Below are 72,089 nucleotides of genomic sequence, written 5' to 3' on the forward strand. Positions count from 1 at the left end.
TTAGATAATTAATTATTTCATGTTTGTTAAAGCCTTTGAAGATTAATGAGTTCATATGCATCTGGCATTCTGGCAGAAAAGCTGTTTAAATCTGATAAGTGATGGTTCTGAAAAATGTCATTTCTCTTCAGAGAGGGCAACTCTGAGAAGGTCACTTTAATTTTATGATCTTTTTCACCTTTTTTTTCATTGATTCACAGGTCTGGAGGGCTTTCCAGCCATCATCCACTCAGTACCAGATTACACCTTCCACTGTTTGCTTGCTATGCCTTGAGGAGATGGTTCAGGGCTCACAGCTACTTGGCTTTATCTCCTGGGAGTGGCAGCCCCAGTCTGGACTCAATCACTCAACTGACACCTCCTTGATGTTTTGATATGCTGTAATAGTCTAAAGATTTAAATACCTAAAAGAAGGAAGACTTTAAACATGGGGTTCTTTACATTAAAACTTACTGAGCTCCTGGCAAATTTGAAGGTAATGAGATTTTCATGTCACTTTTAATTATAGAACTATTTCCTGCTATTCTGCCCTAATTGGAATATAAGCTGGATATTTTAATGGTGTTTTACTCAACACAGAATTTGAGCTGTTATTTTAATAATCATTGCAATAACCAAAGCAATACAATCCGGGTAAGCTTGTACATTCCAAACTTCCTAAACAGTAGGGTTAATCCAACAACTCTTAAATCAGGACATGATTTCCCAGGAACATGAGATATTTATTTATACACACACACACTCATGGGCTACATAGTCAAGTATTCTGTGTATCATCTTTCAGGAAAAAAAAAAACTGGCAGAAAAAAAAGAAGCCAAGAGTGGATGAAAGCCAAACAAACGGAGATGTGATATTTATATTTGACTTATGGGCTCAGATTCCACTATGATTTCCACCCTTGCAGTGTACTGTAGGAAGAAAAGTCATGCACTGACATCCTTCAAATGTTTCATTAGCAATCCTGGTAAACGGTTCCTTTCCCTCAGCTCCAGTCATTCAGCTTCAGCAAGATGGCCTTTCACGTGGACCAACACAACCACTCTGCTGTTACCTTAAAGATCAACTCAGTGAACCAATCCAAGAGAAAGATATTTTCCTGTTCCCCTTCTCTTCCCCTCCTTTTTACAGGTTTATTTTATTTTATTTTATTTTATTTTATTTTATTTTATTTTATTTTATTTTATTTTATTTTATTTTATTTCCACTGTATCATTTTCCTCTGCACTGCAGATAGATATGTTGCTGTACTTGTGAGGATGGCGCATTACAGGGTGGAGATAGGAGGGATGTACCAGGAGAACCCACCCATACACACAACCACAGACCCACATACTGTTATGTTCCTACCCTAACATTACTATTTTCATGATTAGTATTATTTATTTATAGTGGTGAAACATTAGTAAGCTACCTTTTTCTACCACCAGAGCCAATAAAGAAAGTAAAACGGTTTGGAGGAAGCATAGCGGATGTCTCTAACAGGAATTATTTAAATAGATTCCTTCCATGTTGTTTTTGTTTTAGTATTAATTGCTATATCAAAACAAGTCACGATCTCAAAGAAGAAGCAAAATTTATGAAAAAAATGTTTTTCTCTCCCTACCAGCTACAAGTTTCAGCCATGACTTTAGACCTCCTAGGCACAGTGCTGTCCATCAAGATGGAAGACAGCTAGCTTCGAAGTGTGCATCATTTAGATAATTACATAGAGCATGTAATTTAAGTAACTAGCACAATGAAGTGGACATGGCAGCAGTCCGCAAACATTGCTAGTGCACACAGAACCTGCTGAGTCTTCTCTACGACACTCACATGCACAGCTCTGTTAACTCTGTTCATAAATCTAATTTCCATAATTGCTAGCAACTGAGTTTTTCCAGTTAGTACGTCTGCTCTCCAAACAAAGCAGGTTTAAATGTGCAACAAATGATTATCCATTAGCTACCTCATAGAAATAAATTTCCAGAAGCAAGACTTTGTAGAATCAGTGTAAACAGGATGAGTTTAATCTTGCATAAAAGCATACAGCAACACCTGCCTTAGTAAGGAGTTGATATCAAAGCCTATACAAGACCACAGAAATGCTTTTATTCTTGCATCTTTCCAAAACTTGCAGAAGAACAGGCAGTTCCCATTCTCATGTTATGCTTTGGTTCTGTATTTTTTACAACTGGTTCTATTATACTGTGCTACCATCTTCAGCAGCAGTGGAGGTGATGATACACTAAGAAAAGTGCAGCAGGGCTGGCAAGAAGATATCATTTTTTAATTAGATAGGTACAGTTGAAATAAGTGGATAGGCTTTTGTTGCACATGGATCCCTTTTCAGTTCAGTTTTGCCTAACAGCAGCTTTTTGTGAAGCACTCCACGCGCACAATCTTTGTGTTCTCTCCTTTAAAGTTGCGGATGGCTCATTACCACTCAGGTCATGGTTAGCTCCCAGACTGGGAAACTGACCTGACTGAATAACAACCACACCTGGGGCTTGTGTTTCCAAGATTATTGGCAGAAAGATGGCTTCCTTACATCACTTTACCATATGATCACACAAATCTTCCACTTGTACAGTCAGTGACAGGTCAGAATGGCCAGCACTGGGACTGGCTAGAAATCTTTTATTGGCATTATTGCCAAAATTCTGACTACAAGCGTTCAATATGCAGTGAGTTAATCTTCACATTTGTTGTCACTGAAAGAAAATCTCCCCTTTTTTCCCATATAATCACTGCTGGGTGTGCAGCTCTCCTGGGCTAGCTCTGGTGAGTGCTGATCCTTAGATGAGCTGATTCAGTTCACTAGCCAAGCAGGGAGATACCGACTACTTATTTATATATTTGCTTATTTTTCTGCAGGATCTTGATTGTTTGTTAATTTATTTTTATTTTTTAATTTTACTTTTTCCCTTTTTCCTTCCTCCATTGGCTTGGCCTTTTTTGACTTGGCTCTCAAACTCAGTTTTACAACATTGCTAAAATAGAGGCAATATATTTGATAACATTTCTCTTTCAAGAGAGCAGGTAACAGCTTACTGGAGTGTAATAAAAAGCACAAGCCTGTTACCAAACACAGAAAACATCTTGTGTGTCCGACACGTGCAATGGTACTATTTCAGGGCTGTATTTCACTGTCAAAACCAGAAGTATGTCTGTTCTTGTAAGCAGGGGTTTTTCCACTGAAATAATTAACTCTCATTTACCAGCAGAGGCAAAGCACATTGAGTTTCTATCTTGTCCAAAAAGGAAAAATAAACTACAGAAGAGCAGAATCAGGTTGAACTCAATGGGCCAGGTTGAACATAAACCACTTTTGCCTGGTTTCAGTGACATTATATAAAATATATTCTGCATGCAACAATCTATTGGGACTCCAAGGCACTTAAAGTGAAACTAGCATTAGCACAATGGAAACCTGCAGTTGTTAGAAATGGAAAGGCCCAAACTCAGGCCCAAAGCACGGTATGAAAGCAAAGGGGCAGGATCATTCATTCAGCATTACAGTGATAATGTGAGAATACTGTGCACATTTTCTGCTCCTGCATAGGAAATGTGAAGAACAGTAGCACAGGAGTTTTCCTAAGGTTACTGGGAACTACTGGTTTTCTTATAAAGCATACAGAGCTTTAAAAAAATCTTGCTACATCAGTTTAATAAAAGTTTTTCAAATTTATATCCACATTTAAGCTAGTACAGAATTTTCACAGCATTTATTTTTCCCCTGAAAAGGAACCTGAATATAAGAAAGGTATATTTACCCATCAGTGAGTATTTTAGCCTTTTTGACTACATACATAACTTCCAGGATGTAAAAGCAGGCACTTTTTGAATCTGGAGAGCCAGCAAAACAAGCCCCCTTTCCCAATGCACACTTAGTCATGCACTGTGCTGTACTCAGCTACACTCACAGCTCAGGGAAACATCTCAACAACACTCATCCTGTGCAAACAGTCCAGTTGCTGAACCTGTACCTCAATAAGGCTTCCACCTTCTGGGGGAATTTCCTACGCTTTTGCAGGCTATGGGCTGAGGTTTACTGTCACAGGCTTTTTGGGCTCTACACCCCGTGTAGCACTGGCACCATGTGGTTTCCTGGAAGTGGGGTGCAGCTGTTGTGGAAACTCTGAGTCACTTTGTGCAGCTAAAACATATGCTGGACAAACCTCGTCCTCCACAGCTAAATGGCATTTGGTTAAGTACCAGGAACCAGACATCCTTTGCAGGGGACTTCTCTGAATGCAGAGGTCTTGGTTTGGGTTTTGAGGCAGGGGGTTGGGAAACCCTTACAGAGGAGGATGCCCTTTGGAAGAAGGATGGATGGATGTTGGGGAACAGGAGGTACTTTGGGGAATTCACAGAATTCCAACCAATCCAACCAATTTCCAAGCATTACAATTAGAAAAGACCACCAAGATCATCTGGTCCAATCTCAACCCATCCCCACCATAGTGGTGGTGGGCTGATAGTTGAATACGATGATCTCAGAGGCCTTTTCCAAACCTTTATGATTCTATAATATCTGGTGGAGTGATATCCTTTGGTGAGAGAGGTGCACTTTGCAGGGCTTTAGGAAGGACGTTCTTTGTGAAGAGCTCCCTTTAGAGACAATGCCGGCTTTTAGGGCGGGAGATGCTTTCAGATAAGGAAACGCTTTGCAGGGCACACCGCACCCGCAGCCCATCATGGCCCAGACCCCAACACGGGGGCAGGCGCAGAAACCCGGCCCCTCCCGGCACAGCGCCGTCGCTCCGGGGCGGGCCCAGGCCTAGGCCCGGGGGCGTGGAAGCGGCGGGGCCGCAGGGTTTATTTCAAGGGCGGCAGTAGCGAAGGGGGGTGCTTGGTGTTATGGCTGGTTGTGTGCTGTGGGTCGTGGTGGCGGTGCTGGCCGTGCTGCCTGGGGGGCTGCAGGCCGACACGCCGGCAAACTGCTCGTACAACGATCTCCTGGGCGCATGGGAGCTCCGAGTCTGGCGGGCTGGAGGCCGACACGGCAACTGCTCGCAGGGGGGTGAGAGCCGAATCCCGTCCTGCTCCCCTTCCACGGGTGGTCCGGCCTCGGGGTGGTGCGGGGGGACCCTGTGAGCTGCAGGGAGAAGCCTGAGGGGTTGGAGGGTGCAGCTGCTGGGTGCTGGGGAACTGAAAGCGGTGGGCAGGAAGCATGTGGCTGTGTGCTGTGCTTGTTTAGCAGCCGGCCTGTTGGGTTTCTGTGTGTTACAGCTCTCTTGGTCACCGCAGTGGGCAGCCCTGTTGCTACTTCTTTCTCTTCGTTAGTGTAATTTTGATTTGGATTCAGCTTGGTCTTTTTATTAGAGCCAGTGTCTCATGCCAGCTCGCTTCTTCCTTTGTAGTTTCAGTGTCCCTTCTGAGCTCAGCCTGTCCTGAAAGCAGCTCTTTGCAGCAGCAAAACGTGGTGTTGCTCTTTGGGGTTGTATCTGGCTGAGAGCTGGGAGCTTGCCTGGTAACCTTGCTAGGCAAAAACAGCATTTCTCTGGAGGGGGAGATAATAGCTTGCTATTACAGGTTACTACTTGATTATTGCTTGACTGTTATTTGAGGAATAGTTAATTCATAGCATCTAAGCAGTCTGTGTTTGATTGATAAGATCAGGCAGGTAGGAGCATGGGAGGTGAAGTTGGAATGTGAATCAGCAGTGTGGCCAAGAAGGCCATTGGCATCCTGGCTTGTGTCAGAAATAGTGCAGCCAGCAGGAGCAGGGATGCGATCAACCTCCTGTGCTTGGTACTAGTATGGCTACACCTTGAGTGTTGTGTTCAGTTTTGGGCCCCTCAGTACAAGAAAGACATTGAGGTCTGGAGAAGGGCAATGAAACTGGTGAGGAGTCTGGAGTACAGGTCCTATAAGGAGTAGCAGAGGGAGCTGGGGTTGTTTAGTGTGGGGGAGATTCATCAGTCAGTCTCTACATCTTCCTGAAAGGAGACTATGGCAAGGTGAGGGTAGGCCTCTTCTCTTAGATAACAGTGATAGGATGAGAGATAAAGGCCTTAAGTTCTTCCAGGGAAGTTCAGGTTGGATATTAGGAAAAAATTATTCTCTGAAAGATTGGTGAGACATTGGCACAGGTTGCCCAGGGAGTTGGTAGAGTCACTGTCTTTGGAGGCAATCAGGAAACGTGGAGATGTGGCACTGAAGGACATGGTGTGTAGGGATGGGTTGAGGTTGGAGTAGCTGATGTTAGTGGTCTTTTCCAACCTTCATGATCCTGTAATTGCTGGGAGGTGGTGTGGCCATCACCTGAAATGAGGTGCTTAAGGAGAATATTTGTCACTAAACAGTGTCTTGAGCTGCGTAACAAGTTGTGTTTATATAAGCTGGTGTTTTCCTGCAACAGATTTTTGGTACTGCTGTTGTGGTTAATTAAATGTGCTAATATTGTCTAATGTTGGAAAAATGAGCACGTTGATGCACAAGGTAAGTGAGGTCCCTGTGGTGTATTTGCTTGATGTCTTTTGCAGGAGGCTTCATTGAGTGCACACTGTTTAACATCTTTTGTAGTAAAATAAATGATATGCTTTCTACTCATTTTTAAACTTCAGTGTCTTCTTTACAATTGTTCTTGCAGGGCCAGTGGAAAAAACAGTGCTTGTGAATCTTCAGAAATTAGACGTGGCCCAGGATAGCCTGGGCAATTTTGGTTTCTTCACTTTGATTTACAATCAAGGCTTTGAAATTGTGCTAAACAACTACAAGTGGTTTGCATTTTTTAAGGTGAGTTAAATTGTGTTCTGCATCACTGGGTGTTGCTGAAACGGCCTGTACTTGAGCTTCTCTTTACTTGTTGAGTGCCAAAGTAGAATAATGGGAGCACTTGGCTTTCTTCACCTCTAACTTTTGCCTGGGTAACCAGCAAATGGCTGCGTACTTGAATTAAAAACAAAACAGAAAATGGTTGTTATTAGCTGGACGGGGAGAGCAGAAGTAATATTGTTTGAAAATTCTCTTAACAGTGCTGCTGCTTTTGCTTCTGGGTGTACTTACAGCAGTTAAAAACTTTCATGAAACTGACTTTTCCAGTAGCTTGGGGAAAAAAAAGAGTTGTTTCAGTTCTCTTTCTGTCATCTTGCACTCAAATGAAATATCAGACATAATTGCTTTTATCTTTCCTTAAAGATCTTCTCAGAGGTGTAAAATATAGCCTCTTCACTTTAGAAAGGTCATCTGTTCTCCCAGCTGAAGAACTTTTAGGAGCATTAATACCAGAGCAAATCTTAAATCTGTAAAGAACCTTCCTCCCCTTGGGTTTTTTTTTTGTAGTTTGTTTTTCTGTTGTTTTTGTTTGTTTGTTTTTAATTCTCCAGTCCCTATTAATGACTTCAGATCAAGTTGAAAACAGTATTGTTATTAAGGGCAGGCAGAAGACCCAGTTGCTGAGGGGCACTCTGTGGCTTAGCTGATGAGTGGCATTATGAATCTGAGGCACTGAGTGCAGTCCTTCACAGGAGGTGTGTGAATGCATTTCTTCTTCACTTTATTAGTTGTGGTCTTGTTTGGTTTCAGATGAGTCAATAATAAATGCTCAGGCCTTGTCCTAAATAGAACCTCTGAATGTGGGCTGCCAGTAAGGGTGATAATGAAATGACTTGTTTCAAATCAGCTTCCTGGGAGCAGCTATTCTGAAGCTGGTGTTGTTACCTGTTAAGAAAAGTGAACAATCTCTTCTTGGAGGACTGTAGTCCTAACTGAAGTGATACATGAAGCTCTGGCTAAGCTGTTAACATCCTCCATGCCTATGGGAGTCCACTTAATTTAATAGTATTGTACATGGACTAAGGCTCTGTTTCATCTCTAGCAGGTGGAATTCAGCAGACATAGATAAGTACACCATGGACATCATAGAAGGATATTTGAGCTAGAAGGCTGGGAATCCTTAGTTTCATACTGAACATTGAAATGCAGGCATGTTTAACAAGTCGCTATAGTGAGAAGTTAAGTCAGATATTGATTAGCAAAATAATTTGAGGAATTTAATCACAGAAACAACAACCTGCTCCAGAATATAGAGCTGTCTGCCACCAACTTGAAGGCAGCCTTAAGTGTGAAGGCTTTCAGTTGTGAAGTATTCTTCTGGAAGATGAGAGCCACATCAAGTAAAAGCTAAGTACTGATCTGGTATTTTTCTCTCTGCTTGTGGAAGTGTAAGTGCTTTGATACGCAGGAGTGTTAAACATTATACCAAAAATACTAGAATGTGCCCAAGGGAGAGCAACAAAGGTCCTGAAAATGCTAGAAATCATGACTTAGGAGTGGCAGAATTGGTTTGAGCTTAGAACAAACTGCTAGGTGACCTCATTGCTGTCTGTGAGTTCCTTATGAGAGGAAGCAGGGAGGAAGCTGATCTTTTATTTCTGGTGGCCAGTCATAGAATGCTGTAGGGAATGGTATGAAGCTGTGTCAGGCAATATTCAGTTTGAATATTAGAAGAAGTTCTTTCCTGAGGTGGTGGTTGAGCCCTGGCACAGGCTTATGAGGAGAGTGGTCGTGGTCCCAGGTCTCTCATTGTTCAACAAGTGTTTGAACAGCACTCCTTGATATGACCCATCTTTCAGATCACCATATGGGAGCCAGGAGTTGGACTCAGTCATCCCTGTGGGTCCCTGTCAGCTCAGGATATTGTATGATGAAGCAAGTTTTTTCAATAACATCTTTTAGGGAACTTGAGGAGGTCATCTGATTCAACGTGCTGCTCAAAAACGGGGTGACTCAAATGTGCCTGAGCAGTAGCAAGGCAGCAGTAGCTTGTATTTCACGACCATGAAATCCATTTGTAAATAAATGGGTTCATTAATAGTTTTGTAGTTGCTTTTGGTATTCATAGTGAGCTAGTTTGGACCGTAGAGTAGTAGTAAGGATTCCATCAACAAGATGTGCTTAAATTAAAGGCTTATTTCCTTAAAAATTAGAATAAGAATCCAAGTTGGTTACCTTCTGTATAATGTTTCATTCATGTTGTTGCTGTAAGAAAAGCCTGCATATTACTTAGAAGCATGAGGAAATATCACAGTGCTTAGGAAATAACTTTTTCTCTTGGATTTTTTTTTTTTTTGCTAACAACTCATTGACTTTCTTGGGCAAGAATTTGTAATGCTGCCCATCATGAAACTATTATTTCACAATTGCCTATGGAAACTTGGTCAGGCTGTTTTTTTTTTTAAGGAAGAACTTCAACTTCTGTGGTGTATGTCTACTTTAATCCATTAATTATTCCAATACCTAAGGAATAAAAAATACTTAGTCTAGATAACTGAAAATGTGTTTGTTACCATCTAATGCAGTTTGAGTTCCTACAACCAATTCCATTGCCATCTACTGTAAAGCTTCTAAGGGGAAATAATGTACTTGGTTCAGTGCACACTTGAGAGTTTGTTTAAGGAACGGCTGCTTATTGTTTAAAATACTCATATCATTTGCATCTGAAAGTTATTTAATCATAGAGGAATTCATTTGCTTAGAATTGGTCATAATCTAGTAAAATGGGCTGAAGTAGAGTGTTAATGGGAAAGGACTGCCTGGAAATGGAGCAAGAGGAAATTGTGGAAGGCAATCTCTTATGGTATTGCTTGGCTTTGATGGCTGTTTAGGAAGTGGTAAATGATAATAGGTAAAGTGCCTTTGGAATTCAGGGAAAGGAAGAAGTATTGTGCTTGCTGACACTTGCTTTGTAGCAAGACCATACTCTGTATTAAAACACTAGTTCTGTAATTGCCTATTGCTTTTACTACTTCATGAAATAACTTATTTCTCCCTGAAATAACTTCACAATTTGCACGCTATTCTGGATTTACCCATTGATTTTTGGATTGATGTTCTTTGCTTTTTCGTGGAGCAATTGTGGTGATTTCCAAAGAAGGATTTCATGCTGATGACTCATTTTGGAAGAGCTAAATTGTTTATCCCAGCGTCTCAGTGAATTAGGCAATTTTTCAAATACTGATGTGTGCATATATATGTATATGCACACAGTTATATTATTACATTTAAAAATGCTCTGAAGTTGGTCTCATTCAATCCTCAGACTTCTGCTCTTCTGAAAGAGTAGCCATATGAGAAAGCCTTGCATGTCTTCTGTCTTGGCTGTGAGGTTGTGCTTGTCAGGAAAGCGTTTGTCCTTTAAGGTCTGCTCATGAACTTCTGTTTCACTGCAGTCAAGTTACTTGGCTAAAGTGCCATTACCATGACAGAACAGATAACCTGTCTTGATTGATCTACTGTGATGCCTTAGCACTCTCCTCATTCAGCCATTCAGCAGAGTTGAACAGCTCTATTTCGTACAGATAATAGCTGTACTTCAGCCAATGTATGTGTTTCAAGCATAGGGGCTCAGCTGATGCTAGCTGAACTTGCCGTGTAATTCTTCAACATTAAACAAGAATAAACTTATAATTACTAAAAAGAATGATGAGATTTTTGTCTGAAGTGTTTCTCTAGCTGTGCTGCTGTACTGTGTGGATACAGACACAGCTTGTTCACTGATAATGCATGTTTCGTTAAGGTTTCTTTCAGTAGACTTGTTCCAGTGGCTTACTGTGATCTCACTGACTTTACAAGTTACTTATTGTTCAACCTGGGGACTATAGACAAATAACTTTCTACTCTGAAGTGGTTTGGATGAGCTTACTATACTGAACTTGGATGTGGGGTAGCTATACTGACTCCTGACAGAAGCTTTAGCATTTTTGTTATATGATGTTATATGAACACCTCCACAATCCTTATAGGACTTCAAAGCTTCTTTTGTTTGTTTTTAAGTGATTATAGTAGCACAGCATAAAAAGCTAGAATGAGCTGAAAAGGAAGAGTGGAACTTTTAATTATTCCATATCTCTTGTAGTATTTGCTTATTGTTAAGTCTAGTATATTGGAGAGAGAAATTGTACAGTTTGTTCCTTAAACAAAGTGATATTACTCAAACCTTCAACTTCAAACTTTCAAGTTGTATTCTAGCAGCTATTTCAGCTGGAAAAAAAAAATAGATTATAAAGTATTTCACTATGCAAGGTAAGCTTTTTCAGACTATCTATACTAAGCTCTCCCAGGCTCACTTGGTGATGTTTCCCTCTCGCAGTTTATTCTCCTATTTCCCAACACACCAGATCTACTTAACCAGGGTCTTAATTGCTGAAATAACCAGCCTAGGCAAGTGGAAGTAACTAAGGTTTAAATTTCAAGATGTTACAAAAAAAGTCTGAATATGTTTTTACTCTGTTGCTGAAATCTAAATGTCAGAGTTGCTAGTGTTATTTAATTCTGCAAATGAATTGAAAGTTTATTTCTGATGTCATTAGCTGGACTAGCTAACTAGCAAGGTGCTTCTGCTGTTTTCCTGGAGTGTAAATGTGAGAGTATATGTCTCAAAGCTGCAGGATGTTCTTTGGAGCCAAGGAAATGCAGATGTAGTTTATATCTACTTGCATTCTATATCAGGTAGCAACGTAGCAGTTTGTTCTGATAGTCCTAATTTTTTATGCCTGCACCGTAAGGTGTCTGCTGTCCTATTCCAATTTAAAGCGTACTCCTGATGTTATAATGCATAGGTGTGCTTGTAATCTTTATAAGAAATGAAAGGCAAATCCTCATTTTTCTCATCACGTTTAATATCGGTGGCAATCCTAGAATTTAAGTAGACTAATGGGGCTGAATGTTGACAGCAGTAGCTGTAAAAGGGGAGACAGGATGGTGCTGAAGTGGTGTGTCCAGTAAAGTCTCTATCCTTTCGTTCTTACCTGATAGGGAAATTAAATTGGAATTGGAACATACTGTTTTTACTAGCAAGGCCAGTACTCGCACAGAGTGGTTGTGTAGTCTAGTTTAAATCTGTTTAGAGGCATCACTGCAAGCCACTGCGGTTTTTCATTGATGAGCCTACGAGCACCACTCTGTTGAAACAGTTACAAAATCCATGTACAGTTGTAAATCTGCAAGTGCTAGGTGGGATTTAATGGAGAATTCTTGGATTAGGGAGTTTGTATTCTGTGTGGTTGGAAGAGTCTGGGATCACTTTTCAGTGGTTGTAGATATGGTGCAATAAACCACAGAGACCTTGGAAAGAAGGCTAAATATTAAGGCACGTTTTGTACTTCAACTAGAAAGTAACTGTTCAACCCAGAGACTTACATTGTTAGTTAATACAGGTACTAATATATAGTTTGCTGCTATAAGTGTAAGTCACAACCCAGCTGTCCTTAGGCAAGTTGATGAAAATTGCTTTCATCTGCTTAGAGCTTATTTGATGCTTTCTTCTGAAATTAAGCACAAAATAAGGTTGATCTATTATGTTTGGCCATTCTCTCTGAAACAGCATGGGCGGAGACTATTGCTTTGCTGACAAATGTGTATATTCAATACAAGCATAATCTCTTCACAGTATAAAAAAGAAGGCCTGAATGTAACCAGCTACTGTAATGAGACTCTGCCAGGATGGGTGCATGATGTACTTGGCCACAATTGGGCTTGCTTCAGTGGACAGAAGGTTTCTTCATCTTCTTCAGATGTTCATGTAAACCAGCTACCTCTCCAGAAACCTAGAGGAGGGTAAGTAACAGATATTTCACTGATAATTCACATTTGGCAACTGTGCTTCAGGTTTCGGCAGGTTCATTTAACATAGTTCAGTCTTGTGACTAGAGATAAAGTTAATGCCAGTGGTAATGTTTGAATAAACTTCATGTGTACAAAGATGGGAGGCTGTGCCAGTCACATCACACAGCTGCTCCTGCAGTCTGTGTCTTCATGCATTTTCTGTTTAAGCCCAGCTTTAGAACTGGGCTGATTGAGGTGCTAGTATCTAGCAAGTTATGACCTGTCTCAAATGTCAAAAGTTTTGTCTTGATTGTATAGTTGCATAACTCCTCATTTCTGCCTGGTAGAAGGCTCTTCCTGAACTAGAGCCTCCTCCACATTTAATTTGGTATGTGCGTTTATATTTCAATCCCATTCCTTTTATTCATTGTGCTATTTTGTTTCTTGATTGCAGGCTTTTTAGCAGACGCTTTGTGCACAACTTTGACTTTGTAAATGCTATCAATAATTACCAGAAGTCCTGGAGAGCGACAAGATATGAGGAGTATGATAATTTTTCCCTGGAAGAACTAACAAGAAGAGCTGGGGGTCTCTATTCCAGGACTTCACGGTACTGCAGCCTTTTGGTTTGCCATCAACAGCTATACTCATCTTTCCTCGCTTTTCCTAGATGAATATTGGATAAAAAATGTAGATCCTTAGTGTTTCAAGTCCTCTAGCTCACTTTCACACTTTTGTCCTTTTGAATAACAATTCCTAACATGTACTTTCTCAAGCAGCTGAGACAAATGGAGTCATCTCCCTTTTAATCTTACCTTGCCTAGTTACCTCCGGGTGAACTCCTACATACAGAGAAGAGGGAATAGTCTTGAGTAGACAGGTGTGTGATATTGTGACCATCAGTTGCTCGCTTGCTATTGCTGTCAGCCTCTGCATGGCTGTCTTCTTGGTTCTGCTAGTTCATAATTGCAATTAAAAAGCTGGGAAGTGCATTCCGTTGTTAAACATGGATGAAGATTTTCTAAGGGAAGTCCTTGGTTACTGTGGTAACCTGTCTTGCCTACAGATAGGGTCCTTCATAATTGGAGTGATTTCTCAGTTTCAGTGAAGTCACCCAGAGAGTATATTTAGAGTCTTGCAGGACACATGACAGATTGGCAATAAGTATGAATATATGATCCTACATTACATCATTAATGTGAAAACTGGAGTTATTCAGATTGCTTCCTTTTTTGATGGCTGCTTTTCCTTTGATACTGCTGTGAGTGGAGTGCTACAAATCCTTTCTAAGCTGTGTCGATTTTATGTTTTTTGAAGAACATTGTAAGATGTAAAAATTGATTTGGATGGGAGTATTTCTATAGTTGCTGAAAGTTCACACCTCTGGTTACGGCAAATACTTTAATCTGCTTGTAGATACTTCATAATACAGTTCCCTTTGGGAGGGATCTGAGTAGGTCTTGCATCCTGTTTAAACTAATCTTTTCAGATGGGTGCTTACTTGGTGTAAATGGAGGCTACTTCAAATTGTTTAGTGTGAAACTATGAGAAAAAGGATGGAATGTGACTACTGAGTGTTAACATGTTGTTTCCTTATTATTAATGTTACTTAAAAGTGTTTTCTTCTCTTTAGGCCAAAGCCTGCCCCTCTAACACCTGAGTTACTCAAAAAAGTTTCAGGCTTACCAGAATCCTGGGACTGGAGGAATGTGAATGGTGTCAATTATGTCAGCCCTGTTAGGAATCAAGGTAAAATATACATATATATTTATAAGTCTGAAATGCAGTAAATCTCCATTGATGTACTCTGTAGGTTGCTGTTTACAAGGTTTTATCTTACTTGCATAGGGTCTTCCAGTTGATATATTGCTTCTTTACTATGAGTAACCTGTGGAAACTTTGTGGAATCCTGGCTGACAACACTGCCAAAATAGAATGTTTTAGTTCTGGTAGCGCTGTTATATTAGCAGTGTCTTTTGCTAAAGTAAAAGCCAGCAACCACAGTGTCCTACATAAAGACAGCTGTCAAGCTTTATGTGAATAGTCTCAGTCATGGCCTTCTGTGTGCTGACAGAATTATGTGCACTTCATTTTTTTTTTCTTGTTTCTGCTGATGACAAATTACCATGCAGCATTAATGATTAACTCACAAAAGTTGTCTTATCAGTTTGTGAACTTCAGCACTTTCTTACATAGTTACTTGCAAGATAAGATGTAATTTGCTATGAAAAGTATGTGTATGATAGATTATATACAACGTCCCATGTACTCAAAATAGGTGTAAACATACACAAAGTGACCTCTTCCATTGGCATTGTGATGTGAGATACTTTTTTTTTTATTTCCCAATTAAATAGCTACATACTGATTTATTCAATCAATGCATGCCTTCCCTGTTGTAGTAGAAAACAAATTTCCACCTGCAACTGGGTAATTACCAGCAACTTTGAAAAGCAAAATGTGCATTTGTGTGGTGGTGAGGGAGGAGGTTACTTATATAACTGGACCTACCTCTACAATTTAGTTCTGCCAAATCTGCCTGCTAGATTCAAAGCATTGAAAATCTTGTGGGAGTTCTAGATCACAAGCTGTCACCTCACATCACTGAGGGATGGTGACAGGAAATGATACAGTCCTGTAATTTCTCCTGATGTGAACTGCAAATGTCCCAAGAGTTGTTTCGCTTTCCAAACTGAGGAATGCTCAGTCTGAAGCTTACTCTTTTCCCTATGCATTGCTGCAAGATTTCTCTAAGTTAGAATGTTCTGAGGCTTCTGGTAACAAAAGTGCCTGTATTTTTTCTGTAATCTCAGAAACCATGCTGAGTGTATTAAATGTCTATGCAATATGCACTGTGCTCTATTAAATAAGGATCCTAGCCTTCAGGCTTTCAGAAAACAAACAAACAAAAAACCCCAACAACAGAAAAAAGTACCCACCAATTAAGTTCTGCTTATTGTAGATCGTGTGATTTTCTGAGGCACTGAGTTCTTGATTTAAAATGGTTATTAGGTGAGTAATTAGAACATGACGTGATGGAAAAGACTATAAGCAGTAGGAAGCATGTTGTCTGGTAGATACAGAGAGAACTGTATGAATTAAAAGATCATGGTATTCCAGTTGTCACATGATTGTTAAGTCACTGCTTTTTATCTAAGGATTTCAAATATAGCTTGTGAACTGAACAAGAATTAAAAGATAAATTTTTGTTCTTTGTATAATACTTCGAGACATGGCAGGCTTCATGCAACTACAGTTGTCTTCGATGATAATACTTAGAGGCAGATTATAGAGCAGTAATGGCATTTCAGCCAAGATGTGTATCTTCTTGAAGACAGCCTTGCCATTGCTTGATATCAAATTTACCGGGCAGGACAGGAGAGAAAACTAAGCCTATTGTGTTAGGCTTACCATGCAACTCCAGTTTCTGCTAACTAACACAGACTTTTTGCTGATAAAAATGAGTGGAAAGTCTGGTCAGCTGATTGTTTCCTAGATGCTGCGTCCTCTCCTTATTATTCCTCAACATCTATCAGCCCTTTTCTACAGAGCAAGTGGCATCTTATTTGGCTGAAGCTTTAATTGTGTCTGGAGGAGTGAATATCTAGAAAGCCTCAGAGAAAACAGCTGTGAAGTTGACTCCCTGCTGTTAGTGTACTTTGCACATAATGAACTGCACAAATACCCCTATGATCAGAGTTTTTTTTAAGAAAGTGTTATATATCTGTTCTTTTTATATGTAGCAACCACCCCAACAGATTTCAGATTGAAACGGTTGCATTGATTGTATGTCAAAAACACAACAAAGTTTTCTGCAGCATGGCCCATGTTGGATGCTGTGACTGTACAATGGCACCTTTCACTGCTTCAGCTAGCCGTGCTGTGCAAAAAGCATTCTTCTTCAGGCTGATTTTTGCCCCTTCTTTTCAGAGATGCATCTAATTCAGTGAAGGTGCAATTTCCCCAAGTCTTGCTTTTGTTATAGCTCTGCTTTTACACACCTACACAGTTCAAGAAAAACTACTTTGTTTTGTTCCTTAAGCCTCCCTCCTTTTCATAGCCCTGCAATTCTTGCCTTTCCTACTGTCAGGAAACAAAAGGAAATTGGGCACCGTGGTGACAACCAGATAAAATAGGACCTCATCCAAGTAATTGTCCTCTTCTGTGATGCATGTCATTCTACTTCTAGAGGTTTTTAATGTGCTACAAAAATTTCCTAGGAACTGAAGAGACCTAAAACTAGAAGTATTACTAAATTTTGTTAGAGAAGTAGGAGACTTAGCTCTTTGCCAAGCTGCAGAAGGGAAGTTTAAGTGCCTTGAAAAATCCAGTGTACAATTAGATGTTCCTGAGGAAATAAAGGGAACTGGGTTGAATATATGATATCAAACCTTTTGTTTATACCACTAGGCTCCTCCAAGTGAGTTATTTTGGGGTTGGTTCTAGAGGTCAAATGTTTTAACAGGAGATTACAGCGCTAAATCCACTGATAGGCTGAAGTAATCTAGAACAGTTTTGTCAGTGTTAACTTAAAGTAGTTCACTCCCCATCAGTGAAAGGGTTATAATCTGAGGCATTAGGTTGTGTGGCATTTCTGCTGTGATATGGTCCCTCTAGATTCATTCAGAATGAATAGCATGGATGTTAAGTGATAGTGCTGAAAAATCCTGAAGAGTAGAATACAGTCTCTTATTCTGGAATAACTCGGTGTTGTTTAAAAAACAAAACAGTTGCTAAAGCTGTTTTGAACAAAACTGCTTACAGGCCTAAAAGGTAAATGTATGTTTAAAGTTCTTGCTCTGTCAGCGTTCAACTCATAATTACTATGTCAGTCTGTCAGGTTTTAACTCTTGTCAGTGCAATCTAATCATACTGGTACCTGAATGCAGGTGACTCAACTTGTTTATGTGACTGTCTGCTCATGTTGTTTTGTGGTGTTTTTGTTGTTGTTGTTCTTTATTCCATTCCTTAGCATCATGTGGCAGCTGTTATGCGTTTGCCTCCATGGGCATGCTGGAAGCAAGAATACGTATTCTCACAAACAACACTCAGAAGCCAGTCTTTAGTCCCCAGCAGGTTGTATCTTGCAGCCAGTATTCTCAGGGTAAGTACACTGGTACATACAAAGTTAACTTTTGGTAATAATGATACTGCAAAAGTACGTTCAAAACTTACACACCTTTCTCTCACATGTGATTTTGTTCTGTTGTCAGAATAATCTGGCGAGCTACACATTATAGAACATTTTTCTGAAAGATGGTTAAAAATACACCGGAGTTGTCAGCCCACTTTGCTATTGGGGTTGACACTGGACCACGAATAGATGGTCTCCATTTTAAGTTGTCTCCATCCTCCTGGCCAATCTAAAAGAGTTGGGCTGAAAATATAGCTAAGTTGCAATCCATGCCTAGAAAGAAAGGAACCAAGTGTTCTGAAAGCATATTCAGAGAGGAAAAGAACATATGGGGAGGGGGGAGATGAGCAAAAGCAGTGACTAACGCTTTACATCTTCAGAGGAGAGTACCCATGCTGTAACAGCTTTTTTTTGTAGTGCATAATCAGCTGCTGTTCTTGATGTCAGGAGCAAATCGTTGAGGAGGTGGTCCATGTATTAGCACGTTTCCAATACAGTTCCCACTGTGCTTTGAGTTTTCTTGTGTGTAATTTAGAAAGCTAGCTATAAGTAACTAGAATATTAGGATAATTGGAGGCACTGCAACTTGTCTTCAGTTCTTTAATCTGAAGGTATGCCAATTTTTGAGTGGGAACATCCTCCATATCAAAGAATTTTTTAAGGGAATAACCAGACATTTTTTGTTTAGGTTGTGATGGTGGCTTCCCATACCTCATTGCTGGGAAATATGTCCAAGACTTCGGTGTGGTGGAAGAAGACTGCTTCCCTTACACAGCCCAAGATTCTCCATGCTTGTTCAAGCGCAGCTGTTATCACTACTACACTTCTGAGTACCACTATGTTGGTGGTTTCTACGGAGCCTGCAATGAAGCCCTGATGAAACTTGAGCTTGTTCTGGGTGGGCCAATGGCTGTTGCCTTTGAAGTTTATAATGATTTCATGTTTTATAAAGAGGGAATCTACCATCACACTGGGCTGAAGGATGATTTCAACCCTTTTGAACTGACCAATCATGCTGTCTTGCTGGTAGGCTATGGTAAAGACCCTGAAAGTGGTGAGAAATTCTGGATCGTCAAGAACAGTTGGGGCACCTCATGGGGAGAAGACGGTTACTTCAGAATCCGTCGTGGCACTGATGAATGTGCAATTGAAAGTATTGCAGTGGCTGCCACTCCTATTCCAAAACTATAAATGCAGAGGTCTTATTGAGTGCCTTTGAGAAGGAAATTCTCTTTTATGGGAACGTACCAATTTTTAGAGAATGGTTAAAATCCATTCTCTAGCTTAAACAAATGAGCTTTAATGACATTTTTCAGACTAGAGAGAAGAGCTTTGCTAGGTGAGGATGCTGAACTGTGTACTGTAGGCTTCCACTCTGGAGTCTAACAGTTGATCACCTAGAATGCAGTTGGTGTTTTGTTAACAGTGATGATAATTATTAATCACGGGATATACATTTTCCTGTCACCAGTTACTTTGTTTTTCTTTTTTGCCATGGACAATCTTGAATATCACAGCAAGTGCTATGATAATCTGTAACTACTCTGAAAGGACACTGTAGTGCCTTACTTCTCAGAAATCATGAAGTCACTGCAGTTCAGAACTGGAGTGTGTGTTGGAGAGGGAATGGGCAATTCTGCTGATTAAAGAGAGATTTTAAAGCTTTAAGTGTCCTGCAAAGGCTGCAAATCAAACCCTTATGATGCTGAAAATCAATTTTGCATTTTGGCCTGTTACTGAATGCTCCAGTTCTGGATTTTATTCCTGTACTTTGCAATTGATCATCTCAGAGTCCAATAAAAATTACCCTACTCCTATAGTTGTTTATATTTGAAGTAGTTTTGAACTTGTCAGTAACTTTTTGCTTTAGCAGTATGTGTAATGACTGGAATGGAGGGTGAAAAGGAGGATGAATTAAAATCATCCATGTAAAGCCAAGATTCTTACTGCTATGTCAGGTAAGCTTGGAAGTGCCAAACAAGGTTATCCAGGAGACAGGTAGTCCTTGCTGAGTAAACTGGCTAGATTCCCCACTAATGCTCCTTTTTAGTCCCTCCCTGCTCATCTCTGTCATTTTAAAATATGCAGGGAAGAAGAATAGAACTGAGGGGCAGATGGGAGTTCGAACACTTAAAATGAGCCATTAGCTTCTAGGTGAAATTAGTACTTTGTTATTGCAGCAGTACTTGGCTTTTGCTGCTCACAGAAGTAAGCAAGAGTGTCCTGAAAATGAGACCTAGTAGAAGAATGTGTGGAAGAAAATTTCAATAATCTGCTATGGTAACTGATGCCTCAAACAGTATTTTGTATATAAAATATATTCAAGGACATGAAGAACTCTACATGGATGAAGTGTCTGCTAGTGACTGAAGTGTCTCATCTAAATTAGATGGGAAAACTCCTTTTTACTTCAGTTTTCCATGGAGAAAATACATCAAACTGTGCTGACAGCAGTCTCCAGGATAACCTAGTGTCATCTGGATCACTTTAGCTGGAGTGTGTTGTCAGTGGGGAAGGAGCAGGTTACTTTCAACTTGTTCCTTCCTGAAAGGGTTATTTGATGTTGCTGCAAACTGGGATGCCCTGTGATGACTTAATCCTGTAGTAGTGGCTGCAGGTGTGAGGCTACATGGTTGTCCAACGTATGTTTACCTGAAATACACAATTGTTCCTGAGGTGTGAGAGGCAATGCTGCTGTCTTACTGCCTTTTGTGGAGCATGGGGATGGATGGTGGGGGACAGATTTTTCTAGCTAACATATGCACAGTTTGTGCCTGCTGTGCTTTGGTGCATAACAATGGTGTAATAGTTTATCTGTTGATAAAGACCTCCCAGTAAACTACCTCACATCAGTCTGGGGATTGAGTTACAGTAATAAAACTAAAGCTGAAAATTGCTTGAAACTAAACAGTCAGGGATAGAAGAAATTGTGTCTGTTTTTGTTATGAGAGGCAACAGTGCTGGCTGCACTGTAATGCCAGCAGCATACTGCCTGCTACGTTGGTATTACAGCTGCACAGCTTGACCTAATTTGGATGACTGCTTTTCTATACAGAAGTAGCTATGTTAACATGGATATAAACTCTTGTGAGGTATGAAGGGTGATCTGCTGCATATAAGTGATCTTCAGGCTTATTCTGTCACCTGTGATTGCTTGTGGTTTCACTACAGGGGTACAATGCATTTTGAATATTGATATTTGAATATCAAATGCATTCAGAAGTGTCTATTAATAAGCAGCTATCTTCATGAATTTTGCATGGATGTGCTAGGTTCTTAGATTTCTTTTACATCTCTAGTGCTGTTTTGAAGATAAGCTTCAGAACAGATACAAAAGATGGGTCATCCTTATTAGTTTTTCAATCCATCAACCATTAGAAAACTGGATCTTAATTAACTCATTATCACCAAACTGCTGCTGACACTTGTGGCACTACTGATACAAAGACAAGCTGTTCACCTTGATTCATGTTAGCTACATCTTCTAAATAATGTTATGTTCCTTTGTTAGAAATTTCTGTCTGTCACTCCTTGTGTGTGGCAGCTGCACTGGTGTTAACGTGAGGATGGGAGAGCTCTCAGAGCTGTCTGTCACGATCACTGCCACCAACAGCTGTCATCAGATGTGCTTGTTTGTCTCTGACTGTGTATGTGAATGTCTCGGTTTTCTTTTTCGAAGTTGCATGGAGAAATGTCAAGCCAGCAGCTTGACAGAGCTGGCTATGTGGCCCACGTAGCATTTGGAATCTCAACTTTTATTTGCAATTGTGAGGCCAGGTATACAAGCTACATCACGGAGCCAGATGCTGAAGAGCAGACACGTTTTCTTCCCAGGGGCCAAAAGAAATGCAACTGCAAGGATTAATAAACATTTTTGTAACCATAGAATTATAGAACATCCTTGGCACGCTGGGTTGCAAAGAAAAATCCTTCTGCTATCTTTCTGTATTGTCAGAAGTAGAGAAGTGTGGGTAAGCTTGGCTATAAGTACAGAAGACTGCAAAAAATACGCTACCTAAAAAATGGAGAGGCACAGGTCTCTGCAACTTCACCTTTTCTAAGAGGTTGTAGTTTGTTCACATGGTTTCTATGAGTATTAAATGGAGTAGCTTGAAATGAGAAACAGGGTGTCACCTGGGAGAATAATTGCACATTTTTGACAAATATGTCTTGCAGAGAACAAGTAGGAGCCCAATCTATTTAACTCATGAAATGAAGGTTAATAGATAATGTCATGGTTGGTAAATACTTTCAATGAAAACTGAGCTGATCATCAGCCCTGCAAATGTCTTAAAAATTCAGTGTTATCAACCTGGATATGTAAAAAGGATGGATAAACTTTAGCTGTTTGGCAGCAAGTATAGTGAATACTTAAAACCTATTTTAGGCCATGGTGGTGTGTCTCCATCTCTGGAGTTGGGTCACTGTAGTTTGAGCGCTTCCCCTGCTACAAGAACTGCACTGGGGGATCCGGTAATTGGTATCTGGAGGAGACCTTGCTAGACTACAATAATTCCTTGCAGTGATCTGAGGACATGAAATGCAAGGTGACTTTTAGCTTCCAAAGTTGCTTGTCCAACCTGACGTTACATGCTGTATCAGAAATGACAGAAGATGCATTTTCCTAGATTTACTTAAACTGCTTAAACTGGGGCTAAGAGTTTTAGAGGAGTTTTATAGATCCAAAGGTCTGGGGAAGAAAAGGAAAATCATAATGTGCATCAGTGGACATTATTAAAATAGCAAACCTGGGAGAATATGGTACTCTGATAGCTTCTCCTTTCTCTCCTTTAATGAGCTGCACTCAAATCTGTTGCTCTCTTTCCACCATTGCTGGAGGCTTTAAGAACTTGTCTGTAAAAAGAAGTTAGAACTATTGGACTGCTTCAAAAGGTTCCCCTGTTAATGTAGGACTTAGTGTGACCTTCAAGAACATTAATTTGTATACCTCAACTAATTGGATTTTGACACGTTACTTTCTCAATTCTTACGTTTAAAAAGAGACAAATTATTACTTTGAGATGTGTAAAAGGTGGAATAATGAAACATTTTTTCAGTGCTTTCATCCCTTTACTAAATTTTCCAGTCTTAACTTTCTCATTCTTGACAATCACTGCTTTACCCTCCCAAGTGTGACTTTTCCCACTAAATCATACATTGCTTCTGAAAAACCGTATCTACCATATGTTAAAATTCTCTTTAGGACATGAAAGCTATCACTGCTTTCACTTTTCCCTCAAAAGACGGAGTGTATTTAAATTTGACTCTGCTCTAGATCATTGTGAGTGATAAAGGCACCTTTATATAGCTGTGGGCCAACTTAACATGTTGAAATTGCACAGGAAATTGCACAGCCTCCATAATGTGCCCTGGTGGAGCAGTGGTAGGAATGCCGCTTTGCAACACGGTTAGGCCTGGGTTTGAATCCCCCCTGTGGTGCAAGTGGTAGAAGTGCCGCTCTGCTACACAGGGGCTCGAATCCCAGGGGTTGGACTCGATGATCTCTAAGGTTCCTTCCAACCCACACGAGACTGTGATACTGTGATAATTTTCTGAAGAGCAATGCATGGAGCTTCCCAGGGCTGAGGTGCAGTGGTTAGTAATGGATGAGGAGAAAGGTTTGGGGGCTCACCTGCACTCAGATCTGGCTGTGACTTAGGGGGAGCTCCAGGGTGTTGCAGAAACCGGGCAAGAATATTGAAGACCCATCTCCTACATGCAGGGCAAAACTTTGTTCTTGGCATCTGCAGCATTGAGTCCAACGAATAGTGATCTTGATCTGTGTATTAATGGTGTTTAGGTTGCAGGTGCGAAGGTGCTCATCTTTGTTAAGTGTGTCAGAGCCACAGCCTCCAACATATGGTGCCACATGGGGAAAAGGAGGCTGAGGGGAGACCTTCTTGCTCTCTTCCAGTATCTGAAAGGTGCTTACAGTGAGAGTGGGGCAGGTATCTTCTCACTGGTGACAGGGTGAGGGGAAATGGCCTCAAGTTGTGCCAGAGTAAGTTTAGGTTGGATGTTAGGAAACACTTCTTTACAGAAAGGGTAGTAAAACTCAGGAATAGGCTCCCCAGGGAGGTGGTCAAGTCACCATCCCTGGATGTGTTTAGGAGCCGTTTGGATGTGGTGCTCAGGGATATGATTTAGCAGAGGGTTGTTAGAGTTAGGGTACTGTGGTTAGGCTGTGGTTGGACTCGATGATCTTTGAGGTCTTTTCCAGCCTGAGTAATTTTATGATATGCACCAGTGCTGTAGGGAGTGAAGTAGCACTTGCGTTGTGGAAGGACATGTAGACCCTCTGGTAGTAACACACTTGTACCTAAGGTGGTTCACTAAGGCTGTTTTCCCCATTGCATGCATTGTGCATGTAGATGTCTTTTAAAAGTAAAGTTGAACTGAGTTTCAAGCAGTGACTCAAGGAGAGCTGAGACTTTTTTTTTTTTTAAAAAGCGTATTCTGGATGTTATGAGTGTCATGTGATAACCAAAAAAAGAGGTGAAAGCTTTGACTACAGTATGACATAACAAAATGTACTTGCCTACCCCTTCTGCACTGTTAGTTTTAAGCAAAAAGGCTCTCACTCTCCTTGGCTGAGGCCCAGGGTATGTTGTGTGATCAGAAGAGTCAGTGAGTGCAGTTTGAGCAAGCTGAGGTTTCCATGCTGGTTGCTATGGTTTCTAGAAGTGGATGTAGGCTGAAGCAGTGCGTGAACATGTGTGTGCATGTTTAGGTTTCAAAAACAACAAAAAAGAATTACTAGTGACCCACAAAATTAAATTGAAGGTTTCTTCTCCACGTGATCAGGTGGAGAAATGTAACAGAGCATCATTTTTTGTCTGGTCTCTGTGAATACCAAGTAAGGCAGGATGGAGAGATGTTGAAGCCTTTTCTGTCCACTGTGCAATGGAACAGGAATGTGCATGTACCAGTTTTTTCTGTATCTGTTTGAGGCAGACATACATTTCTGCCAGTTATTCCTAATTGTTTCATTTGGATCAACTGACTTGATCCTGCAGATGTCATTTAGCATGAGAAGGAGAAAGTAAATGAAGCTCTGTCTCATGGTAACATCTTGCCAGGATGACAGCTTAGTTCTTCCTTCACACAGAAAATGGTGCTATTTGCACTTCAGGACATAGACACGGGTTTATATTTGAAGTGATCTCCAAGATACCTCGCTAAAGGATTAAGGATTGTGTAGTAGGGCTGATAGCATTTTAGCAATACCAAAATTTTAAGCATACGGTGGCCTCTTCTACTGTTCTGCTTAGCATTTAGCTAGAATAAATATGATTTTTGGTCTGGAGCGTATACCATAAAATCATAGAATGGTTGGGGTTGGAAGGGACCTTTAAGACCATCCAGCTCCAGCCCCTGCCATGGGCTGGTTGCTCCCTACCAGCTCAGGCTGCCCATGGCCTATCCAACACAGCCTTGAGCACATCCAGGAATGGGGCACCACAGCTTATCTGGGCAGCCTATACCAGGTCCTCACTGCCCTTATAATAAATTTCTTTCTAACATCTAACCTGAATCTACCACCGTTAGTTTAAACCTGTCCTCCTTATCTAATCACCTTCAGGCTGCAAAGTCAGTCTCCATTTTGTTATAAGGTCCCTTATATATATATGTATATAAGGCCTCAGTGAGGTCTGCTCAGAGCCTTCTCTTCTCCAAGCTAAACAACCTTCAGCCTTTCTTCTTAGGAGAGGTGCTCCAGCTCTCTGATCATCTTCGCAAAGTCCTTCTCTTCAGGGCTGCTCTCAGTGTGTTCTTCTCTCAGTCTGTATGCTTGCTTGGGATTGCTCCAGGAAGTTCATAGGATTCCCTAAGATGTTTCTAACCTGAGTATCTCAGAAGAGTTAGTCTTCCTGAAAGTAGATGTTTTGGGACCACTGAGATGCCTTAACTTCACCCGGAAACCAGAGTACCAGAAGCACCAGCCTCCTGGCTTTTGGCTTGCTGCTCTGCTGTTCTTGCTCCCAGTCCTTTTTTTGAGCCCCACTTTTGCACCGCCCTTTTCAGTTTTGGTAGATCTCGTGGTCCCTCAAAATGGTGGCCCTATCTTGGGAACTTTTCATCTCAGCCTGTAACTTTTTAGGCATAAGCAGCCTTGCTCAAATAGCTGAATATTTGTAAACAGGGAAAGGACAAAATCTGCAGTCTGTACTTTACTATCACTTTGCACAAGGATTGCCTTCTAAATCTCATAGTTAATAAGGTTGTTGAGGATGTGAATTCTATCTCTCAGTTATGTTTCTACCTCCTTTCTTGAAGCCCTCTATTAACCTTGGGATTATACGTGCAGGTTTAAATCAGTAGGATAATAACTGCAGGAAATGACATCCAGTTGTATGTATGCTGGGAGGGAATCAATTACAAGAAATGGACTAAAAGGCCAAATCAAATACATAAAACTTGGCAGTGGGATGATAAAATATAACCAATGCAATGCTTTTGTTTTCCACAGAGTGTATCTATTTTTTGTGTGCTACCTGAGGAAAGAAATAGAAATAGGGTGACTGCATCTTTCTGACTGCTGGGGGCTGATTTTTCAGCTGAGACATTGGGAAGTTCATCTTTTTCCTTTTTAATTAAAGAGGCTGGTGAAGCAAAACTTAATGTTATCTCTCTTACCCATTTGGATTGTATATATTTGTAGCAGCAGCATTACTTTTGCTCTAAATGGAAAATAAATGGTACTGACTGGGTGTGGAAACACCAGGAGGGACAGCGGGGGATGAGCTATAAGGAAAGCAAGTACTGGCAGCACATAAGTTGACAGTGCATTGAGTTCTCAGCACATCTGCATCAAGTCCTTCAGGATACATGGAACAGGTTACAAAGGGCAGTGTAGAAGAGGTGATGATTGGGGAAAAAAAGAAAAGAAAGACATCACACCTTCACTGAGGTAATGCTGAGAAGAAAAGGACAAACCTTTCTAAGCAGTAGCATCCAGGCAAGAAGACTAGATACTTTAATAGGTAAGTCACTGAATCATAAAGAGGTTTGGATTTGAAGGGTGCTTAAAGTTCATATATCATCTCCAACACCCCTGCTGTGGGCTGGGATGCCTTCCACTAGGCCAGGCAGCCTCATCCAGTCTGGCCTTGAACACTTCCAGTGGTGTGGACATTTAGTTTCTCTGGGCAACCCGTTCCAGTGCTTCACAGAGGGGGGACAGAATGGGGAAGGCCAAAGTTCACAAATGACTATTTTCAGACCTCAAAACAGTACTTCGTATAAAACCAGCAGCTGAAAGCTAAGAAGGATGAGGAGATTAAGAAGGTTGAGCTGTTGGCATGCCTTTCCTTCCTGTTGTTTCAAGGAAACCTGACCAAAGCACAGGTATGTGTGAGTATAGGTATAAAAGCTATCTGAACATACATCATGACTCTTGTGAGAAGGCAAGTGTGACAACATTGCTCTATGTTCCAAAACAAAATCACTTTCCCCCTGCTAGATCTTGCACTGAACTATGTTCCACTGCTGCTACAGCAAAGCAATGTTAATTACTACAAAATCTCCGGCTTAAGAGTTCAGCTACAGGTCTCCAAGTACAGCCCCTTTCCTGAGCATTAATTTCAGTGGTGTTTTGATCCTGTGAATGAGCAGGAATAACCTCACCCCCAGCTGCTCTTCCCCTGACAGCTCCATGCCGTTCCCCATCAGGCCTCCCCTCAGGCCTGCTCTGCTCCGGGTTGAATGGTGGCTCCTTTGGGAAAGGGGCTCCTCCAAATGGCTCCTTTAGGAACAACACATGGAATGGAGGCCCCTGGAAGAAGCAGCAAAATGAGATCATTGCGTGTCTGAAAGCAGAGGGACCATTTCAGAGCAGAAACTTCAATGTAACCTGGCTGGAATACAACAGGTGAAGCACAGCCTGTCTTATAGAGAGCCCACTCTGTTAAACCTTCCATTAAGTAAAATTATTTGCTGCTTTTATAAGAAATGCTTGCTCCATGAAAGAAATGGCTTCTCTCAGTGTTTGACATTTGTGGCAATGTTTTGCCGCTTGTATCTCAAAGACAACAGAAATGTTTAGTCAGAACAGGTTATTCCTGTGTCTGTGTGGGGCAAGAGACATAAGATTTGGAAACACAGTATGGTTTTTAGTTGCATTAATGAAAAATGAGATCCTGATTCTGGCTAAAAAGACAGGAGGAATGAGTTGGGGTTTTTGCTGTGAATTGCTGTGAATTTGGTATGAATACATAAATATATTAATATTTAAAGCTGCTATATATTTAAAGTGTGGAGATGGCATGGACATGCAGTCAGATCACAGCCTAAGATCCTCATACAAGTGAAATTCTGTGGCAATACACTTATAACATGTTTGAAAAGTGGCTTTTTCTTTTAAATTAACAATAGTTGCTGACCTGTTTGTGCACAAAAATGTACAGAATCGCTGTATTTTCTTGGGAAGAAAACGGGGAACAATAGTTGTTTGTTTGTTTTTCCTAGAAAAACCAGCCCTCATCACTGCAGGTAGAAAGCAATTTCTTTCCTTCTTGACCTTTCTCATGAAAGGAGCAATAATAGTTTCAGTCATTCCTGTGAATGGCAGTGTGATGTGTCCCCAAAAGGTAATAGGTGCACAACTGAATATGTTTCTGCAGCTCTGCATTGTGTAACAAGGATAGAAGTGGCTGCTTATTTAGAAGTTCTCTAAACTGAGTCATTACTGCTGTTGCATTCCATTCGTGTGTTTTTCTCTTGCATCTGAACACTGGAGGTGAGGCTCTGAAAAGACACAGTAAACATCAGTAATGACTGGGTACTGCTATGTCCATCTGTGATTCTACATTTTGAATAACAGTGGAAAACGCTTCAATAAGCTGAGGTGAATTTCTGCTAAAGTTAAGTTGTCACTTACTTGGAAGAAACCAGGACAGTCCAGGAAACTATGATTTTCCAGCACTTTATTCTCAGGCAGATAAATGCTACTTACAGTGAGTTAATCCTGACTCCCTGACCTGTGTTACTGATGTCAGTGCACTCCCCATGCTGCCAAACACCAGTCTTAGTGAGTAGAGGGCAGGATTTGTCTTCCCTGTTTGGGCAGATGGATACCCGTGGGTAGGAGAACTTCTTAAGCATCCCAGATAGATATTGCCCTCATTACTGTTTAGGCACAACTTCTATGCTTTTCACAGGTATTTTCAGAATTAAGGGTTATTTTTATTTATTGTTTTCATTCTAAACTGTGATGGCTGCTCCAAAAGTAATACCTTCTATTTTATTATGTTGGCCCATGACATCATAGGCACGTGTTGTTGGTGTAGCAGTAGGGGCTGAACCTTCCCACCAGTATTCTGTTATGTTTTGTTGCTGTGTGACAGTTGGCAGCAGGTTGCAGTCTGACAAATGGTGTCTGATGGGAAAGTGAGTATGAAGTAAAGGTGTATCACTGAATCCCTCCATGTGGAAAGAAAGGCACCCATTGGCATTCATCAATACTTGCTGAAGGTTTTTGGAGACCTAATAGTGGATGTGTGCACAGTGAGGAGGTTGGGTGGTGCATTTCAGCAGTGATGACAGCAACCGTGGGTCACTGTCCTTTTCTGTTGACTCTGTGTACAGCTCTGTTTGGATCAGTATTTGCTTTTCAAAACCTGTCAGCAGGGCCTCAGGAAAAGGAAGGCACTGGTCACCCCAGACTGTTGTATGGTGCTATAAGACACCACAGAAATGACCAGAAAAGCTACCTGTAATCCCACAGAAACCAAACACTACATAGAGAAATGCTAAGCAGAAGTAGCAGAGAAAGGGGTCTGGTGCAGACGTAACAGCCCAATTCCTTACCAACTCTACATGACATTTACCTAATGACATTTTGCACAGATAAACTGCCCAGCATAATGAAGGGCTTTAGAGCCCCCACACTACCGCTAATTTTCATGGCCAGGAATCTCATAATTAATCATCTTCCTGTGCTGACTTGATTTTCAGCCTCTCCAGACATAACATGTAACGGCACTGAAGAATGAATCTGACCTGATTGCAATACAAACTTCTGTTAACAAATTCATTGCACCAATAATCTGATTAATTCAGCGTAACAGTCAGCTATTGAACTCCACAGCTCTCAAATTTATCTGACTACAATGTACTGTGGATACTTAATGTTTTCTGTTCAGTACTCCAGACCACACAGAATCAGGCTCTCCAGACATTCTTATTTTGTGGCAATTATTATGGAGTCCATTCCAGTATGGTAACACTCTTGGAGGCTTTGCTTTGCACACCATCCCCTGCGAGACAGTTACTGGAGGAGACAAAAGAAGCAAATAGTATTGCAGCTGACAGTGCTGTATGAATAAATTGCCTCTTCCTGTGAGTGTGGTTAAACAGTGGAGCAAGTTACCCAGAGACTGGAAAGTCCCCAGCCCTGAAGAAACACAAAACCCAACTCTACATGGCTCCAAGCAGCTTGCTATCACTGACTTTGTTCTGAGGATGGTAGCTGGACTCAGTGACTTCCAAAGTACCTTTTCACCTCAGCAATTCTATGATCTTGTAATATTTCAGTGAACAGCAAATGTGACATACAAACTATACCTTTGAGGAACCCTGTTTGAATATGCAACCTTGTATGAATATGGGGACTCAGTCCTCAATGGAAATCTTTATGCCAATGTGTATTCATTTCAGATCTATCTTTATACACGTTCCTGCATATGAAGTCAGCAGCACTATGTGAGCACCATGAGAGAATAATAATCTCCAAGAATCAGACTTAAATTAATGTGAATCAGATAGAAATTCTGCTGATGGGGCTCAGCTCTATTCTAAAAGGCGATGCTGTCTGGTTGAGGACACAGTAGACAAACTTCCTTCTTTAGACTGCACCCATCTGTAGCACTGCAGCTGTCCTCTCTTCATCACACAATTAATCACAATTAATTCACTGTAACTGAAGAGAGTTGAAACTGCTATACTGTCAGGTTGACCCAGATTTTTGTTGGTAGCTCCGAAGTATTTATTCTACAAATAATGTGACAGTTAAGCCTACAACCTCATTGAGTGTTCTTACACTTTGTTTTTGACTCTGAGGCACAACAGTTCATTTGGAACTGGCACATTTAGGACTAATTCTGTGCTTTCATTGCCATTTAACCTCAGGGAGAAGCCATTTTTCTTTTCCCAGAGTATTGCTGATGCCTGTTATAAGATTTTATCCATGGTAGACATTGTGCTCCCACTTGTTATCGTTCTTTTTGAGTTACCCTGTGTTCATGTATTCCCAGGTGATTGCTCAGATGTGCTTGGTGTAAAACACACTGCAACCCATCTAAGATTTTGCTGCAGGCTCTGAAGGATAGACCTTAGCTTTCATTTTATAAGGTTGTGTGGTTTTTTGTGAGAATATAAAAAAAAGCCTCACACATTACAAATTCTTCTTAGAGGGTATTCAGGTAATCAATTTTGGTTCTTGTCTAGAGATCTGACTTTGCAGAATCCCTAGTGCTAGAAACAGGTCCACTGCTCTTGGGTGTTTTTAGCTGTTTTTTGAGAGGTGTTGTTCCTGAGATAAATCAGAGACTGCTAGAGACAAACTGTGCCAGACAGAGACTCTTGTTTTTGGTTGGACAGCTGGAGCATAATTCTCAGGAAGCAGAATTTCGGCATACCCATATTATTATGCTATAGATAGAGCTCTTTCAGCTGTGTTATAGACTGGACTTACAATAAGTGAGAATAACTGAGCATAAAAGATAAAATAACTTGGCATCTAATCATTATAGCAAGCTAAAGGGTATCTCCATTGGTTGCATAAACATTGTTTAGATATTCCCTGAGAGTTCTTTCCTGATGAAGTGTATTTTCTGCTAAGTTAATTATAAGTTAGGAAGATCATAATTTAATCAAAGGAGAGCTCTACCCATGTTTGACAGGTCAATAACTGTTCCACTATGGGGATGGCATGTTTGATAAGTCAATAGTAATTTTAATCAGAGTAACAATTGGAATGGAAGAGAGGAAAATGCAAACTAATGATACCCTTTTAGTGTAAAAATAAAAGTGGGGGAAAATGCACCATTTTGTTTAAACTATCTATTTATCTGTATGGGGTTATTCTTGTCATAATTAACCATTCTTCTAATGAAGTCAGTGAATATGTTGTGACTGAACTGAGGGAAACAATATATTAATAAAAGATGAACTGTCTTCTGTGTAGCTAACCACTTAGCATTTGATCCATACCGTAGGATTAATTGGGGTGTGAAAAACTGGCAGAAATCTGTACAGAATTGCAATGTTTCATACCAGGTTTTTTGTTGTATTTTGTTGGTGGTAATGGTTTTGTTTGTGTTTAAAGAACTCAATAAGATCATCTTCTAATACATGAATACTACTCCTTAATGTGATGGAAATTCTTTGAGTGTTATTATTTACAATGGGGGTGTACTGAGTGTGCACAAATTCCTGCAAATTAAAACAGAGCATTGGTATACTTTACTAATATTAGTACAGGTATTAAAATAGAGGTAGCAGAGTGTGGGATGACACTGTTGTTGCAAATAGAATTGTAATTAGGGAATATAAAAATCAGTTGGAAGGGACCGTCAAAGTCCTACCCCCCAGCAATGAACAGGGGCACCTACAGCTTGTTCCAGTGCTCAGAGCCCCACCCAGCCTGACCTTGAGTGTCCCCAGGGACGGGGTGTCACCATAACTGTGGGCAAAACAAAACAGCATGGAATCATATTGTCATGCACGGTATTTTCAAATTATTACTTATGTTTTATATTTACTAAAGCTTAACATGCATTTGTTTACTAGTGGAAACACAGACAACCAAAATATAATCACTAAGGCATAAACTAAATCCAGGATAAGTTTGTTTACCTGTTCTTACTGCCTAAAGGTTGTTGAACAACTCAAAGGAAGGCCCAGAGCCACCATCAGGTTCTCCCTGCTCGATGAGTCACTGTGTCAGCTGAGCTATGGTAACTACCTACCTGTGGGTGGCCAATGCAAACTAATATGCTTTTTATCAACTGCCCTCAATATGGTCTCAGTGAAGACAGAGAACATGATATATGCTCCAGGCTGGGCACACTTCCCTGGAACAGCAAATCATTGAGTTGTAGTAACCTGGCTGTGCACCTGAAGGGATCAGACAGTGTTGTCAAACAGGTCTTGAAGTGAACATTTAAGACACAGCCAGCCTCAACTGTCTGACTTGCTTGATGACAGTGCTTGTCATTCCTTCAGCAGAGCTGTGCAAACAAGCAATAGATCCATACCTCTCTGTTCTGCTGCCTTTAGATGCCAATGAAGCCAAAACAGTATGGACACAGCATTTAGGAGGTGGGAACAGTCCTGCAAAAACCCATCTCAGCAGGCTTCTGTAAATGACGTCTACAAACTGGCACTGGCACAGGCTGCCCAAAGAAGCTGTGAATGCCCCATCCCTGGAGATGCTCAAGGCCAGGTTGGATGGAGCCCTGAGCAGCAAGATGGCAACTAGCACATGGCAGGGGTTTGGAACTAGATACTCCTTAATGTCCCTGGATACTTGAATAGATCTGGATACTCAATATATGCTTCTAATTAACTCAGCAAAAAATCATTTCTCTAAAGGCAGTGGAGCCTCCAACATGCTCAGTCCACATCTGAACGTCTCACAGAACACCTCACCTGTGGCCCTACTATCATCCTCAATGGTGACCTTGATTCAGCCTATGAGGAGCTCATTGTACCAGGGTATTGCTAGGGCCAAGAATCTTGGCTTGTTCAAAGAATTGGAAACTTAAATAATATGATTATTCAGAGTTATTATAGCTAATGCTAACAAAAACTTTGGAAAGGAGGTAAAGCCTCATGCTCCTGGGTTTAGGCCAATCTCTAACTAAACTTACTAATAGCATAAGACCTTAGGGCTGATTACCTAGTTAATATCAGCTCACAGCTTGGTTTCATGCACTGGACTCTGTGTATTGGCATAACAAAGAAAGATAAAAGATATTACTGTAAATTCAGCCTCATGCAAAACACACATTTCTTAATTTCCGATGTTACTAACCTCTCTGACTCTGTTCTTTCTTAACCTTCAAGATAGGACTCTGCAGCTTTAGGAAAGTATTGTAAACCCTTGGAAAAACTTGGCCATCAGATACTCCCTCAAAATGGAAGTGGTAGGAAGTTAGAGATACATCCTGCACTGCAGCAGGTAGCAATGATAATAGTATGAATCACACAAAGGCGGTAGCTGGTTGCAGTGAACTGCTTTGTGTCTCAAATCACAGCCTTTAATGATGTTTCTGGCTAAGAAGGATAACCCCTTTGTAATTTTCTCTGCAAACAGATGTATAGAAATAACAGGGGTTTTTATTAGCTTGTTTTGAATGAGATTTTGTCTTACGGAAAAAAAGTCTGTCAATAATAACAAGGAAAAAAGAACTCCTCGGATTACATTTTTTCATATGTATGCATATATACAAAATGTTAAGTTTGAGTTTAATGACTGATTATAAAACATTACATAAGTTTTCCTAATGGAACTCTTAATAAAATCCAGCTTTTTGGATAGGTGACAAATTCCTAATGCCATTTCAGTACATGTTTGGATGAGAACTCCATTAAGTAGTATTTCAATAAGCACAGAATATATTTTCATGTTCTCAGTGTCATCAATAATGTAAAAATCATTCATGGATGAGTTTCACACAATACTAAAATCTGGAGGGTTTGCTATCAAAACTGTTGAAAGATCAAATGCCTTTAGGCAACAAAGGGTGAAGGTTGCCAGAAAAGCTGCTAATTTCAATTAGAAATCATCAGTGCAATTTTCACTTAAAAGATAGGGTCAATCATGTCAATGGAATGATTTTCTCATTGTTTTTAATTGCCTACAGGTTTGATATAACTGAATTTGGAAAACAGAGAACTGTTGAGACACTGGCATTCATATGCTGTAATGCTGTTATGCTTTTATAACTTCTGATTCAGTCATGGGATAAATCTTCCAGATTTTTTTTGTGCTTTAGATTCCTGAAGCACACACAAAAAAACTCCAAAGCATGAACTTTGTGCTGTGTTCAGCCAATGTGAGCATGCTGATACGTACAGACAGATGATCACAAATTATTATGTTAATGCAATTTAAAAAATATTTATCTGTTATAATTGAGTTCATGCAGCCCTCCTGGTGTGGACACGTGTAAAGATGCTTTATATTGTTACAACTGCCACTTCTATTGATACAAGTTCATTAACAGTGACTTACATTGATTAAAAACAAAATCACATCTGAAGTTAAAGCCACACAGGTTTGACTTTTACACTGTAATGAAAGCGTGGAATCCTGCAAGGAGATTTCTGCCCTGCTGCAGTGACTGGCATTTAAAACCTGTCTAGAAGTGAGGAGATGTGGTTAATTATCACTAAGAAGGCAGTAATTAAAAAAATAATAATAATAAAAAAGCAAGCAAAACTAGAGCACAGTAGAAACACTTCTAGTGAGGAGTGAAACAGGGTCCAGGACTGTGACTCTGATTTTCCTGCAAAGTTTTCAGCAGGCAAACTAATCCCAGGCACACCTCGTGCTGCCCTTTACATGTGTGTACCTCCTAAACTTTCTGGGAGACTTTTCTCCCCCCAGCCCTTTGCTTTCTCCAGCTCCCGTCAGGGCTGCCTGCAGGATCTGGTGATCCTGCTTCCGCACAACGCCAAGCAGCCTCCACCTCCTTCCCTGCTTCCCTCCCCAGCTACTCACTCCCTCTCTCCCCTCCGGCTGGCAGGATTCCTGGGGCAGAGCATGCAATCAGTTCACAGGGAGCAGCCGCAGCAACAGGAAAGATGCAGAAGCACAACCAAAAGGAGCACCTCTACAAGCTGCTGGTGATTGGGGACCTGGGAGTGGGCAAAACTAGCATCATCAAGCGCTATGTCCACCAGAATTTCTCCCCCCACTACCGGGCCACCATTGGGGTGGACTTTGCCTTGAAGGTCCTCAGTTGGGATGCTGAGACCGTGGTACGGCTGCAGCTCTGGGATATTGCAGGTAAGTACAGAAGGGAACCCTGTGCCCAAACCAACTAGAGATTATAGACAAAATATAGATCTGCATTTGTTTGTACCAGTCTTTAAATTGCCTTTGTGGTGAGAGGAGAGAGAACTTGAAGGTAGCTTGAGATTTTGGAGTTGCCATAAAGCCAGCAGATGCATAAACAAGGGATGTCAGAGCAAAACTTGTCCTGCCTGATTTGTTTCCCAAGCCCTCAGACCTGTATGGGGACATGGACTGCTCTCTCCAAGTGCCCTGACTCTTCCCTGCAGCTGCCACATCATTAGACTCACAGATCTCTGCAATGGGAAAGAGGTTGACAGGAATTTTTTGGCTTATCTGTTTAAGTTGGTGGAAGAGATGAGAGAAATTCAGTAAGATGGTTAATGTGATTTTGGTAGTTAAAAAATAACAACAAAAAAAATCATGGTGTTACTTTGATCACAGTATATTTTGTCTTCCTTTCCTCTCCCATCCTTTCTTGCCCCCAATAAAATATAAAATCTTCTGCAGCTACTTGAAAATTGTTTACATTCAGGCAGACTTCTGGTGGTTAAAACGTATTTGGTCTGATTTACCTCCAAGAATAAACTACCATATTTTACTTTAGTCTAGAATAAAGAATCAAACATCAAGCCAAAAAAAAACCAAGGTAATTTAATCTTGGTGGGGAGGGGGGAAAGGGGAAGAGTATAGAAGTCCATCTCTTTACTTGCATATTTAGATCATTAAAAATATGGAACTGACATTGTTATAGTCTGTGGGGTTTTATATATTTGGCCCCCAATTAAAACTACAGCTTTTACTTTTTGCCAACCCCCTTCCTCGACATGAAGGATTTTTGAGTCAGTGGGCAAAATAAAAGCTGTGTATGGCGTGTTTTGCTTGCCGTAAGTAATCCTTCCTTGTGTAGTGTGCAGGAGAATCCAAGTTCAGCAAAAACTCAACAGCTTACAGCTGAAAAGAGGGCATCTTTAAAACTCTAAATTAAGAAGCTGTGTTCAAGAAATAGGGAATGGAGGTGCAGATTGCATGAGCTGTTAGGCAGCTGTGCCAGCCTGTGGGTTCAGTATGGTGTTGTGCAGAGTGAAACTACTGAAATAGGAAAATTCTTAACATTCATATCCATGGAGGGAGTTCCTGCTTGCCACAGTTAGCTGGCTCGTATCTGAGCACTGAATTTAGCACTGAGGTACTAAAACTTATGCAACAACGCTGCTTTGTGCATACTCTCAGCCTTTTTACACAATCATATAGTTTTGGGGCTTTATGGTACTAAATAAGCTTGCATCCAGTATTCACTTTTACAAGTTGGAATAACAGGGAAAGCATCGCTTTTATCGCTCACCAGTGATTGATTGTAACAATAAATATACCTACATCCAGCAAATTTTTTCTGTGTGGGGAAAAAAAAAAAAAAAAAAAAAAAGCTTTTAATAGTAAATTCTGAATGTATTATGGACTTAAAGAATGTATTTTGCATGCTTTGTTTCAGAGATTTATTACACTACTAATCATGTGCTGGCTGATCATATGATGTAGCTTTCAGTCAGGCTGCAGGAGCAATTAGACCGAGTTGTAGTACTGAATGACTAGCATGCTTTCTGAGTTATCACACATGACAGAGAGAATTACAGCACAGTACTAAATTTCATATGAATTGCTCAATTCAGAGCATCTCTGTGAAGGTCAAGACAGTGGCTGGTAATAAACAGAGTGCTGTCTCAGTTTTAATGACTTCTGCGTAAGGAGCTGGAGCTATTGATGGCTGTACGTAGAAAATAAGTTCTGCAGGTAACATTCTCCATTCAGAGCAGTGTGGAGTTACAATAATGCATCTGACTGGTGAGGAAAAAAAAGTGTTTAAAAATGAAATCGAAGTGAAACTGGTTGGGTACATGATGGGAGTGGAAGTACTTTGTCCTTGCTGTGGCTGTCATTTGTCATCACTTGCAAAACACAGATACATAGAGGTAGGAGCAACCCTTGACTTTTGCTAGAATCTTTGTTACTAGGTCATGTTTAGCTTTGAGGATAAAGATTATCATATAAAACCCTCTCAGTTCCAACCTCCTGCTGGGGGCTGATTGCCACAACCAGCTCAGGCTGCCCACGGCCCATCCAACCTGGCATTCAGTACCTCCAGGGATGGGGCACCACATATTTCTGGGTAGCAGTGCCGGGTCTTCTCTGTCCCCGTAGTAAATAATTTCTTCCTAAAATCTAACCTATTATTCCCCTCTTTTAGTTTAAAACCATTCCCCTTTATCCTATCACACTATTAAACCACATAAAAAGTCACTCCCCTTCCTGCTTCCTTCAGTTACTGGAAGGTTGCAATGAGGTCTCCCTGGAGCCTTTTCTTCTTCAGATTTAGCAAGCCCAGTTCCCTCAACCTTTCTTCACAGGTGTGGTGCTCCAACCATCTTTGTCATCCTTGTCTAGATCCACTCCAGCACTTCCTGTACTGGGGCCCTCAGGCCTGGATGCAGTACACCACATGGGGCCTCATGAGGGCAGAGCAGAGGGAGACAACCACCTTCCTCTCCCTTCTGCCACTCCTCTGTTGATGCAACCCAGGATGCTGTTGGTCTTCTGTTTTGCAAGAGCACACCACTGTCTCATGTTCAGCTTTTTCATGCACCAGAACCTCAAATCCTTCTCTGTAGGCCTGTTCTCAAGGAGTTCTCCCAGTCTGTACTCACATCTGGGACTGCTCCAATCCAGGTTCAACACCTTGCAATTGACCTTGTTGAATCTAATTAGGATCTCATGGACCCATTTTTTTTCAAGTCTGTCCAGGTCCTTCTGGATGGCATTCCTTCCTTCTGTTCTGTCAACTGCACCACTAACTTGGTGACATCAACAAATTTGCTTAGGGTGCATTGGGCTCCACTGTCTATCACTGATAAAGATGTTGGATACAATGCAACTCTTTAACCAAACTTAAGGATGTTGGCTTAGCATTTAGAGCATTTTTAAATTGAAGGTAATGCTGCAAACGTGTCAATATTGTTTTGTATCTGTACTTCTATATGAATATATATGCATACATATCTCAATGTATGCATGTGTATTATTAGTAAGAATATACCTGGTGACTTCGTTGGTGGAGTGGTGCACTCTAGCCACCAAAGAACTGATTTTACCAATTACATACTTCTGATCACAGATATAAGAACAGGTACACATGGTAACAATCACCTTGTCTTTAATTTCATCTCAGTAGTTACATTTTATTTCACTGAATGCCCCAAACAATCTTCTATGGTATTCATGTACTTCTTGAAGTTTGCCATCACCTCTACTGCTGTGTGGAATATCTTGAAATCTTGCTTCTCTGTCTTTTGATTTGTTCTGTTGGGTTTGTTGTTGTTGTTTTTAACTACATGTTACCTCTGTATGAGAATCCTTTAAATTTGTCAGGAGATTGTTTGAAGGGAAACTTTAAAGGAAACAGTCATATTTGAACAAGGCTTTTACAAGATAGGATCACTTTAGTTTTCCCTCCCTTCCCTCTGTGGTAGCTCTGCAGAAGAAATCACCTATTGCAGACAGCATGTCCAGATGTCTTTGCTGTTCACTTCTCTGTGCTGTTGTCCATGTGTTGTGCCCATTTAGCTGTAGGATCACTGCAGGCAGCAGCTTTCAGGGAGAGATGTGGGGCAGAGAGCAACCTTCTCCTCCCCACTTGCTTTTTCAGAACCATTTCAGCACTGCCATTATTCCTCCTGCTATGCATGTGTGGGCTGCACTATTAACTGTTAACAAATACATATTGGTTTGCTTTTACAAAGCTGGATCTCAACTCAAACACTTGGTTAGAGACATCCAGGCAATACCAGTGACAAAAAAAACAGTTTAATTGCTTCCCTTGCAATTTCCACCTTCAGAAACAACAGTATTTGCATGGATAAGGTCACATGACTTAGTAGTTGTAAATTTGCTGGGACTGCTATATTCCAGAAGGAGTAAAGAGACCATTCACTAATGCAAGGCACAGTGTATCCTCAGTGCTTTAAGCTTTCAGTGCTTGCTCAAGATTACAGTACGTATGCATAAATAAGATAGTCATGGTGATTTCCAGGCTAAATTACCTTGAAATTACTGTTCCACAATCATAAATATGTCCATCACTGTGGTGGTTTTATTTCAGTAGTGATTTGATGGGATCGGAGGGCCTGATCCAGCCCATAGGTTGCTTTTCCACTTTTTGGCATGCCAAATGCAGGGTGCCTTTAGGCTAAGTTTCAGTCCTACTTCTACAAAGATAATGGCTTGACTTCAGGGGTGAAAATTCCAAAGGGCATTTTGAAGTAGAAGATAGAAGAGTTAGAAGGGTTTAAATCTTTTGCACAAATTCTAGCTTTTCGGTTTTGGGTAAAGACCAGTGGTTCACAGAAGCTTTCCCCTTGTTGGATGAGGGATAGTGGCAAGAAGTGAAACTCATTGTAAAACTGGAGTTGAGATGGTTTTAGTTAATTTTTATCTAAGCTATTTTTTAGATGCTAGCACTTTCTCATCAGTTTTTATATCTTTATCAAAGATGAAAGTGGCTAGTGGACACTGCAGAGTTCTGCAACTTATTCTCATGTGTTGTGCATTTATATAAACTATAAAATTTCAGACGTTGATTGCTTTAAGCTTATTAAATGATTCTTTACCTTGCTGCAGAGGTGCCTCTGGTATCAGTCTAAATGCATGGACAGGTACCACTCAGACAGCAAATCCTTCTTTTGAATGGAAATATTGTTGCTTTAGCACCTTCATCTGTTTGGGATCACTTCAAAGTGAATCAAAATTTATCTGGTTTAACAATTAGGCATCTTTTACTGAACCAGCTGAGTGTTAGCTACTATTTTTCAGCTTACCAGGGGGTCAAATAAATCAAGTCATAAAATCATTGAATGTCTTAGTAGGAACAGACCCATAAGGATCATCAAGATCAACTTTGTTGATATTTTCCTGGTTTCCAGTTTGCAAATTCCCAGGTTGTGCTGCTTTGCCTCCATGGGGAAGCTGATGTGACTTTTTAAGTGACTGTGCTGGCTGAGAAAATGCCCTCTACGTATCTTTTCTCAGTCCCTGACTACAAAGAAACTCTAATCTTAGATACAGCTGGTGAACATTAGTGAACGAAGTTAGGGCTGGTGAATCTCAATGGAGACCACCATCTCACTGCACCAAAATCATCAGACTTGTGGGGTTTGATGCCAGATGACGCAGAGTGGCTTTGCAAGAAAGGCAGCAAAGCACAATGATCTACATAAAAGGTTTATCAGGTTTCTGGTTCTTCCCATTAAAAGCAGAACCCACCTGCCCCAGATTCTTGCTATAAAGCAGCTTCTAATGTTCAAGACTGCCTGTGAGATACCACTGAATACCTAATGGTTGATCTATTTTCTAACATAATTACTGCCTAAACCATTGTGCTGCTGAAAACCTGAGGCCACATTCTGACACCTTTAATACATCAAACAGCGCCTATTTTTATGAGTAATTCTGCAGAAGGAAATGGTTTTAGGAACCTCATCTATTAAGATAGCACATAAAGTGGGACCTTTGGAAAAAAAGTCTTCCTGGATCCTAAGATGATATCTTGCACTGCAAGCACAGCACAGAGTTCCCTTTCCAGCTTTGCCTTTCAGTTTAAATAAGAGTAAATATATTATGCAAATGATATAATATTAAAGGTCCATGGTTACAAACCCCTTATTTTCAAAGTTTCATCATGTCTGTATGCTAAATATGTTCATATACTAATTGTAGCTGATAGGGAAGATAATTTTTTAAAAGGGTTTAGGCACTTTGTTCAGCAATCAGCTTCATTTCTTCAGTTTCTTTGAAGTGATTTCTAATGGAGGTTGGTGTGCTCTCTCTGCCTGCATAAAGCAGCTTTTACAGGTACCGGGGCTTTTCTGTGGAGTGAAAAACCTGGGTATCCACAAATGCAGTTGGAAGTAGGAGAACAAATTAGTGTCATAGAATTTGTCAGTGTTTTATGAGACACTATTAGCCAGAAGAACACATCTGTGGAGCCTTTCCTTCCTCCAGCTTTGTGATACATGATTTATATGCTGTAAATGATTCAGTGCATGTTCTATGACAGAACATCCCACATATCTTAAAAAAGTGTGTCACAACAACTTACACAATGTGGAAGGTCCAAGTTCAGTTATTCTTGTGTCTACATCACATCTGCAGTGTAAGCAACCAAGACATTTACATGAAAAATAAGAAGCATTACTGTAACACATCAAAAATGAATTGTATTTGTTGCTTCTGACATCACTAAGAAGATGTTGATCAGATTTCTGTATTTTTTTGAACATATCTTCTTGTAGATGGAAAATATTTTCTCAAGAAGGAGATTGCTGAATAGCACATGACTTAGCCATGAATCTGATTTTCCCTTCTGATAGGAATCATAAGACGTTTTAAGAAAGATAACCACAAGAAATTTTCAATACAACCTTACATTTTCTGGATTCTTTAATATTTCTATCTTGCTTTGTCAATGAAGAGAGTGGGTTTTTTTTGTTGTTGTTGTTGTTTGTTTGTTTTTTTGTTGTTTTAATTTTAAAGTATATATATATATATATGAGATTAATTAAGGGAAGTCAGTTACAGATTTGTTTCTGTGTCCTTCAAAAGATCTTGCCATTGCTGGAACAACTATTGCATAAAACCAAAGATGAGTACAAATAGGTGGTATTGTCTCCATGATATGCATTCAGTAAATTCCAAGGGCAGGCCCTAAGTCTGCCTGGCCAGTGCCATTTATATTAAATGAAACTTCATTTTCTAGAAGCTCTGTTCTCATCCCAGCTTTACATTTGACAACACATTTAATTACAAAAAGCCTCCACAAGTAACCTCCCTGAGGTCGGACAAACTCCAATCTTGTCTTTTTAACCCACTCAAAACCACATGTATCTAGAAAATAAGGCTAGGAACAGGCTTCCATGGAGCACTGTCTACTTTCATAGCTTCTTTTCCCAGCTATGGAAGCTTATTGTTAAGTACAATGCCTGTCTTGCTTAAAGATCGCTGTTATCATTAGATGTTTGCAGTATTTACAATTATTGTTCATTTTTGGATCAGAGCTTCACAATGAACATCAATGGAAATTCTGTTCTTTTCACTTCAAGGAAAATGCTGTGTATTTTTGGATATATTTTTGGTCAATTTTCCTGTGAAAATAACATACATATAAATAGAACCCCTATGGTCAGTATTTCATATCTTAACATCATTGACTTCTATTCACTGTTAATCATATGAAATATGAGACATTTTCAAATGTCCCCATGAAACCTAATGTTACCTGTCTCCTCACAAAAAACAAACAACAACAACAAAAAACAGCAAACACAACAAAATTCTTTGTCTCTAAATACATTTCCATAAACCTATTTGAATTCAGCAAATAAAGCCATAAAACTTTTAAACAGATCCAGTGTGAAACTTCTTCCACCTCTTACTGGAGCAATACAGTTCTTTATATTACTACTGCTGTGCTGGTTCTGATAATGTTTTCCACTTGTTTAAGGTTTTATATTCACCTTTCTCACCTTTATGCTTTGCTTCACCAGAAATTAAGTTCATAATGAATCTGATGTCTAGTGTAGCTCAAGAGCTTAATTAAGTTATGGTTAAAAATAGGATGGGCTTTCATGCATAAGGAGATCAAATGGGTTAGAAATTTCCCATATAATTATGTAGTGTCATGGAGCTTCAAATCTCATACCCAGATTTTTTGTGACTCTTGTTTAAAATCCTATGATGTGCACCAAGAGCCATGGTGCTTTCCTCAGAAATCTGGCCACTTAATAAGGCTGAAGTTCAAGCTTGTCATACTGTTATTACATTTCCTTGGATGTTTGCTTCAAAAATCCTCTAACTCCTTTTTGCTGCTATACTCTCTCATACAAATGAGTCTGACACTCTAGATATAATTGTTTAGACAAATAATAGCATTCCAGAGGTGTCAGACTTAGGAAATCAAGCTCTGTCTTCAAAAGTGTTCCACTTGAAAATGTGCTATGTGAAATACTGACTTAGATTAGAAGCAATTATTTTTACAAGTTGTTTTTGTTTTTTCCTTTCTACGTTCATAACCACAGGTCAGGAAAGATTTGGAAACATGACCAGGGTCTACTACAGAGAGGCCATGGGAGCATTTATTGTCTTTGATGTTACAAGACCTGCAACATTCGAAGCTGTGACAAAATGGAAAGAAGATTTGGACTCTAAGCTTGTTCTTCCAAATGGCAAACCTGTGCCAACAGTCCTCTTAGCAAACAAATGTGACCAGGGAATAGACGTTCTTATGAACAACGGCATCAAGATGGATCAGTTCTGCAAGGAAAATGGGTTCGTGGGCTGGTTTGAAACATCAGCCAAGGTAATGTTTCAATTCCTTTTTAAATGTTTTTCTTTGTACAGAGAAACTGGTTCCCAAAATAGCTCACGGAGTTGAAACGTCTAACTTGCAATGCTTCTGTTGGGTGGATTAAATTAATGGTAGATTTGCAAGTTCATTAAGCTTTCTGTGGTAGTTTGTATTTCATTTAGGTACTGTTTTATTCCAAAGCAAATTATATGCAACTATATGCAATTCAACTTCTCTAAGATTGTAGACCAGCAGAAAATATACAACTGGTCAGCAACATACTTTGTAATAGCCTGGGGAAGAAGATGACTTTTGACAAGATGCAAGGCCTATTTCTTACAAGGAGATGAAAATATTTTCCATAATTCTTGCATTGAATGTTGTCTCTAAATATTTATATAACTGCTGTCCCTAAGAAATCTGATCTGAGACAAGAGCTTCATTGTGTCAAATTCCAGAAAGTCAATCCATGATAGCATTAATAGTCATCTAAATGTTATAAGCTCTCATTCTCAATGGGTTTTTCAGAAGAGTCACATAACCAGGGAGGAAAAAGAGTATTGAAGATGATGAATGAACTTCTCTTATGTTCAGTTCTTTGCTTTGGTGCAGATTTCATGGGTGACTATAAGAAACTCATGATTAAAATCAAAAAGGCACTGGAATATTTAGAGTGAAAGACCCAGTACGTCCAGGTCACAACTCTGCTATATCTGTTTGACGTTTCTCATACAACTTCAGTATGTAAAAATTTGCAGAACTGACATACTAAGAATGAGATTTTATGAAAAGGAGATGTCTCACAGGCCCCATTTGACTACATGACACCTGCATATTGCTATAGTTTGTGAGAGGCTGTCATAATCTTGGGACTTTACATTTATGTAGTGTAATTTGAATAAAGGACCCAGGAAATTGTGATAGTATGTGTAAAAACTGTATTCCAAAAAATGTAGTAAACTTTAATAAGGTTACCATGCAGGAACTATGGAAAGCTTCTGCCTCTAGTTACACCACGACAAGATTTCTGTTTATGAAGAAAGTGTGTGACCAGGAACAAATAAATATGCAGAACAAATACCCACCATTATATTTTCAAAAGCTTTCAGTATGTTTAGTCTTTTAAATATAGCCTTTGTCCTCAACTCTTTATCTGTAAATCTGCTTTGCATTTCCAGCCTTTCAATTTTGGCTCATATTCACAGTACTTAGGAGAGGAGTGTTTGACCCCTTCTAATGCTGAATGGGCATTTTGGGATAAATTTATTGTCCCCATGTACCTAAGTCCCACCTACATTTTCATCTCAGTGCCTTGAATCATGTTTTTCCTCTAACTGCTTTGAAGTGTGAGAAGCCTATGATGTGGCTGTCTAGACACCTCTCTGAGTAAATGGAGCAAAATGTACCTCTCTGTATCATCCTGAATTGGACACATCTCCCTAAAAGGAATATTAGCTCTCCATTTACTGCCAAGAGATCTTCTCTATCTCCTCCCTGTAGCTGTCTAATATTAGGTTATATGATTTATACATTTTATATTTGTGTAGTTTCTGTCACAATGCTACCATTTTTTTAATTTTTTTTTTCTAGCACATTCAAGAAAAAGATAGGAAATCTCATATTGTGATTCCTATAATCAACGATGATATCCAATTAATCTCAGGTTGCTGGAACCTGAATTTATACTAATCTGATTATTTCATTTCTTTCATGACAATGATTTCTAGTAGAAGCTTGATCATATGTGAAATAATGATTTAAACGCAACATCTGCATGGAAATTATGTTTATTATATTCTCAGATTATGAAAACTGCTCTCACCATTAACAGCCCAGGAGGGCATTCGAATATTTTAAATACAAACAATATGGATCTGATTTGGCCAAAATTTGTAGTTGAAAATGTATCCAGTTTGTATGAACGCTTTATGAAAGTTAATTAAGGATTTTTCTATGGTATACTTGCGTTTTACTTTTCTGGTCTTTACATATTCTAAAGTATTAATACTTAAAGGAAGTCTCACTTGTAGTCAGCAGAAGGAACAGCAGGTAACTGTTTCAAGCATTTTATGAATTTTGTGTTGAGACGTCATTGTAGTCAGTGTCTTCTTGTCCCTACTGAATGGCCTCCAAAGTAGTCAATATTCAAAGTGCCATCTTCAGGGAAACCCATTGGTCTGTGAGTAAATTATCTTACTCTATGAATAGGGTTCTTCTCATTCCTGCTGATTTGTGCTGGATGAAGTCACTGGAATCCAGTGTTCTTTTTTAGGACAACCAAAAATTTGCTGTGAATAGTGTTTAGTGTTTTAATTGAGAGTCTTAGTGTTTAATTGAGAGAATGAGATCTCTTACATCAGGTTCTTTGTGATAATAATGGCAGAAAGTTATTTATTCCAGGAGAAAAGGAAAACACGGAGAGCAAAGCATTTGAAATAGCAGCTGAAAGCAGAAGATATGGAGAGCAAGGGGAATTTAACAGGACGAGTTATTTTTTGTGTAAGAATTACATGTTCTGGCCCTTTCCAATATTCTGTTAGGTGTCTGTCTACCTTTCAGGTCACAAATAACATGAAATATTTCATTGTATTTGATATTGAGTTCACCTATGATGTGTGATATTGTGTATGGCTATTTTCTTCAGAACTACTTATTCTTAATTCCTGGTACGTCCGTGGGTCTGCATTTCTCAGGGACAAGAATCAACTCACTACAAACTCAAGGTCTAATGGCAAAATCACCACAAAAATAAATAAACAAACAAACAAACAAATAAATAAATATTAGGAAGAAATGAACAGCAGACTGGTTTAAAATGTTTAAAATGCTTGGAACTATAAGATTGCCAGAGAGAATCTGGTGGTAGTGAGATTTTGTTACAATGATGGAACGTGGCCTATCCTGGGCAGAACTCTGGAAATGGAAAGGACAATTAAACATAAAAGACATCTTAAAGGAGGAAAAGGAGTCTAAGTTCCTCTAAGCCAAATAGGCTTGAGATTTATAAGTTATTTAAAAACAATAATTATATAGATTCTTCTTACTTCATTTAGCTTAGAAAAACTGCTGGCCAAACAATCTGCTTACCACTGAAGTCATGTTGGAATATAAAGAAATTCAGCTATGAAAAGACTTGTCTTCAATAGCCATTGAGGGGAGAAGTGAAAACTGAGGCTCCTGTTCCTTTTATCAGACTATATTTTGAAGATACAGGATAAGATCTGATATTCTGAGATCTCCACATCAGATCTCCATCCAGAATTGTAGGCTTTAAAATGATTCAAAGCAGAGTAATTACACTAAGGACAGTGAAATCACAACATTTATAGTAAGTTAGATCACAATAATTTACTAAATAGTTTAATAAACAGAAGTTCTTATTACTATTATTTTTAAATATTAGTTGTAACATATATCTAGTATTCTTTCAGTCTAGGGCATATTAAATAATTGAATTCAGGTAGGGCATATTAAATAATTGAACTCAGGACTGGGGAAATTAAAAACCTGCCTATGCTTGCTATAGAAAATAGAAACTCTTTTCTGAAGCGGAATAACACTGACAGAGAAGTTATCATATTGCAGCTAGCAGTTTTAGCAGTTCAAATAAGTAATAAATCTTTTTGTGGTATCCTGGAATAATTAGGTCTCCAGAGGTTTCCTGCCAACATGCTTGGAAATGTTATCACTTTCATAACAAACCGAATAAGATTTATGTGTTTTGGAAAAACAAAGGTGATTATTTATAAAAATTCATCTTTTGGTTCTAGTTGCCTTGCATGCTGTATATGTACCTGCCATATTTTATGCTGTCAATGGTTTGATTTTTTTTTTCTATAACATTGGAATATTACAACAAAAACATCACTGTATTATTCCCTGGTGCCGTTTTTCTTAACGACTTTAACATAAATCATTTGAGCCACCTAATGTATTCTCTTGTGTTAGCCTGGATTCTTACATTAATCTAAAGGAAACATTCAACCTGTTCCAATCTTCTACTCTCTACAAAGATAAAACTTATTTTAACAGTTTCTCATGTAAGAATGGCCTTGTTGGGCAACAGCACAGTGCAGTATAGTCATGTTTTATGTATTGCCATAAATCCAGTAGAGAAAATGGTGTCTTTTACATGTGTCTTTGGTTTGCTTATATTGATTAGTTAATTATTTAATTAATTACATTTAAAGAGAGGAGATTTAGAATGGATGTTAGGAGAAAATTCTTTACTCAGAGGCCCTGACACAGCTGCTGAGAGAAGCTGTGGGTGCCCCATCCTTGGAGGTGCTCAAGGCCGGGTAGGATGGGGCCTGGGAAGCCTGAGCTGGTGGGTGGCAACCAGTCCATGGTTGAGGGTTGCAACTGGATGGGTTTTAAGGCCCCTTCCTACCCAACCATTCTATAATACAATATTGTATGATATTGTGAAAAGTGACTTTTTTTAAAGGAAGAAAATTTCTCATTCCCGTTGCACATGTAATTATCCAGCATGTCAGTAGCATAACTGAGAAATCCACTCACTTTTTCAAGACTTTAAACCATACTTGCCACTATTCTCAGTTCGAAGAGGAAAGCTTTTAACTTCTATTAGAATATCATCAGTGTTAAGCTTATTATCACTTCATAATGAAAATGGAACCATTCATCAAATCAGACAAATTAGGCACGGCTGAGGGTATTTGAAAATAGCTGGTTGAGAAGTGAATTTAAATATCTTATTCTTCCATAGCTGTGTTATGATTATACCTGAGTTCCTCATTCCATGCTAAAATCCTGCTGTCAGCATCAGAATTAGGTAAAATGACATTCAAATTTTGTCCACATTGCCCAGAAGGTCTGGTAGCCGTGCTTTCCAGATTCTTACCAACAAAGTGATCGCTGAGACTTTCACTCCAGGCTACTTGGACACATCCTATTTGGACCTGGAGAAGGTTATATCGTCAAGTTATATGATCTTTCCTTCTTTAGGAAAGGCAGGTAATAATGTGTCCTTCTTGCAGCTTGTATAGAATGTGATTCCCAAACACTGGATCAGGCATCAGAAGTCTTCTTTGCCACTATTCCGCTGGATGACCTTTCAGAAAGTCCCTCTGTCCTCTGACCCAGACTCCTCTAATGAGTTATGTATTGCTTCTTACATTGTCTTTTTAATTTGCCCCCTCTCAAAATCAAATTCATCTCACAGCACAGAACCATAGAAAATACTTTGGCTTCTGCCATAAACCAAGACCTGAGGCTGACATCTCAACAAAATATTTCAGTTCAGATATACAGTCACTATTAGTGGAGTACATTGTTGAGTTTGTTTCCCGGAACTAAAAGAAGTTGCTTCAGAGCACAAAACAGGCATCAGATCTACACTATAGGTCTCTGGATCACTGTTATGAAGCATATTGTTTAGTGCTGGTCAAAAGCTGTACATTCGCAGAATTACAGGACATGAAAAAGGGGCTTCCTGAGGTCATCTAGCCTGATTCTTTCTTCAAGCGGGGATGCCTAGAGGAGGTAGATCATGATGCAGTCCAGTAGGATTGTGAAGATCACTGAATTCAGACAATCCTGAGGCTATTTTAGCAACCTGTGCCAGTTTTCAGCCATCCTCACTGTAAGAAATTGTTCTTTGAGTTCAGGTGCAATTTCATGTGTTTTATTTAATTCTACTATATCTACTTCTTACATAAACATGGACATTTTGGCATTTCCCTCCAAAAAGAAATTTCATAATTTTTTATTACAATCAAATTGCTCAGTTTAGGAAAATCTTAAATTTATGGAAGCCTTTGGCTGAGTTCTGGGTTAGGACATGCTGCTCTTATTGCTCAGCCCTGGGGGCTGGCAATGCAAGCTGCCTCTGACTACAGCCAGCCTTTCTTCAGGCAGACTGCCCTGAATCCACACTTGATCTGCTTCTCCTGATGGGAAGGTTTCTTACTGCAGCATATTCAATGAACTCTAACAATTCAGTTCCAGAAATGATCTTGTTCTTGGTAGTGGAGTCACAGCAGTTTGTATTTGTGAGTTTCATGTTCAAGCACCTGGATACTTTTTAACTTGTGCTGTTATGTTTTCCTAGAAACCCAACCCTGGTGATACAGCACATCTTAGTAAGTCTCTGCTGCCAGCGCTTTCCAAGAGAGCTCTGATAAGGGAGTAGTGTAGCCATTCCCTCAAATTGGTTGCTTCAGAGGAGCGCAGATTAAAAGGTCTTTAAAGCCATATCCCTGCTCCTGGATTATATTGCATGATAGAAATAAAACGTGGAAACTATGTGATTGATGTTGAGTTCTGCGTAATACCAAGGTGTTCTGGGATTTGCAAATGTTTACTTAAGAGAAGTTGATTTTCTTCAGCTCCAGTTGTAGAATCTAGAGTTCACACCTTTAAGTGGTGATGGTTTGACATTCCAAGTGCCCCTTTTTGGTAGATATACTTACACACATGCTTTTACAAGAGAGTAGTTCAGTTGGAAGGGATCTTCAGAGATTACCTAGCCTTTTTCAGTGCAGACCAAAAGTCAAACCACACTGATGAGGGCATTGTCCAAGTGCCTCTTGAACACTGATAGGCATGGGGCATCAACCACTTCTCCAGGAACCACTTCTCCAGGAAGCCTGTTACAGTGTCTGACCACTCTCATGGTAACTAATTTTTTCCTAATGCCTAGACAGAACCTCCTTTGGTACTTCTTACTGCTGTTCTCACATCTGTTCATTGTTTTGCCCTCTTGGCTGTCAAGACATGCTGCTCTGTTGGGCTGACCCTGCTGTCATCATTACTCCCACTTCCCTTCCTGCTGAGCTGCTCTCCAGCCTCTCATCACATTTCTATGCCCATGTCTGGCAGTTCTCCATTCCAAATGCATCACCCAGTATTTTTCTTCCTCGCATTTCACATGATTGCTGATTGCCCAATGCTCCAATCTATCTAGACTCCATTAAAAAGCTTCTCATTCCTACAGGGATTTAACAGCACCTTCCAGCTTAGCATCATTGACAGTCAACTCCTGCATTCACATCACTGACAAAATGTTGAATGAGAGTAACTTTAGAATAGAGCCTTTGGGAACACTACTGATGACCAGCTGCCAGTCATACGTAGCCCCACTCACTATGACACCTTGATTTCTGCTCTTCATCCAGTTCATCACCCAGAGTAGCACGAACTTGTTTTTCTCACAGTTGGACAATATGAAGGGAAGGTGATCTGCAGCAGTCATCACGATTCTTGTGGTGTTTCGTGTAGAACAAATTGTATAATAGAGGCAACAGTTAAACCGTGTATACAAAGAAAGACATTTCACTCTGTTCTATCCCTTATATATATATATATATATATTCAAACATAAAGAATTTTTAGGCATAATGGAGTCTGTGTCCGTTTCAGTACGATCAGTAGGATGTCTGTGATTATTCCTCTATGTCCAGGCTTACATCTTGATTGTTGTTTCCTTGTATTTGCTGGATGGATTTGCACCTGCTCCTAGATTGTTTTCCAACACTTCCTCTTCACTGAAATTGTCAGATCCCTGCGTGTCTGTTTGGATAGCAGATCACCTCCTACTCTCTGCAGCTGCTTTACTCCATAGGAGAATATTGATTGTTTTTTCTTTTTTCTTTGTTTTTTTTTTTTGTTTTTTTTTTTTAGTTTAGTTTTTTCATTGTATTTATTTTTTCCTATTCTGTAGGAGGAGAGGTGCAGTAATCAATATTTCATTAGATCAGAATCAAGCAATGTCTGGTCAACAGAACTGGGACAAGGATTAGAGTTACAACGAAAAGCAACAGCAGCATCAGAAGGGGGATGATCAAGGTGTAGAGCTGCTTTGGTGGAATGAGCACAGACTCCTTGCATTGAGTGACTTCATATACTGCTCCTCACCTGTACCTCATTCCAGTTGTCATCTGAACCATGGGAGAAGGCTAGAGTTGGACACAAACTTAAGAACAGCAGTGCTGGCTGTAGAGCTCACCCTTGCTCTTTTGATCCCTTGTACCCTGGCAGAAATATTAACTGGACAATTTGGACCATTCAAATATATGTTCACAGGTCGCTGGGCGAAAAGCTGGATGATAATATGACTGATCCTGGACACGCTATGGGCAGGACCTTTTATTCCTTTCATCACTGAATAATGATTCAGTGATTTGAAATTAGAATTGCAGAATGGTTTAGGTTGGAAAGGACCTTATGATCATCCAGTTCCCACCTCCCTGCTATGGAATTAATTCCTTTCCACTAACTCAGAAACTAGAGCAAAATATCTGTAGGATGGCTGGAAATGCAATTTACAGGGTTGGTACTCGTGGAGAGGAAGGTGGGAATGAACTGAAAATCAAGAGTTATTCAGGTAGAAAGGTGAGAACCCAGCATAAACCTTATAATAATCAGTAGATCTGTGTAGCAGTACTCAATCCAAAATGCAACCAGCAAAGGAATCAGCAATATGAGTTAAGTTTGGTAAATCATTTCATTAAAAAGGAGAAAGAGCAATGCAGGGTAAAGAAAAACATTTCATTTCATCTTTTCCAAAACTAAATATTTTGAATTTTTATGTCAAAACAATATTCACATATTCAGCTTTGGCTTTTTTCCCAAAAAGCAAAAAGCAGGTTTAATAATCTGATTTTGATTTGGTTTGAGTTCTAGCTGAGGTAGAACAGCATTGCTTTTCTTTCTGATTTTCTAGTCTCAGGCACCTGGAATTTCTTCTATCAGCAGTGAGGATAAGAAATGGCCACCTGCATCCATGTTATGTCTTTGTGGGCTCAGGGTCAATTTTCTACTCTTTTCTACTCAGATAAAATGCTGATCTTATGTCTCTGACAAAGAGGGTTGCTGTTAATAGATGCCATCATTAACAGATTTGGGCATGATCTCAGGGAGTCACTAAGGCTTTCTTGAAAAGTTACATGCTGCTATTCCAGAAGAGAAGCACATAGCTAACTGAAGTGCTTACCAGTCCATTAATAACAGAAAACATGATGGGAAAGACTTTTGGCTTTCTTCACATTTGGCAATCCTGTTTTATCGTTAGCTCACTAAGCAGCTCTGAGACATTTCCCATCAACATTTTTTTTCTAAGAAAATTTCACACTGTCCTGAAAAAGACTTTTGGTGCCTGCCGAAGGAATTTGTTTGTCTGGTCCCAGAGAACCACGTGATGCTGTAGTGCTTTGACAGCTCAGTGCAGACCTGATTCTCAGCTCTTTCTTACTTTCCAGGTGCTACTATGAAAACGGCTTCTCTAAAGATTTCTCTCTCTCTCTCTCTCTCTCCCTATATATATTTCTTTAACAACTAATGTATATTCTTTGTAGGACATATTTCAGATGTTTAAATTCAGTTGTGCAGTTGGAGAACCCTGTGAATTGTTGGCAGTAATTAGCATTGTCAGTTAAATCCACAGACTTCAAGTCTTTGTTGTGGTGCAAAAGCGAGCCCAGTGGAGTTTGTGGAGCTTTGCAATAGATTGCAAGGGGATTAGAAATCAGCCTCACAGAATCCATTGCTTTGGTTTTTGATCTCCAGGCTGGATTTGGCCCTGGGCAGCCTGGTCTGGTGGTTGGCAACCCTGCACATAGCAGGGGCTGAAACTGGATGATCATTCTGGTCTTTTTCAACTCAGGTCATCCTATGATTCTATGATCTTTCATGTAATTGCACCATCCCTATTGAAACACACACATACACATCAGTTTATTTTTTTATAGCTATACTTAATACTTAAACATCTCATCTGATTTTTTTGAACACAGGCACAAAGGAAGTGTTTCACGTTAAATTTTGCAGGCTATTTTGTTAGTGTTGCTGCACTGATGCCGAGCATTTTCTGAATGTGGACTTCATGGCATTGTGTGTGTGGGTGGCATTCGTCTCAGTACAGTAAGCCTCAGATAAATCATGGAAATGTGACTCAGCCTTAAATAGCAAATACATAATTTTCTTGAAGCAATAGAAGTATGTGTATATACATCAACACATACCTACATTTGTATATGGATCTACATATACATGATTGTTGGTGTGTGATACAATATTCCATATCAGCAGTGAGTTTCAGTCTCTTGCCATGGAATCATGGAAACACTGAATCTTAACAGTTTGTGAAGACCACTAAGATCATCTAGTCCAACCAAAAGTCGCATAAAGTATGTGCCAACGGCTAGAGTGGAAGAGAGTGTTTTATGCCAGAAAACCTGACTTTTCATTCCAACCAAACTGGTGGCTGTCTCACTGATGAGGTTCTTTCAGCTCTGCTTAGTCTACAGACAGAATAAGGGTTGCTTCAAGCTGAACATAATGTGGAAGGAAGGCCCAAGTAGGAACAGACATGCTGTGCATTTCAGTCTGAGTCTCTGACTGTGGATTTCTGTCTTGAAAATAAAACCAGTGGTGACATATTGCTTCTGAATCAACACTTTGGAGATAATTCAGTCTCAACAAAAACTAACCGAGGAATCCTAATGATATAGAGCTTATTTTTGCTGTTTTGTGAATAACTGGAGATTGTATTATTTTTTCAATGAAAATGTTCATCTGAAGTTCCATTGAGAGCAGTGTATACAGAAACCTTCCCAACACTGTGGAAAAGTCTCTTAAAAAGTAAGACATTAATGGCTGTAATTCCTGATAGGAAATTATTACTCTGAAAATCAGAGTTACAAGTTATGAAATATGGATTTGGGAGCTTTACTTCAGGCATTTGTCTTTTTAACATCTCTTTAGCATTTGTTACTTTCGTTTATTGAAGCAATCAAATCACCAAGATTTTGGGTAATTTGAAGTGATATCTGTGTATAATTTAAAGGAGATGTGAATCATAAAATATATGAAACCTAACTAATAAAAACAAAAAACAAACAAACAAAAAAAACAACACACTACAGTAAGCATTATTTAGTACAGTCAATTTTTAAAAGCTGTTTATTAGGGAGAGTAAACTTTTGATGTTGCCCACAGAAAAGTTTAATTATATGCAGGAAATATGCAGCGTAGTGCAATTAATATTGACTAATCAACCTCTTTCTCTTTTACTTGCAGGAAAATATAAACATCAATGAAGCTTCCAGATGCTTGGTGAAACACATAATTGCTACTGAGAGTGATCCAGTTCAGCCTATTGAAACAGATATTATAAAACCACACTTGAATTCTGGCAAGATTGTCAGTTGTTCAGCTTGCTTTAAATCCTAAAAGACTTCCAGACTATTGCAAGAGCTGAACAACTATAATTCACAGTGTATACTTCATCCAAAGTACCCACCCTACCCAGATTGTCCATAAACAGATGTCAGTTATCTCAGAGATCTACTTACATGTTTCCATAATTTGTTAACAGCTAAAATTTGTCGCAAACTTTTCATTGATGGCAAATATTCAAAACTGCCTTTGATTATTAGTCAAATAAGACTCATGGTGATGGCTGCATTTTCCTGGTTGGGTGTCACCACCATTGATATCAAAACCTATTTTTCTGCAGTGTTGTTTCTGAAAGTTCATTTTCATGATGTTCCTGCATCAATAACCTACTTATTCCTTGGTTCTCCTTGCTTCCCATTAAACTTGAACGATCTCTTTTCACATGGGGGAGAGGATGATGATAACAAAGATATAGGTGTTCAGGGAGAGGCAACAAGAAATTTCAATGTGAAATATTCCCAAGTTCATTCTCCCGGATGAGTTAGCAAGGTTACATGCAGTAACCATTCATGTCATTCAGTTCTGAAGATCTCAGCTTCTGAGACTGAAACTGCGGCAGTTTTTGCTGTCTCTCCCTGAAGACTTACAACAAGTAATGGGTGATAAAACAGTGAATCAAGGGTAGTCTCACAAGTGATGGAGCTGACAGGTTTCAGAAAGGTTATCTGTTCCAGAAATCCAACATTTCCTCTGAAAAAACTCAGTGATTTTGTTCCTACCTATCCATCCTTCATGCTGTGTATTCCACAAGTGCCTGAATGCATCTTCTCCATTACACTGATTCTCATAGGATTTCTTTTTTGTGATGTAATGAATAAACTTTGCAGGAACACATCTTTATTGGATAGTAGGGTATACACTTGCTAAGAACATTCTCATAGAAAACAAAATCCTGTGAATTAAATCAAAATGATCATAGCAAGAACAATGGAACAGTCTTAAGAGTAAAAACTCCTGGAGAATTTGCAGGATTTGTTGAGCTGCATTCTGAAATGAAATGGCAGACTTTCAGAGTCTCATGAAATATGTGTGGACTCAAGCACACAGGTGTCTTAACAAAAAGTCTTGACATCTGGTTGCAGGTCCCCGCAAGACAGACTTTGCCTGTCTCCTGCCACAGGCAAATCACTTCCACTTTCTTGTTTCCATTCAGCCTGTTCCCCCCTGAGCTGTGAACTGTCAGTGGCAAGGCCTATCTTCAGAAATGAGTTTCTGTCCTTGGAGATGTGTAACACCATGGAGGAGGAGGAGGCAGAGTGTTATACAGGTGTTTGGAGACATCACTGCATTACTTCACAATACTTCTTAGAGAAGAAGTAGTAAAGCTCCCAAAGGCTAGCAAATAGGTGATGGGTAGGAAAAACTAAACAAAAATCTCCATTGTGATCTTATGCTGTGAAACCCATGGGGTCCAAGTGTCACTACAGCTCAGTATGGTAATGAATGCTCTGTTACTATATAGGCACTGCAGAGGAGAGCCAAGGATGGAGATTTGACCCTTTGTATGCTCTCCTTATAGCCTTAAATTGATACATTTTTATCATAGGATTTTAGAATATGAAAGGAAGCTTTGATTTTAAAAATAAAAAGCCACATCCACGATTCACTGGTACGCACACACATAGATTTAAAAAGCCCTATATATATGTGTGTGGACTGGCTTTTTTCAAGGAGAATAAATTTCAGATCTTGATTTCAGAGTCATCTTTTAACACAAGCTCCTGCTATGATCTGAGTCAAACACCTTTCTGCCTCAGTTTCCTCATCTGTAAAATAGGGATTGATGTACACACCTACCTCACAGCACTCCTTGGAAGTTACTGTTGGCACAGTGCCTTAATATGTTATACAAATGCCAAGACGTATTATGGCTCAGAATGAGTTATGAGTGCCCTCTAGCATAAATACATGGTGCTCTAATGCTCTAATGTTTAAATCTACCCACGGCTTGTCTGTACTGCAACAATTAGCTCCAATTATTCCACCTCAGTTAACCTGGCTGAGGTTGTAAAGCAGCGTGGTGCTGCACGGGATGATTTGATTAGCTGCAGATGTGTTGCAAATGGAAACTAGCTGCATGGATGTCATGGTACTGGTTTAATAATCTCAGCAGCTAGGCTGCAATTAAGATCTACTGCCAGGTCAGTTATTTAAGATTTTAAGCATTATTTAAGTCAAGTTTTATGGATGCCTTAGTAAGGTTAACACTTAAATCATACCTTCAACTAGCACTGTGGTGAACACAAGCACCCAGACAAATAGATGGCTTCTAAAAGGCTTCACAAGCAGAATCCCATGCTTTACGTGCAAATGTAGATGCCTCAAGCAAAGGAAGTTGCTTTTACTTCCCAAAAAATTACTGTGTACTCAACTTTAGTTATCTTCTGATCACTTATCTTTAATAGCTTTTAGGCAACACTCATGTTTATGACAGATATGACTAAAAATCTGGGATAATGGCAATTTAAAAAAATAAACATAAATAAAACATTTAGAGGACATATAGTTTTTGTTTGTTTCTGTTTTGTATTTTTTTCTCTCTCTTTTTTTTTTTTTCCCTCTTAATTTTGCTTCAATGTGTTTTATAACATCTTTTAACCTCCAGTCTCATTATTTGTTGCCTGTATTTCTGTTGTGTCAGGTTTTGCTGCAATCACAGTTTTGGGTCAAATATCCTCTGATAGATGGGGGGGCAGAGTTTGGTCCATTTCAAGGCTAAACATTATATGAGGTCAAATAAGACCTAAAGTCATACATATTTATACTGCAAGAATAAGAAAAGTATAAAGAATCAAGCTTCCTTAGGAAGTTATATAACTTCAGATATTGATATTTATTTGTACTGAAGTATAAGAACCTGTGAAGTCTCTTTCTAAAATGCAATAAATGTGTGAATGCCACCTGGGCAATCTAGTAAACAGAGCCCTTGCTCTGGATGGTTGTAGGCAGGCCAGAATGAAAACTTTAAATTGGAATGAATGAGCTCAACATGCTGATACCTTTTCAGGAATAAATGTAATCCAAACAGATTGGATTTCTTAATTTTTTTTAATTGTAAAATTCTATATTATGCCTTCTTTGCTGGTCATGAGGAATCAAGAGTCTTAATTGCATAGCCATTTCAAAATGAAACATATTCCCCATTTGTAATAAATAATAAAAGATGGAATCATAGAATCGTTAAGGTTATAAAAGGCTGATAAAGTCATCTAGTCCGACTCCCAACCCATCACCACCATGCCCACTAACCATGTCCCTCAGTGCCACATCTACCCAAGTGGATAAAGATACTGCAAAATGGATTTAAAATTCAGTCATTCCTGTTCTCCATAAAACTCAGGATATCCCAGCACCCAGAACCACGGAGTACACAGGCGATGTGCTGGTCATGAAGGATGAGACCCAAACACTCATGAAAAATGATGGTTGAGCATCTCTACGAAAGACTTCAGATAACAACTCAACCACAACACCAGCAATGATAGAGTGTCTTCCATCTTCTCTCCTCAAAGATTTAGATATGTAGCATCTCATGGTCCTAAATACATTAAGGTGATCCTAAATAACTTGGAAAGCACATATATATACCAAGAACAAGAAAATAGGAGGGAATTTTAAATTATGCTCTTTTATGACTGAAAGATCACGATCATTATTTATTTGACCAGGTTGGATTTTCAATAAAGAGCCATTTGAACGCTTAAAATTTTAGTCTTCTCATGCATCATCTTTAAGACTATGTTTTTTTAATTGAACTTTTCAGTAACAGTTGTTCCCAACATAACTTTGTATGTGATATTTTGTCTTCAGACTCTCTCTCTCTCTCTCTTTTTGTCCCTTCAATTTACATGACCATGTAAAAGGGGAGGGAGGGTGAAGGGGCATGTTTAAATAGCAGTTTTGTTTTACTTCTTGAAACAGCATGTTCAGCTGGTTGAAGTGAAATTACATACGTGGGGGAACACAATATTATATCAATTACCAGCAAACAGTCAATGGAAATACGTTTTATCGCACCAATATTTATGTATGTGACTGCAGGTCCAAATGTAATAAACTAATGATATTTCTGACAAAATGTGGAATATGAGTGTTTTGTGATGTTAATTCATTAGCTTTGTAATAACCTACAAATAGGATGATGTTAATTCAACTGTTCTCATCTGCAGTCAATCTATGATGTATTCCCAGTGGCTTTGTTTTTTGCTTTGTCTTTTTGCCCTGGAATAGTTTCATTTAGACTGTTTCCTTTCTGTACATCTCTCTCAAAGCATCCAAGTTAGCATTTGACATTGATTAAGGGCTTGCATGTCTGAGAATGAAACTTTGTACTTTTTCATCCATTCATCATCCCATTTGATTTACAATTCCAGATGCAGTTTTTATAACTCTGCCTCTCGAGAGAGCTGCAGTTCAAAGTCTATTTTCTGAAGGAAAAAATTTTGGCTTGAAAATAGATGCATCATCAGTTTTGGGGTTCATTATTGAACACAACCTTTTTTCTTGGAAGTCTGACTGGGTAATAAGTGGGCTACATTTGCAAACCAGGCAGTGTGCATGTTTAGGATGTAGGAACTGCAAGCATTCATCTTCAGCTGTCAGGCCAAACAGGTGCCTGCAGCAGTTCTACACATTGACCTTTCATGATTCTCTTCTTGTGCCTTCAGCTGTTATGTTGTCTTACTTTACAAATAAATAAACATACAAATGAATAAATAAATATACAAAAAGGTGCATAGTTACAATGTGAGTCCAGACTTTATTTTACAATATTTTTCTGCAACCACACACATACACACATACAAAAATTCTGGTTTTGTTCCCTTTATACTGAAATCTGACATCTGCATGCTCTATGGATGGAAATGCCCCACAGTGATGGTATTGCTACCATTATATTGAATGACTGTTCACCTTGCAACAAGGAAACGTCTGAACAGCTGAGAATACTCATTTCCTGTAGTTCACTTCCCTTTACAGTTTCAGTGCATCAGCTGCGTAATTAAGACTAGAATCTCCATGTTTTATGTTTCAAATGCATTAATAATAGTTTACAAAGATAAGACATTAAACTGAGTACAGACACAGCATGCATCTCCCTAGAGTGGGAGCTAATAAACACGTCCTGGCAGACTTCTCTGCATGTCAGTAGCAGTAGAAAGTTGTTTTAGTCTGATATTTGCCTGGTTTCTTCCAGTAAATGAGCTTCCAGCTAAGCTTCAATATCTGAATTCTGCAGCAACAAAACAGTGCTGCTGGCAGTATTCACACCTGGCATTTGGAGTTTAAGTAGTTTTAAAAGACCAGGCACTATTTCTTTCAGAAATAGTATCTTTGTTAAAGGTTTGAATGTCAGTGGCATTTAAATATTTTCTCAGGCACCAAAAAGACCATTTGGGTATCCAGCTCTCATATTAATCCATCCACATACTTCTGCTTTTATGAATTCACGCCTTTGGCTTTTACAAAGCATAGAAAAAAAAAAAGGGCAACAGAATCATTTCAGACATATACATCTGCAAAGGAGATGAACAAACATAATGAAGGGAACGTAACCAGAATCAGGATGGGGAGCAGCATATAGGATTAGAACTGGGGTAGAAGCTAGAAACATTCAAGAGCAATGAAAAGATGTTCTAAAAGTTCCTTAGAAATGCAGAAATTTCTTAGTGAAAATCTGACTTAGTGTTCAGATTTCACCATGGAATCATAGAAGCACAGAATCATAGAATCACAGAATGGCTTGGGTTGGAAAGGATACCAAGGAGCATCAAATTCCATCTCCTCTGACATGGCAGGGCCACAAACCTGAAGATCTTGTAGTAGATCAGGTTGCCCAGGGCCCTATCCAGCCTGGTCTTGAACACCTCCAGAGACAAAGCATTCACATTATCAGTTATCCACACCCTTTATAAGTCAGAGATCTATAAATTATGTCTCTCTGTTGTGTGCCCTGAAATTTGCCTCTTCATTGGCTACCTACCTGAAGCTCCCTAGCTTTTTTCAGGAATTCTCTCTTCTTGGTGTTTGGTGTCATCTCATTTCCTTATCTGGCTAATTTGGTGAGGAGCTTTTGTCATTCATAAGTGTTTAGCACTGAGACTCATGCTGCAGGGTTTATGCTCTTTGCATGCAGATTATGTCTCCAAGGGCCTCTTGTCATTCTGCATTAGCATTTCTGATTAACAGCAGTGTTCAATATTATAGAATAACAGAATCACAGAATTGTAGGGTTTGGAAGTGACTTCTGGCGATCACGTAGTTCAAACCCCTGCCAAAGCAGATTGCTTAGAGTAGGTCACACAGTAAAGTGCCCAAGTGTGTATTCAGTATCTCCAGAGGAGGAGACTCCACCACTTCTCTGGGCAGCCTGTGCAAGTGTTGTCATCTCACAGTAAAGAAGTTTTCCTTATGTTTGTGTGGAACTTCTTGTGTTCCAGATTGTGTAATTTACCACTTATTCTGTCACTGGGCACCATAGAAAAGAGCATGGTCTCATTCACTTGACTCATGCCGCTTAGATATTTATGAGCATTGATATGATCCCCTCTCAGTCTTCTTTTCTCCAAGCTGAACAGTGTTGTATCCCACAGACTTTTTTTCATAAGGGAGATGCTCCGGGCTCCTTCTCATCTTTGTAGTCCTCTGCCAGAATCTCCCCATCAGTTCTTTGTTTTTACTGAACGGATAAACCCAGAACTGGACACAGTATTCCAGATACGGTCTCTCAAGAGAAGAATCTTGCTGCAATACATGGATGATAAAGAAAAAAAAAAAAATCTTCAAACTGTCAGTAAACACATCTGCAGGCAAAGTGTTCCAGTGTCAGTGCCTTGTCTGAGCAGTGCTGGCATTTGAACAAGATAAAAGAGTTAGAAACCTGAAAGAAGCAAAAAGAGAAGGTTCCCAAAGGTATCTATCCCTTGAAATCTCTACTCTTGGGCAGTTTACAGGTAATGGACATCTAAGGCTTCATCTGTTCCTGACTTGTGTGTCAAACAAACCCATGTTCAAGTCTTGGAGGAAAACCATTTTTTTTCTCTGGTGTTCCAAAGAGGAACCTGTGTGTGGCACAGAGACTGGAAAACACAGCATGCCATGTGGCCTACTAAATGTTATACATCACACATTTCTTTTTTTTTTCCCTCACTGAAGTCATATACTGACAAAGTAAACTATTTGTCAGAACTTTGTATCTTCCAGAGAACTACTGCCCTTCTTTCACTTAGCAGGCACAAGCAAAGAAAAGCCATAGGTTCCAGAGTTTAAAGATAGCCTAAATAGCTAAAAAGCTGTTAAGATATTACATGTAGGGCCTTCCACTGCATAGCAAACACATAATCATCAGCAAACAGGGAAAAGAATCCCTAGACATCAGTCAGTATTTTGATGTTATAGCTGGCCTCTCAGAGGTTAGCTTCCATCTGGAACCATACCTTTTAGGCACATTTAAGATGATGTCAACAGCAACCAGGAATATTACATAGACTCTATGGCTAGCAAAGAAAACCTAAAGCTAAATGACTAAATATCATATACATCAGATCTTCTTCTTTTTCTATCCATGTTATATGCCAATTTCTTCAGAGTTTGTTCATCTAGCTTTATATAAATGACCACCATTGTAGGAGAGAATACCTATAAACATCATGTCTGGATATGGTTGGTGTTCATAGGATTTTGGAGCAAATCCTCTGCAATGAGTCTCTTCTCCTCTTCTCATCCAGAGCAGATCCAAGCACCACGGTTGCTTTTGGGTCCTGGCAAGTGGAAAGAGATCTTAGCTCAAGCATGAAGCTGAAGAGGGTGCTACACCTGTCTCCTGACCAAGCACAGGAATGGGACAAGATTCAGCAGGTCACACGACAGCTTTTCATCTATTCTGTGGATTTCCACCTATGCTTAGTTTGCATGGCCCCATATCACTTTAGATGCAGACTTGTCCACTATGGACTGAACTCTTCTAAAGAATAGAAAGCCATACCTTAAAGAGAATATAAGGACCTGAAGAGGGACCCAGTTTGAAACCAAGGCAGTTATAAGCCCGAAGACATAGTGCTCTGCAGTGCCTCTTTTCCTGGAAGCAGTAGTTCTCCAGGCACCTCTGCTCTGCCTTTTGGCATGCTCACGGATGCCTCTCTGCTGACAGCACTGAACAGCTTAGTATCCAATTAATTCTACATATTCTTCCACTACAAAGCCCCTGATTATTAATATTTAAACAACAACTTCAAAGTCTTACTGCCACCTTCTTTCCTATGCTACCACCCACTAGTTGGAATGTTCAACCTTTTATCCTAGTGGGCTTCAAAGTCTTATTTCATGTTGCCCTCAAGTGGAGCAAGCAATGGAAGTATTGCCTGTGCAGAACTGACATATTAGGATTAGGCTTCAGATGGATTTAGTCAAAAGATTATCTAACTTGGAAGTAAAAACACTCGCTTGGAAAATGCTTAAATTTCTTTCCCTGAAAATTTCCTCTTCTACTAATTCTAAGATGTACATGTCCAGGTTCTGTAAACCTATAGAATACCCTCTGTGTCTTTATAACAACTGTCTTTTCATCTTTTAAAGTATCCATGCGCTTATGCATCTCAGGTAAATTTTGTGCATAGGAACAATATGGCTGCATTTGCAATAGTGTAAATCCATGTTTGATTTAAGAGCTACAAAAGCTTTTACATCTGCATGCACATTGATCTTCTGCTCTGTTAACACTAAATGCATTTATCATCTGATTACCAACTAATAAAGAAATTGAGGGGTAAAATGAAAAATGTAAATTAAAAATTGCAGACGGTGAAATTCATAGCAAAAATGTTTCTTAAAAGTTAAGGAAGAAATAAGAGAAAATCTTACAGTGGAGATTCATAAAGTTTTATTTCTCATTACGTAAAGAATTACAAGTGAGAATGAGCGCATACATCCAACATGGGACTGTCAGCCATGGTGGAACAACGTGTTGAAACGATGAAAGAGCAGGAAAGCAGGAAATACTATGATATAATTATTTAAATTTTAAGAGGAAAAATTAGAAAACATTGCAAAATCACAGAGAAACATACATTAGCAATAGAAAGAATTACAGTACAGTTTTACTTACAAAACTATTTACAAAAGGGAAATCAGGACTGCAAATGACATCAAAACTCATAGAGATTGAAAGAAGGTCTTTGATTTTAATTTTATTGTCTACATAGCAGCTAAACCAAAATACCAGCATCAAAGAATCCAAGTAAAAATGGATTGAATCCTGGAACCACAGGAGCCCTGTAGTTCCCACTGAGCTCTTGGTGAAATATGAAGCTAACAGTGATTTTAAAATATTCAAATGTCATGAGGAATACCATTCCCAAATAATGTCATATTGATTTCACAGTCATTAGATGACTCTAAAAACAAAGCCTTCTTTTCTGGTTTCTGAGCATTGAGAGTTTCAGACAATTTTCCTCACAGTTTTTCCCATCAAACAAATTGTAGAACAGTGGTTGGAAAAAACATCTGAGATCTTGTAGTCCAGTCATCAACCCGTCACCGTATAGCTACTAAGCATGTCCCTCAGAGCCATATCTTCATGTTTCTTGAACATTTGCAGGGACAGTGACTGCATCACTTCCCTGGGCAGCATATGCTAATGCGTCATCACTCTTTCCTAATATCCAACCTGAACCTCCCCTGGTGTAACTTAACACCATTACCTCTCTTCCTATCACAAGTTACCAGGGAGAAGAAGCATGCTTGGTGACTGTTACACAAAAGTAGTGTGTTTTCAAACACTAGAATGAAAAGTAAAAAAACCCACCCTCTTACATTGAGTCCCAAGCACAGATTTCTTTTACAGGTAGGGAAGACAGAAAAATAACAGAGAAAGGTCCAACCAGAAGTGAACCACTAAACTGTACCCATCATCCAGCACATAGGCCAATTCCCTATGACATCACCTGTAGTGTTGCCGTCTGCCTGTGGCCACACCAACTGAGCTGCTAGATCTCTTTCTCTCAGCATTTCTTGTATGTCTTTTGCTGTGCCACCAATGAATAAGTGATCTCACAGAAATCTTAACTAAAATCAGAGGAGGCCTCACAGCCACAGAAGCCAGCACAATCAATTGAATCATTAAATTCTCTGAGATTGCAGTCATTAATTAGAAATCTTTTAATCTACTTATAGCCATGGGGAAAAAGAAAAAAAAGAAGAAAAAAAGAAGCTTTTCTCAGACAATTGAGTCAGCTTTTCTTAGATCATTTCCCTAACATAGTAATAGTCTCAAGAGTAGAAGGACTGTGAGAGATCCAGAGAAGGGTTTAAGTACAGTAAAACCAAAAAATATTAGTTGCACATGCAGACTATGGATTTCTCAAGCTAGGAACAGCTGGTAGCTGAGACAACATCAGATACATACACTTTTCTTACCTTCTTCTCATTGTTTTTGATGGCTAGTGGAAGTAGGGCACTGCCTCTTGGTCCTATCCATGATGTTTCTTTTTATGTTATCAGGATGTGGAATGAAGCCAGCTGAATTTTTCTCTGGGTACTACACACCTTTATCCTGTACAGTGGCAGGGTAATTGGGTGACAATTTTTTGGCTCATGTTCTACAAGAATTGCACTGAATGCTAGGAAAATATTCAGTAACAACCTGGAGCCAAGCAATTTGTCATACTGAGCAATTATATTCAAACTCCTAACATCACAACAAATGCCAACTTGCATGATGTCTCTGACATGAAAAATGGTTTATTGTGGATTTTCTTCTACCCATATAGCTAGTGGTTGGAGTTCTTGAAACAAAATTCTGGTTCCTAAGAGGTCAGTTCCTAAGCTTATTTCCTCTTCTCCATTTTGACTCTGGAGAGGAGTAAAAATATACGAAGAGCACACTGCACTTGTTTAAGGTTTCTGTTTAGGGATGGACAGAAGCACACATGACCAGTGTATCTTTGTGTGAGGTGAATTATCTCTTGGTGTACTGCCTACAACCAATGACCTCAAAACCTAGAAAATTTTAATTCCCAAATGTAATAAACTGTATGATGTACAGCATAGATGTGGACATATGAAAAATCCTGTCCCTCCTAATAATAATGCATCAAGAATAATTCCTGTTAGGGAACTTATATTCATATATTCCTAATGATTGAGAATGTCTTCTTGTTTTTGGTTTTTTTTTTCCCCAGGAACTACAATCTTCTACAGAGTAGTTGAGTTCAAATTTCTGTTTTCTTTTTTTTTTTTTTTTTGTTAGTTTTCCTTAGTATATGAAATACTTTGTTACATCCACATCTGCTTTGAAGTGCATTTGTAAAACCAAGTGAAACATCAGGTTACTGGTGTTTGGTTTTTATTAATAATCAAGCAGGCTGTTCCTTATTTGTATCTTGTCTTTTAACTTTTGTCTAAGTCAGTAATACCTGCGTTTTCCTTTCCAACTCAAGATTTTTTTCCCAAGATTTTAGCTAAGTTTATCCAATATTTATGCTACATTGAACACTTCTTTCTAGGTTTTTTGTTGGTGCATGACCACTTCTAAAGGAATGCAAGTGTATAAATTTGTCATAAGTCATTTTTTTTATTGTCAGTCTATAATAAAAACATATCACATCAGCACAGACCATGATGCCACTTTTACATTTACATTTTATTTTTCCCCATCTTTCTCCCTATGATTATCCCCTTGGTACTCTATACAGTTTTGACAGTTTGTAGTTGACCCCATCACACCGATCTAATTGATGACCACTTTAATTATGATGACAAAGCAGCTGCATTAATCACGTAACATATCTGACTTATTTTACCCTATTAGCCCTCTGGGAAATCTTTTAGAAAATTATATCCACATGTTAAGCTCCTTTGAACAATCTGTTCATCTAAAGACTTAGCCACCAAAATCCATTTATTTTCTCTAGAAATCAGTCACATAATTTCTAGTGACTTAGCCTTTTTTTTCACCGGGTCAAAACCAAATTACACATGTATTTTATTCCAAAGAACATTCACTTTAGTACAGGCAAATGAAATGAACACAGTGGCCATCAAATTCTCAGTTCTGAAGCATATAAAAATAGCCTGCAAGTTTGAAGTGTTTGATTTTTCTCTTTCTTATTTTCTGATAATGATTTGAAATATTAATCAAGATGAATGATGTGTGCTCAGCTTTTACCTTGCCCCAGGAAATCTTTATTGCCTCATTATCTCATTCTGAACAGCAGAAACAAGAAACAGGAGTCTTCATTGTGGATATGTGAAACAATTCAGATCTTGGGGTTGGACTCTTGTTAGTAGAACATTCTGTAAAAAGTATTAATGTTTTCCTATTGTAATAATTTGTATATGGTGATGCCACTCTTTGATTTAATGTCTGCTTATTTGCATAGGTAGATGGCAGACGCACTGTGACTGCCTGGTTTACATGAACAACCAAGATAAGATCATATGGAATTCCAAGCTGGCAAGCACTCTTTCCCACAGGAGCAGCACAGAATCTCATCACCACTTAATCTCATAATTAGTTTAGAAGTCATATGTTGTCCCTGCACTGTGAATAAACACCTATCTCAGGTGCATGGCTTGTGCTCTAAGTAGACATGATCTTCTTTATGCTTCATAAACTTGATAGAAATGATGTCAAGTTAACATCGTACTGAACCTCAGCCAGTTTCTCCCACTTCTCAGCACTGTTTCTTTTTGGCTTCTCCAACTCTTAGCATTATGCTTGTCAAGACTACAGAAGTACTCGTTTTAAAGGGAGATTTGAAAAGAGATGGATTATAAGCAGTTGCCAGAGTCTGGTAAGGAATGTATTGTCTCAATTCCACATGAGACAGTTAGCAACACATTAATTTTTGAAAGCATTCCTTTGGACAGAGTCAAATGACCTGGAAGAGAAATCTCTTAATATGACAAAACAATGTGTATACCTCTGTTTGGATGGTGTCTTAAAGGAATCTCTTTTATTTTCCCACTCTTTTCCCCTGTGAAGGTCTATTTTGGCACCAAAGAATCATGTTTATAATATACAAAACAAGCACTGAGCTTGGATCACTCTTATAAAATAATTTTAACCAAGGCACAATGAAAGTAATACATTTTGTTCCTGTACTGTAATTCCACAGGTTTGCAAGGAAAGAGATGGAAGAAATACGACTGTTTTGAGATCCGTCTCTGCGACCTCTCATTATCCCGAAAACCTTCTTGTGGACATATTTAATTTGAGTTTGGATGGACATTGGGTAAAAATAAGCTTTCAGGACAGAAAGAAAGCTTGGAGACAACATTTGTGAGGGGACAGCTGGCTATCTAGACTGGCAGATACTCTTATTGATATGGTCATTAATTACTTAAGAAGCAACACAGACTTGGCAAAGGGCTTAAGATTTATTATTTTAGATACCATTTCACTTCAACTCAGAAAAATCTGAATCTGCCAGTAGATGTTACCCTTTTCTTCTAAAAAAAAAAAATGCCAACCATAAATTCACAGACCTTACAATATGAATAATAAAAAAGTCATCACAGAGATAAGCAGTATGAGAAGTACTGGCTAAGCATATTACAAGCCTTCTTCCTATATGCTCCATTTGCATCTCACTTGGCAGAAGAACAACTTCACAGTGAACAGCCCCAGGACCTCTGAGGCTGGACTGCAACCAGAGATAAGAAGACAGCCACGAAGGACAAGACTAGGAACTTTCTCTAACCCTGCACTACTTTTATTCTATTACATTCTCTGGGTGACTGCTCCAGTTTGTTGAATGGCAGAAGATCCCTGGGGAAGTCCAAGTGGATATTAGGAACATCACTGAGTTCCAACCCCCTGCTGTAGGCAGTGACACCTCCCTCTAGACCAGGTTGCTCAAAGCCCTATCTAACCTGGCCTTGAATGTTTCCAGGGAGGGAGCATCCACAGCCTCACTGGGCAACCCATTCCAGTATCTCACCACCCCCACAGTAAAGATTTTCTTATTAATATCTAATCTAAATCTACCATCTCTCATCCTTTCACTACATGCCTTAATAAAAAGTCCCTCCTCAGCTTTCTTGTAGGCCCAGTTCAGGTACTAGAAAGGCCCCTATAATCATTCAGTTGCTTAATCTAGGTTTAAATCAGTGGACAATAGTCTCAGACAACTTCTGAAACCAACAAGCTGAGTTGGGTGAATAAGTGTAGAGAAATAAACCTTGCATTTTATTTCTACAGTACTCATGATCATATTTCCAATATTCCTTTTACATGCCTATGAAATGAATGAAAATATGTAGTTACTGGAAATATGGAGGCCTACTTTCAGAAATGGCTTGCATGATGTTTCCCTCCACACATTTTGTAAAGACATCATTCATACCAGTAAGTATTTGAAAGAAAAACAGAAAAACAAGAATAATATAATGTCATGAAAAAAAAACCACTATCAAGGATATTCCTGAGCAATAATACTCCACTCCCCATCTCAGAGGAATCATAAACCACAGAATCACAGAACAGCCCAAATTGGAAGGAACCTCAGAAGATCATCAGATCCAACCCTTTGTTGGAAAAGGGAACCTGGTTCAGCTTGAACCTTTTGCCTCTTGTCTTCTCCATGTGACTCTCTGGGTGACAGAACTTCCGTAATCTTTCTAGCCACCCTTCAGCTTCTGAAATATGCACATCTTGGCTTCTTTTCACAGAATGGACCCATTTGGCTAATAATGCATTGCTGCACAGAATAAGAAATATCCAGGAGTTATGTGCTGTAATTCCTTCATGACAGCTCCTCCTGGAGAGCACTGCATCTTTTTATTGCTACAAGCTAGAAAACTCTCTTCAGTATCTAGCACTGAATTTATCTAAATTTCTTAAATTTATTTTGCCCAAATTATAAAAATGCATAGAAATCATAATATGAAGCTTTCTGGAAATGAATAAAATATCCCACTTGCTTACCTTATAAAAAATAAGGTAAACGAAGAAGACTCAATGTGAAGATGAAGGACCCATGGAAGATGAAAGAGTTATACTGTGTGTTCTGTCTTCTACCTGGTCTTGTCTCTTCACATATAATGGAATCATAGAATCACTTGAGTTAGAATGGACCCTTAAAGGCCATCGAGTCCAACTCCCATGCAATGAACATGGATACCTACAGCTCGATCAGGTTGCTCAGAGCCCCATCCAGCCTGATGTTGAATGTCTCCAGGGATGGGGTACCCACCTCTGGCCTGGGCAACCTATTCCAGCACCTCTGAACCCTCAATGTAAAAAAATCCCTTATATCCAGACTAAATCTCGCCTCTTTTAGCTGGAAATGATTTTCCTTTGTCTTATCACAACAGACCCTGCTAAAGAGTCTTTTAAAGAAACTAAGGGACTGTAGAAAGCAAGAAACCACTCCAACCTACAAAAAGGATATTCAGGCAATTTTTAATGCTGGACTTAAAAGATTAAAGTTGTTTGAAGTTGTAAATACTCATGTTCTCTTATTAATTACACACCCTACTAAGCATTATGCCATACTTTGCGATGCACGGATTAATCCTACACATCCTGCACAAAACAGTGTTTTGGGCCTCTGTTTGAATTTTAGTGCTCTTCTAAATCAAAATTCTAGATTTTGTGTTCTCTTACATTGATTTCCTCCTTTCTTTCTCTATAAAACCAATACTCAGCACCAGTAAACACATTTACTTTGAGACCTATGCTTAAAACTGAGTGATTTTATGATGAAGCAGTGCAGAGATGACCCATAACAATGTATGCCCAATAACTCTCTTGAATCACATCTGTGAGACTGAGGTAAGTTCATCTTTAAAGGTACTGTATGCTCACAATTCCTGCTGAGGCTTTTCCATCCAAGTTCCTGTGCAGGCATCTGACATCTGGCAGAGTCTGCCTGTGCTGCATAGCTGAATGCATGTTCGACTTTCAGCATTAGACATTTATCATTCCTGCATAACCACACTGAACTTTTGCTGTGCTGTGAAAGAATCCTATTTATCACATTAAAAATGCAAGAAACAAGTAAAGAATCCCACTAATAATAAGATGGTATTTCTCCCATCAATTTTAAGCAATGAATACTGCAAACTCCTTTTCAGGCAAGTTAGATTAGTATTCACCACTCTCTGTTGTCAAGGACAGAGGCTCCTGCTGTTATGTGTTGAGCTCCTGACAGTTGCAGGAGCTGTGCTGAGCTTCAGCATTGGGTGGCTGTCAGATCTAATTAATGTCAATCCCAGAGATCCGTTCTCCAAGTTACAGTTCTTGGCTAAATACACTGATGTACTCTCCTAGGCTGAATACTTGGACTGTACTTATGGAATATACTAAATATAGGATATGTCAGTTTACACAGCAAAAAGCTTGAGAAATTTCTGTGAGGGCTGCTCTAAGACTAATGCCCCCTACTTTATTATGTTGGCCCATGACGTCAGAGGCAGATTTTAGAGATATGACCATAGAGGTCACACCTTCCCAGCTGTATTCCATTACATTTTGTTGCTGTAACAGTTGTCAGCCAAGGGGCAGTTTGACAAAATGGCATCTGACTTAGACATGCGTGAAGCAAAGGTGTGGAACCGAATCCCTCCAGTGGAAAAAAATACATCCATCATTGACATTCATTGACGCTTGTTGAATGTTTTTGGAACCAGCAGGTGTGTGCACAGAATGGTGTCTGACAGTGCATTTCAGCAGTGATGACAGCAATGTGAAAGAAAACCCACGTTCTGGGCAGCTGTGTGGATATTTGTGATTGTGGGATGCAGGCTTTTATTCACCTCTACCAAAATTCACATCTAATGATGATGAATATATTAAAAAATTGTGTTTTGT

General features: G+C 39.4%; 2 protein-coding genes across 2 annotated transcripts; both read left to right on the top strand.

Annotated features, from left to right (window-relative positions):
• Window positions 1–4,774: 4,774 nt before the first annotated feature.
• On the top strand, window positions 4,775–19,482 carry CTSC (cathepsin C). The gene is made up of 7 exons (XM_015852352.2): window positions 4,775–5,003; window positions 6,576–6,721; window positions 12,375–12,541; window positions 12,984–13,139; window positions 14,163–14,278; window positions 17,502–17,633; window positions 18,352–19,482. Exons 1-7 carry the CDS (start codon window positions 4,841–4,843, stop codon window positions 18,852–18,854), a joined length of 1,383 nt encoding a protein of 460 aa, XP_015707838.2. The 5' UTR covers window positions 4,775–4,840; the 3' UTR covers window positions 18,855–19,482.
• A 15,867-nt stretch (window positions 19,483–35,349) lies between these two features.
• RAB38 (RAB38, member RAS oncogene family) lies at window positions 35,350–59,937 on the top strand. The gene is made up of 3 exons (XM_015852372.2): window positions 35,350–35,679; window positions 43,809–44,089; window positions 55,118–59,937. Exons 1-3 carry the CDS (start codon window positions 35,475–35,477, stop codon window positions 55,268–55,270), a joined length of 639 nt encoding a protein of 212 aa, XP_015707858.1. The 5' UTR covers window positions 35,350–35,474; the 3' UTR covers window positions 55,271–59,937.
• The last annotated feature ends 12,152 nt before the right edge of the window (window positions 59,938–72,089 follow it).

This window comes from Coturnix japonica, chromosome 1 (assembly GCF_001577835.2).
Source record: "Coturnix japonica isolate 7356 chromosome 1, Coturnix japonica 2.1, whole genome shotgun sequence".
NCBI lineage: Eukaryota > Metazoa > Chordata > Aves > Galliformes > Phasianidae > Coturnix > Coturnix japonica.

Bases quoted from the DNA above. Each gene is read 5' to 3' on its own strand.
- RAB38 (XM_015852372.2), top strand. From the start codon at position 35,475: ATGCAGAAGCACAACCAAAAGGAGCACCTCTACAAGCTGCTGGTGATT. The intron at 35,680-43,808 runs GTAAGTACAGAA...TCATAACCACAG, and splicing joins GCAGCTCTGGGATATTGCAG to GTCAGGAAAGATTTGGAAAC. The intron at 44,090-55,117 runs GTAATGTTTCAA...TTTTACTTGCAG, and splicing joins GGTTTGAAACATCAGCCAAG to GAAAATATAAACATCAATGA.
- CTSC (XM_015852352.2), top strand. From the start codon at position 4,841: ATGGCTGGTTGTGTGCTGTGGGTCGTGGTGGCGGTGCTGGCCGTGCTG. The intron at 13,140-14,162 runs GTACTGCAGCCT...TCTTCTCTTTAG, and splicing joins CTCTATTCCAGGACTTCACG to GCCAAAGCCTGCCCCTCTAA. The intron at 17,634-18,351 runs GTAAGTACACTG...TTTTTTGTTTAG, and splicing joins TTGCAGCCAGTATTCTCAGG to GTTGTGATGGTGGCTTCCCA.